We start from the raw sequence: 69,451 nt of genomic DNA, 5'->3' as shown, positions 1-69,451 counted from the left end.
CTGCCCCCAAATCACCCAAGGCTGAGTTTTACAGGATCATTACCCTTTTTAAAAGGCTTTGGAAGCCACTTGGGAAAAGGAGCCACTTGGTTGTTTTTTTTTTTGTCGGGATTACAACGGTTTTGATCCAAAATGGGATCAGCTTTTCCCACCTCCTGCCCCTTCCCTGCCTGGGAGGAGGAAGGATTTAATGAATTGCAAGAGGATGGGACTGGCCCTGCCCTCTCAGGGCTCCTTCCCTGCATTTATTTTGTTTTTCCAAGTTCAGGAGTGGAAAATCTTCATAAACCCTGGGCTCTTGCAGCTCCTGGTGCCCCTGCAAGTGGAAACACCTGGTTTTCAAAGGGCTCTCCTCACTCTTATTTGCTCTTAATGGCACATTTTGATTTTATGGGTGGGATAATGTGGCTGGGGAGAGCTGGCTTGCTTGGCAAAGGAAAAATTTGGATTTTCTGGGGCTTTGCTTGGAAGTTTTTGGGTGGGAGGGGAGAGTCAGGGCCCTCCTCTGCCCTCTCTGACCCCTGCCCAGGCTTTTTGGGGACACAACAGCCACAACCCCACTGGCAGTGAGGCACAGTCACCCCAGACCCCACATCCCCCATTTTTCATGCTCCAAAATCCAGAGGAGCCCCTGCCCATCCCGGAGGGCCGAGGGATGGGAATTCCTGCAGGCTGAGGCTGCAGCCCTGCCTATCCCCGATTATTTTCCATCTTTATCCATCCCCAGGTGCAGCAGGAATGGCTCCCTCCAGGCCGTTCAGATGCTTTTAAAGCCTTTAAGAGGCGCGGGCTGAGCTTTGTAAGGTGCTGGTTTATGGGGAAAAGCTTCACTGGTGCTTTGCAGGGCCGGGGCTGAGTGATTGATGGCCGGGATTGCAATCCCTGAGCCCTCCCTGCCATTGGGCAGCCCGAGAGGAGAGGCAGAAATTCACTTTTAATCCGAGGATGGGACCCACAGCAGCTCTGGGGGAGATGGGGAGGGCAATCCCAGCTGAGATATTGGATTTTAGCCTTATTTTTTTATTTATAATTTTAATTTTTTAAAAAAGTTCTGGCTTTGTATTTAGGGTTAAAGATGGCAGTATCACCGAATGATGGGATCCCAGAATGGTTGGGGTGGGAAGGGACTTTCAAATCCACCCCAAGCCGTGGGCAGGGACATCTCCCAGCACCCCAGGGTGCTCCAGCCTGGCCTCGGGCACTGCCAGGGCCTCACCCCTCTCTGAGTGATGAATTTCTTCCCAACATCCCACCCCAATTCCTCCTCTGAGCGTTCAAAACCATCTCCCCTTTGTCCTGCCTGTGGAAATTCCCTCTCCCCTGATTTTTATTAACCCTTCAGAGGCTGCAGGGTGAATCCAGAGCCTTCCCCAGCACCGAGGGTGTCTCGAACCTTTCCAGGTGTGAATCCCCCCCCGATTTCTGCTGCCTTTATTTCCATCCCAGAGCCTTTCTGCTGCTTCTGAGCATCTCCCAGGCCGGGCTCAGCCCCTGACAGGGAATTCAGCAGCTCTTTTGTTTCACCTTTCCCAACACAAAAGCGATTGCAGCCACCCCGACCCGCTCCGCCCTGTCACGTCCCATTAACTTCGAGTTCAGCACTAATCCCTGCCCTGAAATGGATAATGAAAGACGTTCAAAATATATCAAAATGGCATGGGTATTGATTTATTAATGCCGGGGAATGCTGCCCTAATTGAATTTAGGTCCAGGAAGTCAGTTAATGCAGCTGACAGTGATACAGGAATTCAATCTCCCCAGCGCACTGAGTTAGGGCTGTTTTCTTCCCTCTTTGTTGTCAGTTGGATAAATAACAAATCAATTTGAATTTCAACGAGGTTGCTAAAAACAAGGCAGGCTGTGCTCGGGGCCAATGGCTCACCCGGGGCTGGGGCTGCTGGCCAAGGTCAGGAGGTTCCTCCTGGGTGCTCCGGGTGCTCCCGGGCTCTCCTGGGGCTGCACACGAGGGGCTGTGTCCCCAAATCCTGCTTTGGTCCCTTTCCCACCCACCCTGACCCTCAGGACTCGAAATCTTCTCCCAATCATGCTTGGGCTGAGACAGCAGGTCCCTTCCCCGGGCTCTGGGGTTGTCTAAGATGCCCAGAAATCTCAATATTCCCGGATTTTTGGGAGGGGATGCAATCAGAAATCTCAGCAGAGCATCCCTAAATCCTGCTTTGGTCCTTTTCCCACCGACCCTGACCCTTAGGACTCGGAATTTTCTCCCAATCTCACCTGGGCTGGGACCTGGGGACAGCAGGTTCCTTCCCTGGGCTCTGGGGTTGTCTAAGCTGCCCAGAAATCCCAAATATTCCCTGATTTTTTGGGAGGGGATGCAATCAGAAATCTCAGCAGAGCATCAGGAGCTGCCCTTGGGTTCTGCCTCTCTCGGCATCCCCGAGGCTGAACCTTCCCTTTCGGGTGCTGAACTCCTCCAGTGACTCTTGCTTCAACCTTAGGCAAGAAAATTTAGTTCCTAATCGAGTTTAGGATTAAAAAACCAACCCTGCTCCCCTGCAGTGGCAGAGCCCAGCCCTTCAGAGTCGTCATTTTTAATTTTTCAGAGCTTTTATTTTAAAGCTTAAGCTCAACCTTCCCCACCCCCCCCATCCCCAACCTTAATCCTGTGTTTGCTCTCCAGCCCTGCTGGGGTTGGTATGGTCAAGAAGAGGAGCCTGAGTTAATTAAATCAACAGCTAACAGTGGAGGTTACCCACAAAAGTGAACCTTGGTGCCCCTAAAACCACTGACCAGAGAATGGCTGGAAAAAAACAAAACCACAGTTGGAGTGAAATGGAAAAAGAAATCTTCAGCTCTATATCACTTCAGCCAGCCACAGGTATCAGAATATTAATTGCTCTTTGACTTGATTTTGTTGTGGGATTAAGGGCACATTGTGGCTTATGAAGAGATTCTAGGAGCCACAAGGATGGATGCAAAATCCATCTGTGCAGCATTTCTGTGCCTGCTGGGATCCAGGATGCTGCTGCAGGAGCTCCAGGCTCCTGCTGGGCCCCAGCAGCTGCTCCTGCTCCCCTCCCACAGCTCCAGACCCCTCATCCCTGCCAGGGAATGTCGGGGCCTGAGTGGGATTCTCCCGAGGGTTTGGGGTGTGCTGATTTCCCAGACTCTGGCTGCTGGTGCAGGGCCCTGCTCCCAAATCCGTGATGGATGCTCCAGCAGGGAAATTCTTCTGGGGAAACCCTCGTGTGGGAGGAGATGATGAAACACTGGGAAGGGTTTGGGGCAGGGGTGAGCTGGGTTGGGATTTCCTCTCTCCTGCAAGTGTTCATCCCTTGTCCCTGGGTGCTCCCATCCCTTTTTCTGGCTGATCCCATCCCTTTTTCTGGCTGATCCCATCCCTTTTTTTCTGGGCATTTCCAGCCCTTTTCCCTCATTATCTCCACCCCTTCTCCCTGGGCATCCCCATCCCCTTTCCTGGTGTCTCCATCCCTTTTTCTGGGTGATCCCATCCCTTCTCCCCGGGTGTCCCCATCCCTCCTTTTCACTTCTGGCCGAATTTTCATTTGGGGTTTGTTTTGGTTTTGGTGTAAATGCAGTAATTTCCATTTTCTGCCTGGCCAGAGGTTTCCTGCCTGTGGCTGTTGGCTGGGGCTGCCTCCATGCCCTGCAGAGGCCGAGGAGGAGGATAAAGGGATATTTGGAGGCTCAAACATCACCTTTTGGAGGAGATGGAAACCCTCCAGCTGCTCTCAGGGCCTCATTCCCATCCCTTTCCTGCTTTCCCTTCTCCTGCTGGGTGTGCCCAGCCCCGGGGGATGCCCGGACTGACCTGGGCTCCTGCAGGGGGAGGATGGGCTGTGGGGACAGGGCTGTGACCCCAGGGATGGGGACGGGGCTGTGACCCCAGGGATGGGGACAGGGCTGTGACCCCAGGGATGGGGACGGGGCTGAAGCAGAAGCAGGGTGGGGGTGAGCCAGGAACCACCTCCGGCTCTGTCCCCTCGGCCGCCGGTGACCAAGGACGGGTTTTGGGGCTCCTGGTGGCCCCGTGGTGGCCTTGCCCAGCTGGGGCTGGTGCCAGGGTGAGGGAGGAGCCCTTGGCAGAGGGGCTGTGCCCAAACCCTGCCTGGGAAGCCCCCGGGCGGTGACACCTGCGGGGCCAGGGCGGGGGGAAGCGGGGACAGAACCGCCCTGGGGTGGTGACAGCGAGGGGCCAGCAGGGCTGGGAGGCTGCCGGGGGCCGGTCCCTGCTGCGGTGCCTTCCCTGTCCCCAAGCCGGGCTCAGGGTTTGGGCTCAGCCTGGCACGGGGGGTGGCAGTGCCAGGCGGGCACTCGCTGTCCTGGGGTTCCCAGGCGATGTCACCCTTTGGCCCAGCCCTGGTGGCTTCTCCTGGCCCTTCCTGGGGCTGGCACTCGATTTTAAGGCACTCCCATGTCCCGGGGAGCCGAGAGTGGAGAACCTCGCGTTCCCCATCCCACCCCTCATTAATGAGCTCATTAAGGAGTTTAATCAGACTCAGAATCGCTGCAGGACCTGCGCAGGGCAGCAGAGCCCGGCCCTGTAATGGCTCATTAATGTTATTTTAAAGCAGGGAGACCAGTTCGTGTTGGCAGGGAAGAGCCTCAGAAATGCTTTTACAGCAGGATGACCAGGAGTGCCGGGGTGATTGCCTCCAGATTCCCAGCGAATAAATGAATAATAGACAAATAGATGAATAATGGATATTCCCGCGGATTGCCGGGCAGGGATAACCAGGCCCCGTGCCGGGATTTCGGGGGGACAGGACACAGCAGGGACAGGGTGGGAGGGGCTGTGTCAGCGCAGGGGACACCCTGGGGGTGCCCTCAGGAGGTGGCAGAGAGCTCGGAGACACCATTCCCTGTGCCCGGGCACCATTCCCTGTGTCCCTGTCCGTGTGTCCCTGTCCGTGTGTCCTGTCCCTGTCCGTGTGTCCTGTCCGTGTGTCCTGTCCGTGTGTCCCTGTCCATGTCCGTGTGTCCTGTCCGAGCCCTCAGAGCGCACTAGAGGGAGACAAAGCCCCGCGCTGGGCCGGGGTGCCCCGGGGTGGGAACGGGATCCCAGGGGATGGGAACGGGAATCTCATGGGAATGGAAACCCCAGGGAATGGGATCCCCGTGGGATGGGAGCGGGAATTTCCATGGGATGGGAACGGGAATCTCATGGGACGGAAACCCCATGGGTTGGGAACGGGATTCCCAGGGGAGGAGAATGGGAATCTCATGGGATGGGACTTTTGGGGTGTTTGGGGCGCGGGTTCAGTCCAGGTGTCAGCCCTGGCTGTGCTGCCAGCCCAGAATATCCTCTGCGGTCGGGCTGAGGGCTGAGGGATGCAAACGAGCTCCTGCTTTGTTTTGTTTATTTGTTTAGGGCCACCGTTTGTCTTTTTTTGGCTGCTCCTCCCGGCAGCCTCATTTGTTTAGGGGGCTCCTCTGTCCCAGGGATTTTCTAGGACTTTTTGTGGGCTCTGAGATCGCCCAGAGCTCCTGGGTGCTGCTCGGGGAGGGCCCCGCCTGCGGGGGCTCCTCGGGGACCTGGTGGCACCTGAGTTTTTGGGACACTCAGAGAAGCCACCTGAAAGCCCCGGCAGCTCTGTGGGGTGGAATTGGAGCATCTTTAGGACACCTCATCGAGTCCCCAAATCAGCCCCTGTGCCCTCCCAGCCCCGTTCTCCACCACCTCAGGTGACACCCTGGGGCCTTTCCCATCGCTGCCGTGCTGGTGGCAACCTCAGGGAAGGGTTTGTGGCCACTCTGGGTAAATCTCGGTCCTCTGCATTTCTCCTGCAGGGTTTGGGGCAGACCCCCAGCCCCTGGTGGGAAACCAGAGCATGGAATTGTGCCCTTTCCCCGTTCCTTGGCACAAAGCAGGAGGGTGCAGCCGTGCCGTGGCGGTTTGCTGCAGTGAATCACCCGGCAGGAGCTGCTGCCGGGGCTAATGCTGCTTGTGCTAATGTAGGAAATCATTAAAGATCAATAAAGGAATCATTAGCAGCGCGACGCCCTCGCCCAACCGCGCGGGCTGCAGATCCCCCCACTTAATCCGGCCATAAAAACGGCACCATGAGCTCATTTTAATGGGTGTCAGCAAGATGGATTGGCCGGGGGCAGAGGTTACAGCAGCAATTTGGGAGCAGGACCGCTAATGCACTTGTAACTCTGCTACACTTTAATGCAAGTTAAACAGAAAATGCCCTGAAACCGCAGCCAGGCCTCCCCTGCAGACGCTTTAAAACGCTCTCGATGTAATGCGGGATTTTAGGAGGAGAAACAGCTCCGTGCAGAAAGGGATGGGGTTTGGTTAAAGGAAAAACAGCGAGGCAGCTCCGTGGGGACGGATCCCTGCAGCCTCTGCCGGGGCTGGCGGCTTGGGGTTCCGAAATTTGGGATTCCAGAATTATTCCATCACCTCTTTGCCAGCTCTGAAGGGGCTTTCCCTGGCTCACCTGTGCTTTTGGGCTGTTAAAATGTTTGTTTTTCTTCAAGAGCAGCTCCACTTTCCCCGTTTTTGCTGTGTTTTCCCCGGTTTTTTTTTGTGTTTTCCCGGATGCAGCTCACCTTGGGGTGACCTTGGGCCATTCCCTGCCCGTGCCTCAGTTTCCCTTGGCTGCAGAACGGGGACACTGGGGGTGGCTTGTGCTGTCACCAGGGATTCCCAGAGCAGGGCCGTGTCCTCCTCCAGGCTGCACAAATCCCAGAGATCAGGGAAGGGGAAAATCCGGATTTCCATCTCGCCGCAAGCCCGAGGAAGAACCTTGGGGGCAGAGCAGCCAAATGCCAGCTCCGAGGAGGGGAAATTGTGGTGGCAGCCCGAGCACACCAGAGCCATTAGCGGGCAGCGCTGCTCCTGAAATCCTGTGGTCACTCCTGAAATCCTGTGGTCACTCCCGGATCGTGAAATCCCATCCAGGGAAAGGCGCAGCAGCAGCCGCGACCTCTCCATCCTCCACTCGGCCACGGCGGCACCGCTTTGGGCACAATCACTCAGGGCACGGCACGGCCCGGCAGAAATGAAATCATCCCACGGAGGTTTCTCCTTGCTGCGCTTTGGGTTGCTTGGCACGGGGAGAAAGGCTCCTGTAAATTGGGTTTTTCGTTTGAGGTTTGTCCTTTAGGGTGAGAGGAGGAATTGGGAAGTTTAAGCCCGGTCTGGGATAAATTTGGGCTTGGTTTGGGTTTGTTTCCACACCGTGGTGCAGGTCCATTTATTCCAGGCAAGAATTCATTCCCCTCCTCGCTTTTAATGTGTCACAAACGCCCTCGATCCTCACAGATCCCTTTTCCTGAGCAATGTAACAAACTGAGCATCAATTTGCTCTGAATTCACTCTGCTGGAATTGATGGCGTGGTTGGAATCACATCATGGGATGGTTGGAGTGGGAAAGGACCTTAAAGCTCATCCCAATCCACCCCCTCCAAATTTGAGACCCCTGTCCCAAATTGCTCCAAACCCCAATGTCCAGCCCGGCCTTGGGCACTGCCAGGGATCCAGGGGCAGCCACAGCTGGGCCACCGAGGAAGAAAAAGCTGGAAAACCGGGATACAAACCCTTCCCAGGAGCATCCCCTGATTCCCTGCTCGGTGACACCCGGTGCTCTTTGCCGGGCCGGATTTTCAAGCGCTGAACTTTGAATTTTAAGTGGCACAAGAAGCTCAGAGCCCGCGGATGCAGCTCGCTGCCGACGCCTTCATAAAGCCCTCGCTACCTCGGGAGGTTTTAATGGCTCTTTAATAAGTAATTCCTAATGAAAAGTGCGGGGCTGGCGATCGAGGAAACGCTCCGGCCGCGGTTGGAGGAGTTTATGAGATTCCTGCGGAGCGGCTCCTCCTGTGCTGCTGAGGGGGGAAAAAAACCTCCGTGAGCAGCAGCCCCCGGCTGGGATCCACCCCAGGCAGGAGCTGGGGATTGGATCTGCCGTGATTTGGGCTCGGGAAGCTTCAGCTTCAGCCTCGCTCTGGTGGGATCCTGATCCCTGCAGCTCCCCGGGGATGGGGATCAGCCCTGGGATGCTCTGGGTGCCGCGGGAGGGGCAGGGACACCCGGCTTGTGGTGTCTCTTGCTTTGGGGAACCACCAAAACCTCTCATTTTGTAGAGTTCTGTCTGGTTTTTTTCCCCTATTTCGCCGTGTTTTCTCCTTTTGCTTTTCCCTGTAAAACCGCTGCTGATTTGGGGTTTGTTCCTCCCTCTCTCTCTTTCTCTCTCTCTCCCTCTAGGCCGGTCCAAACACCTCCACCTGCATTTTGGGGGTCTGGGACCGCATCCAGGGGGTCTGAGACCGCATCCAGGGGGTCTGGGACCACATCCAAGGGATTCCAGCACCGGGAAATGAGGGAAAACCGAACCATCCCCCCCCCAAGCCAGCGGCGACTTCCCCAGGACGGCTCCAACTTCCCCTGGGTGCTGCGGGAGCAGGGCCGGGAAAAGCGGAGATTTTGGGATCTCCCCATCCCAGCGTGTGATGGTTTCGTGCAGCGGCTCCGTCCGCTCGATTTTTTTGAGGGGGGAAAAAAAAAAATCTCCTTTCTGAGCTTCCTGCGGGACAGAAGTGCTGGGGTGGGAGGGGATCCGAGCCGAGCCCTGCTCTGCTCCCCACAGCGAACCCCCGGCGGTTTTGGGGTACAGACACCTCCAGGTGGGTCTGGTGACCCACGAGGGACACCCCAAATGTGGGCAGGGGCTCCCCGCAGCTCCGGGCCCTGCTCCGGGCTGGTTTCACATCTCTTATCTGGGTCACTGATAAAGGGACTGGAGCCCTGCCGGTGTCACCGCAGGGTTCCTGCCGAGTTCAGCAGCCGCCAACTTCCGAGTCCTTCCAAGAGCCAGAGCCGCCACCGCTGTCCCCGAGGGTCCCCGAGGGTCCCCCAGGGTCCCCAGAGTGGCCCAAGCCAAGCGGGATGTGCAGCTCCAGCCCCTCAGGGTGCTGGGGAGAGTTTACATTTCCCTTCAGGCTGTCGCGACAGCTGTGGGGAAGTAACTTCACCCCTGCGAGTCGCGACTTTCCTCACTGAAACCTTAGAAAAGTCGGTGCCCGAAACGAAGCGTTTCCTCCCAGCCCAAACCTTGCTGTAATTTTTTTATTTTTTTTTCTCCCTTTCTGATCTGCTTTTGAGGTTTGGATCCTTGATGTGCTCTCTCGCACTTCTCGAAATCTCTCAGGAACTGGGACGAATTGGATATGGGGTGGATTTGTCCTGCTCGCTGCCCCCGGCCCTGGCTCTGTGCTGTTGTCACCCATTGTCACCGCTGTCACCATCACCGCACGTGGCCCCAGCCTGCCCTGTACCCCCCCAAAAAAGAAACCCGAGTCAAACGCGGCTCTGTGATTTATTTTTAAGGTGTTTTTCCCTTCCCGGCTTGAGTCACCTGCGAGCGGGGCCCCTCCGACCTGATTCAGAGCCAATTACAAGAATTCAACATTTCTATTCCGGAGCTTTTGGGGGGTGATGGGAGCCCCCCCAGCACCTCCTGCACCCCTGGGTGCGTCAGCAGCACCCACCTGAGTGCCCGTGGGTGGCTTTGAGTGACGCTGTCCCCAGGAAGAGCCACCCCCGGCTCCCCTGGGAGCCTGGAGGGGGGACCAGGGGGGTGACAGCAGCTCTGAGGGTCACAGCTCACACCTGAGGGCATCGGCACAGCCAGGGATGGGCATTTTTCACCCCAAATGGGCATTTTTCACCCCAAATGGGCATTTCCACCCCCAAAAACGCCACCCCGACCTGAGGCTGAGTGGCTCCGGCTCAGCCTTAAATAATCCGCGCCTTGTGCCTCAGTTTCCCTCGCTGCTGGATCCCTCTGCAGGGAAATTCAGTCTCCAAGGAAAAGGTTTTTGCAAACCCTGGGTGTGCGATTCCCCCTCCTCTGCTCCAACCCCGGGGTCAGGGACCGAGTTTTGCTCCTGGGGGAGCCCCAGGCCGGGGCTGGGAGCTCCAGGGTCCCACCCTGGGGTGGGGATGGGGGTCCCGACCCCTCCCGGTGTCACCCAAGGGTCCCCTCGGGGACCCTCCAGTCCCTCCAGGGGGTCCCGCTGCAGAGAAAAACTTTGAGTTGTTTTTTTTTTTTTTTTTTCAGGCAGGGAACATTTTATTCTGTTTGAAGAGGAGAATAAAAAATATATAAATCCCTTTATGGAGCTTAAAAAGATCAGCCTCTGATGCACCAATTACCGCTGCGGGGAGTATTATTTTTTATTAATTTTTTTTTTTTTTTTTTCGGTCTGGTTTCTTCCTTTTCCTCCCTTGTCTTGCCGTGCCTGTGACTCACCCGGCGGCAGCGAAGACACGAGAGAGTCCCCGAGCTCGGGGACACAAACCGCACGTCTGCAGGAGGTTCCCACGGTCTGCGCTTTAAATCGAGCCGCGTTTCCCCCCATCCTCTTCCTCTCCGCTCGCCTTCCCCTTTCCCCCCCCCCAAAAAAAAAAAAAAAAATTAAAAACCACCCCAAGGGGGATTTTTAATTTTTTTTTTTTTTTTTCGTTTTTCCCGGAGAGACCCTGAGGTTTCCTGGCCAAACGCAGGTTCTTGGTAGCCAAGCTGTGGTTGGTGGCACCTGCCACCGCCTTGGTGACAAGCGCTGCTTCCGCCGCAGCTCGGCTGAGCTCTTGCTAGGAAAGTGTCACCAAAATGACAAAAGAGGGGGGGAAAATAAAAATTAAAAAAAATTAAAAGAAATCAAGACCCAAAAAAAAGCGTGGTGAGAAAAGAAGGAGCGTGCCCAGGGGCTGGGGACAGGCAGAGACAGGAATAAATCAATATATTTTTATATTTATATGTATTTATCTATCTATTTATCTATCTATTTATCTATTTATAATTTATATATTTATATATTTATATATTGCTCGTGCATGTGTGGTTTTATATATTTAAGCACAATAAGAAGACTCTGGGTCACTCGAGGTGTCCCTTCCACAATTCCATGAAAACAATAATAATAACAACAATAATAAAATATCAGTTGTAATAAAATAATAATAATAAATATACTACTACTACTACTACTACTAATAATAATAATAATAATAATATAAATATAAATATGAGAATACATTTTAAAACTTTCTACTTTTTTGTGACCACACATCAGAAATGTTCCCAGCCTTCTGCTGAGGATTTTAAAATTGAAAAGGACAAGGAGCCCATGGATCAGGCCCTCAAAGCAGGAGTGTGAGATGAGAAATTCCTGTCTTTCCTCTGCCATCCAGGCTCGTTATTTTCGTGTTTTACACAAACCCTCCTGGGGTGTGAGGGAGGGGTTTTGTCACCCCTGGTGTCTCTGAGCGCGTCCTGCCAAGGATCCCGCCCCACTTTTTGGGGTTAAAAATGGGGATTTTGAGAGTTTTGAGGTGCCCGAGTTCACCCCTGCCCTGTCTGCTGTGCCCGCTGCCCCTCGGCAGCCGCAGCTGGAGCCGCCCTCGCCCTGTGCACCCTCAGCCCAGACACAGAAATGACAGAAATTCCCCTTTTCTGCCAGAAATGTGTTTGTTTTTGCTCGAGAGCGGCGGCCGGGCTGGGGGTGGGGCAGGGCTGGGCGCTCCCCGCGCTCTTTCAGACGCGTTTAACCCCAAAAAGGGAAGCGAATTTCCCCGCGCTCCGGGCGTGAATTGAGGTTTGGGGCATTTTCAACTTTTCCCCTCCCTGGGGTTTGGAAGTGGCTTCAGCCCCGTGGGCACCTCCTGGCCCCGCTGGGCTGGGAAATGCCCCAAATGTGCCAAACTCCGGGGGGGGGGAAATGGGGCAGGGCTGTGCCCCCCTGGGTCAGGCAGAGAAAAGAGCTGGGACTGCCCCGAGCTGCCCTGCCCTGACCCGGGATGGATCCGGGGATGGATCCGGGGATGGATCCGGGGATGGATCCATGGATGGGTGGATGGATGATGGATGGATGGAAGAATTGAGAGATGGATGGATGTATCCATGGATGGATGGGTGGATGTGGGATGGATTGAGGGATTTATGAGTGGATGGGTGAATCCATGGATGGATTAAGGGATGGATGGATGGATGGATGTGGGATGGATGATGGAGGGATGGATGATGGATGGAGGAATTGAGAGATGGATGGATCCATGAATCCATGGATGGATGGATGGATGGATGATGGATGGATTAAGGGATGGATTGAGGGATGGATGGGTGAATCCATGGATGGATTGAGGGGGGTGGATGGATCCATGGATGGATGGGTGGATGGATGGATTAATGGATGGTTTAAGGGATGGATTGAGGGATGGATGGGTGGATGTGGGATGGATTGGGGGATGGATGGGTGGATGTGGGATGGATTGGGGGATGGATGGGTGGATGTGGGATGGATGGAGCCATCCCATGGCCAATCCCTGCTCCAGGCTCTGTGGGGACACAAGGCTGGCTTTGTGCCCGGCCCCGGCGTTCCCAGAGCTGCTGGCGCCGGCCGGGAGCGCCTCGGACACAGCCAGGGGTTATTGCTGGGCCGTGACCCGGGGCTGCAGGGATCACAGGGAGCACTGGGAGCACTGGGAGCACTGGGAGCACTGGGAGCACTGGGAGCTCGGGGATCACATGCCTGCTTTCCCATGGCTCCGGGCACACCGGGGCAGGGATGTGACTTTGTGGCCTCGTGGCTCGGGCAGAGGGTCCTGCCCTGGCCAGCCCTGGGCTCTTAAAGCAGCTTTGGAGCCTCAAATCCCTCCGGAGCTTCCTCCTCCTTCAGGAAGGAATTTTGGGTACTGAATCCTCAGGGATGTCCATGCCTCTGCCCTCATTAACCACCCTGGTGTGCTGGCACTGCCCCACAGGAGCCATCCCTGGAATTCCCATGGAAAACCCGGCAGGCTGGAGCCCTGAACTGCCCTCAGCCCTGGCTGCAGCCGGGACCAGCAGCACTTTGATTTAAATCCCCACATGAGGGGAAAAAAGCCCAGTTTGGAAGGGGCAGGATGAGAAATTTCAGGGTGAAGGTTGATTTTGTAGCTCACGTGAGGATGAGGAGAAGCCCTCGGGCTGTGCCTGTTCTCTGGCATGATTACTTTATTTCTTTGTTACAGATTGGTTTTATTACTTCAATAGATATATATTTAACAATGGATTCCTGTCATTTGTGCTGAGCAGGAGCTCAGCTGTACCCACTGCCTTCCTCCTCCTCCTCCTCCTCCTCCTCTCCACCATCCCTGGTGCCCTTCCTGCAGCCAGAGCTGTTTATTTTGCTGCACGTGCTGCCTGGTTTCTGCTCAATCCTAATTCCCAGCAGCTCCTGGGGAAGAGGAAGCCTCCAATCCCCACATTCCGGGCACGCAGACCCCGAGCCTGGCTGGGAGGCTCCAGACAAGTGGAGGAAAAAAACGCGGGGGAAAAAGCAAAGCCCAGCAGGACAGCCCGGAATTTTGGGCCCGGCTTTGAGGATGCAGAAGGTTCTGTGTCCTGCTGAGATGGATTTTTTGGGGTCCTGATGCCACCTTTGAGTTCCCTTCTGAGCAGGAGGAGCCGGGGGTGGAATTGGGGAATCCTGGAATGGTTTGGGTGGGAAGGGATTTAAAGCCCAGCGGGTGCCACCCCTGCCATGGCAGCACCCATCCCACTCCCCCAGGTTGCCCCAAGCCCCTGAGGGTCCAACCTGGCCTGGGACATTCCAGAAATGGGGGAATGGAGTTGTGGATGAGATGGGGATGAGGGGAAAAGGAAAAATCCAGCCTGGATTTCCCAAAGCCACCCTGGAGCACCACGTCCCTGTCCCTGCCCTCTGCTCGGAGCTGGTGGCACCACACCGTGTCCTTTGTACTCCCTGCGCTTAATGAAAGGCAGTCCCATGGCAAGGAAAGAAGAGGAGTTTATAAAAACCATTTGCAGGGCTCTTTTGAATCTCTCCTTCTCCCTGCCTGAGCCAGATGAAGAAACGTCGGGGTTTAAGTCGCTTGTTTAAAAATAAAAAGCCGGCGAGCAGCAGAAATCTCACGTCTCGTCTGCAATTTCCACACAAATAGGAACTCATAAAAGCAATAAACATCTTTGTCTCAGACATCGTTTTTTATTAAATGGGGGAGAATTAAATGATTGCACCAAGGCTGGAACGTGGCCAAATGGTGGAACATTTGTTTAGGATTAGGACAAGAAATCTTTGTTTTCTTTAAGGAGCTCAGTGTCTTCTCCTGCCCGGCTGGATTCGGGTGAGTGCAGCAAAACATCCCGGGATGTTCATCCCAGTCCCTCGTGGCTTTTTGGGGGACACAGCCCCAGCCCCAGCCCGGCTTTGCCTTTCTGGGCACATCCAGTGGGGGGTGCAGAGATTTTTTTGGGGGCAGCATCCCAGGGGTGCAGCTCCATCCTGCACGGAAAGGGGGCATGGAGAGAATCCCCCTGATATCCCTGCAGGACATCAGCATCCACCATGGGAGGCTTCAAAAAAATCAGGGTGCTGGTCTCCAGGCACTGCCTTTATCCTCCTCTTCCTCATCTCTAAAATGAATTAAATTATTACTATTACTATTACTATTATTTTTATTGTCTTCAAGACAATGGTGCAGCTGACACTTCTGTGATCCAGGGTTATTTTCCACAACGTAAATGTATCAAAAGGAAAAAAAGAAAAAAAAAGAAAAGGGAAAATAAAGCAGAAACAATGATTTTCCATTCCCACTGGAAGCAGCGAGGGCCTTTGGAACATGAGGAATGTATTACTCAGGCTATTGTAAAGTAAAATATAAAAACAACCAAAATAGGAGGAGAAGGGAGAGATTAAAATAAAAAAAAAATAGGCCTCAATTGGGAAGGGAGACACAGAAAATTGGGCTTTTATTCAGCAAACTCTGTGGTGTGGGTTTGGATTCCAGAGGCTCCAGAGGCTTTGAATTTCCACGTGGGGAGGTGCAGGGATCCCTGTGACACTGGAAGGGACCTCCTGCCCCCCTGCATGGTGCCATCATCCCAGGCAGGAGCATCCCAAAAGGATTCCCATCCCTAAAGGATTCATATCCCAAAAGGATTCATATCCCAAAAGGATCCCCATCCCAAAAGGATTCCCATCCCAAAAGGATTCCCATCCCACGAGGGATCTGTGTCCCAGCCAGGAGGAAATCCCTTCCAAGGCTCTTTTCTCCTGGGATTTCGGGCTCCAGGGCTGCTTTTCCCCACTGTACGTGTCCCCAATCCCGGGCTGTGATTTGCGTGGTTTTTGTTAAAATAACTCCTAAAAAAACCCCAAAATCAGACGGGCGGGAAGGACGCGAGCGGCACAGCCCGGCTGTCCCAGGGGACAGACAGACGGACAGCGCTGTGACAAACACCACGGCCCGGGCTGGGCTGCTCATTAAAGGATAATTAATTAGTTAATGAGCCTCGCTCCGGGCGCAGCATCCTCCAGGTGTTGTCCCTCAGCTGGAGGAGTTTTCCCTCAGGAAAACCTCGGGAGCGGCTCTGGAATCTCCGCGGGTTATTCCCGGGAGCATTCCCGACCGGCACACGGGAATATCCCGGCGGGATTTAAAAACAAAAAAAAAAAAAAAGAAATTTAAAAAGAAACCGAAAAGAGCAGCGGAGGAAGCTCGGCTCAGCTCCGAATTCCCTGCTTCCATTCCTTTGCGTGTCGCTTTAGGAAATGTTTTAGGGAATGTCTCTCCCTGCGTGCCAGGGTGGTGCAGGAGGATGCTGGAGCTGGGATTGGGGCTCTGGATCCCTGGAAAAGCCAGGGAAGTTTTTTCTTCGCAGCCTGGCAGGGATTAAATCCCAGCCAAGGGCTCTGCTGCTTCCCTTTAAACTGGGAGTGTGTGCTGGGGATAATTCAGGGGCAGGGCACGGTGATTTCGGTGACTTGGATCAGGAATTAACTCCTGAGCGGGATTTGGGAAAGGCTGAGCTCTTTTCCCTCCTTAGGGCAGGGGAAACGCCAGCCAGGGAACCTAAAGGTTAAATCAGATGTGCTGCTCCAAACCCCAGCCCGGGTTCTGCAGCTCCCTCTCACCACTCCGTGTTTTACGGGGATTTTGTGCCCAATTACCCTGAGCCCTGTGATTGAGCAGCTTTCTTTTTTTTATTAGCCCAGAGTCATTTTGGAAAAGTAGAGAGACTTAATTTTTTTTTTTTTCTCCATAGAATTTGGAAAACACGGAGGGCTGGGTCCTGGTTCCTGGGGGAGGTGAGGGGACACCCTGGGACAGTGGGAGGCGTCTCCAGGGGTGGCCCTGGGTGGGTTTGAGGTCACCCCAACCCAAACCATTCCGTGATCATCCCTGCCCTGCCAGGGCCTTCCCCATAGCCGGCTCGGGGGGAAAACCACAACCTCCCTTTCCAACCAGCCAGTCTGGAGGGTGGGCAGGTACGGCGTTGGGGGAGGGGGGCGATCAGGGCTCGCTGAATTTGTGGGGTTTTTTTTGAATTTGCGAATTTGAATTTTCCCAGCCCAGATCCCCTCTGTGCCCGTGGGAGACCCAGAGCTGCTCCCGCTCTGTCTGGGTGAGTTCTCCATTTCCCATGGCCAGCCCCAAACTGCTCCAGAGCCTCTGTGACTTCCCAGGCCGTGTCTGGGCTGGCTGAGGAGCCTCCCGTGGTGGCAGCCAGCTGACCCAGGCACCTCCTGCTTGCGTAGGAACTTTTATAAGAAACTTCTGCAAAAGCCCAGATGAGCTCACGCCGATGAGCGCCGGGGATGAGCTCCCTTTCCAAGCTGGAGGATGAGGAGCAAAGAGTGAATTAAGAGCTGCCCTAAATAACAACGAGTTGGAACTGTCTCAGTTCATAGCCAGAAACCAGAAAGGCACCTCCTGCCTCGTTTATAGCCTGTGACTAATTCCCCCAAATTGGGGATTTGTCTGGGCCTAAGGGGATGTGTAAATGTCGGCTGAGCCCTCCCAGAGGATTTCTGGGAGCTGCTCTACGAGCTCCAGGCTTATTGATGGGCAATGCTGGGCAAAGTCACATCCAGGAGAGCCTTCTTGGAAAGGTGGATCTGAAAAAAAAATGTTTATACAGGAAAAAACCATCTGAGGAAGGAGCAAAAGCAGCAAAACCCAGAGCCCACCCAGTCAGAGCAGAAACCACATCCCCGGGGTTATTCTGAGAGTCAAAGTGGTGAATAATGGCAAAAAAAAGCAGATTAACCTTGCAAAAATGGTGTGACTGGTACAGGCTGAGGTTTGGGGTGGGGGGAACTCTCCAGCTGCAGCCAGGGGATGGTTCAGGAGGGGCTTTGGAGGTTCAGCCCAGAGGTTTCTCCCTTGCCCTGGGGTCAGTCCTGGTGGGACAGCACAGCCCCAGTGCACAGGGGCCCCGCACAGTTTGGGGGGGTGTCTGGGAGCAGGGGGTGCCCTCAGGGCCACCAGTCTGGGTTCCTGTGACCCTTCTGGTGTCCCACAGAGGAGTTCAGCAGAAATGGGCAGCGTTTGCCCGGCCTGTGAAGCTGCTTCTGCAGAGACGTGACCTCCGTGAGACCCGAGGCAAAAGGGAAACTGGAGTTCCCTGTCTGACACCAGCAGCGTCTGAGGCAGCTGCCAGAGCCTCCTGGGGAGGGGAGCAGAGAGGGACAGAGGGGACAGACCCCACAGGGAGGCCTCGGGCCGAGATTTGCCCGTGGCAGGGATGGAGCTGAGCCTGTGGGATCGTGTTCCCCCGGGGTCACTTTCTCTCCTCACGTTCGGCTTCCCCAAAGGGAAATTTCCACAGCTGCCTCACCCCGCGGGGCTCAGGCACGTCCCTGGCCAGTGTTTGTGTCCTGCAGGATGCTCAAACAGCAGCGCTGCTCCTGCTTTACACCCAGAATCATCGCAGCATTTCGGGCCAGGCTGTGGGAACAGAACCGCAAAATTCTCCTGGGCAGCTCCCGGCTCCCTCCAGGGACGGGAGCTTGGATTTCCCAGCCCACCAGGACAGCAGCGGCTGCTGGGTCCAGCTTTACCCGGGCACCACGAGTCTCCAAAGGCCAGGAAGGAGTTTGTGCAGCATTTTCCTGTGGCTCAGCACGTGCAGGAGGATTTCCCTGCGCCTTGGAGCTCTGCCCGGGAGCCTTTCCGTGACAGAGCTGCTCCCAGCTCCTCTCCCTGCAGTCACAACTCAAACCCTGTTTTTCTGTGCCCCTTGTGCTTTTCTGGCCGTCATGTGCCTCTCGGTTCCCCTTTTCACCATCCAGACGTTTCCCCTTTTTCTTTCCTTTGGAATTTTTTTTAATTTCTCCCCCTGTCGCGTTTTGGGTTTGGAGGGTCTGGTGGCTCTGCCGTGGGACAGGAGCCTGGCACTCTGTCCCCTCCCCGCTCAGGGTGGGTTTGGCTGTGCTGGGCTCCAGGAAAGGTCACTCCAGGGGTGCCAGGAGCCCCTGAAATGCGGGAATGGAGAGGCTGGAGGTGTCTCATTCCCTGCAGGACCTGGCAGGGGCGGCGTCACCCCTCCCTAAAACTCCTCCAAAGCGCCCTGAGAGGGAGAAACTCCCATGAACCCGAGCAGCTCCCAACAAAGCCCAGTGTTTCCAGTTGTGCTCCGCACCTTTGGGCATTTTTGGAGGGGATGGGGTGTCCTTAGGTGCTCCACAACTTTTGCATGAATGGCTCCTTTTCTCTGCATAAGCACATTCTTGAAGGAGTTTTGGGCTTTCCTTCTGCTCTCGCCCCAACCCTCGGACTCCTCTGTTCACTTGTTTAAATCAAGCATAAAGCTCTAACTGTTCTTTGAATATTTATGACCAGTTTTTATCTCATGCCATGCATACAAAACATACTTGATTCCTTTCCTAAAAGTTTTTTCAAGTGCAAAGTTTTAAAAACATGTGGCTTTTATTGCAGGCAGGAATGAATAACAGCATTCCACCCATAACCACATTAAATGGAACAGTAATATTCATATGCGTAAGGGCAAAAGCTGCCTTGTTTCCTATTTGCAGCCGAACTCTGAAATTAATTAAGAACTAAGAGGATCTGACAGTCATTAGGATCTTTTAAGAAGGAGTGGAAGTGGCAGATGGGACCCACGCTCCAAAAGCGCGGCCGTGCTATCAATAGCACAGAGGATGTGAGCCCCGAGCGTGCTGCTCCTGGCGGGGAGAGCACAATCGCGGCCCGGACAATGAAAAATGGCACTTTCGTGACTTCACAACCGCAGCACTCACGTCAATCGCACTCGTGCTCGCTCCCGAGTCACTTCGCAGCTTTTGAAAAGCGCGTCTGATCCCTGCGCGATGCGCACGCCCGGGTTTGTGCCACACCCGCGGCCCCCGGGCTCCTGGGGAGGTGACAAATCCCCCAAGGGACTGAGGGTCCTGGGGTTCCTCGGGAGGTGACAAATCCCCCAAGGGACTGAGGGTCCCGGGGCTCCTGGGGAGGTGACAAATCCCCCAAGGGACTGAGGGTCCTGGGGCTCCTGGGGAGGTGACAAATCCCCCAAGGATTGCTCCTGGATCCCCCCCCGAGCCACCCCGGTGTGGTGCAGCTGTGGGTCGGGGATGCTGATGGAGATGAGGGCTGCTAATAAAACCCACAGGTCTCAGAGGGGGACAGGTGGGAGCACAGGTGAGCCCCAAAGCTGTCAGGGGTGTCACTGGTGACGATTTCTCCAGCGCAGCCTTTTGGAGTCATTCAGATGCTGCTGAATGAAGCCCGGCCCCCGGCAGCCAGGTGGGAATGTCAAAATTTTCTGATTTTCTCTGCTGCCAGCACTCCGTGCCAGCGTCTGCAACTCCGGCTGCTCCTCCTGCTGCCCCCAGCGAGGATTTGGGGTGCCAGGGCTGGGCACAGAGAGGTGGCACCGGGCAGCTGCGGCTCCCCAGAGGTCACGATGGATGTCCTGGCTCAGGATGAGACCTCAGACTGCAACATTGGGACTGGGGCTGATCCCAGTGCGGGATCCCCGACCCCAGGGCACAGCAGAGCCCGGGGCAGCCCCCAGAGCTCCTGGGGCCGCTCCGGCAGCTGCTCCCTGCCCAAGATGAGATTTCCCTGATTTATGTCAGGGACAGCCGCTGCCTTTTCCTCCCCCAGTTTCCCCTCATTCCTCCCCCTGAGCCTCGCAGTTTCCTCCCTCAGGAGCCTCTGTCCCCAGCCCGGACCTGCCCCGTGCCAGCCCGTTCGAGCGATGACACTCAGGGGTTAAAAATTGTCACCAAGTGCACCCCATCGGCCCCGGCATCTGCTGTTTGATTTATGAATGAATTGCACGCTCCCTCCCTGCGTGCTGCTCTCAGATCCCCTTCCCTGAGCTACAAAACAGATCCAGACACCCGCCTGGCCCTACTGAGCGCCGAGCTCCTGAGAGTTTGCGATGAATTTTTAATAGAAAGCTTCCTATGAGCCTGTGCTCTCGAAAACGAGTGGCTCTGCTGCTAAAAGAGCAGCACAAATGAATTAAAAACTACAGAGGAGCCTGTAAGGGAAGTAATCCCAGCGAGGAATGATTTAAAGAGCTGCTGACCTCCCCGCGATGCGAACAGTAGCTTTTGAGTGTTTGTCAAGAGGCCCATGCAAATCCTGGGTCTGATACTCTATTAACCTCCTCGGGAGCGCGGGGAGGGCGCTGGAGGGATAATCCCCACGTGTCGACATCTCCTGGTTTGCGGAGGACCAGAGCAGCGGGAGCTCCGCTGCCGGTTTCTGCTTTTCTGTGTTGGAAAAGCAGAATTCGAACGGAGAGGAAAATTCCTTCCCCCTTGGGCACAGCTCTGTGGGTCCCCGGAGCTCTGGGGTGGCTTTGCTTGGCCGGACCCCTCTGGCAGAAGCAGCCACGGGGTTGATTCGCTGGGCTCTGCAGCTCGGGAGGTCTGCAGACGGTTTTGGGGGTTTTGGGGAGCCTGGTTTGTCACAGCTCCGCGGTTTGGGTCTCATCTTGGTACTGCTGGGGGTTGCGGGGTGAGGCTGCACCCCGTCACCCTGAGGGGAGGACAGGGGGGGCAGAGAGAGATTTTGGGAAGGGAGCAGGACGTGGTACCCAGCACAGCTGGGGCTGCAGCTGGGGCTGCGCTTGGGTGGTGCCTGGAGGAATCCAGGTGATGCTTTCAGCTCTAACTGGCTGCTCCCAGTATGAAAAGGGGTCAGAGGAACGGCGGGGCTGTGACACAGCCGCTGGGTAAATCGGTGAAGGCAGAGAACGGCCGGTCCTGCTGCAGGGAGACACCTCGGTCCTGCATGGACCCAAAATCACGCCAAGGGGCGAGCGGGGCTCCCAGGGGGACCTCTGGGGTGGGGGGGAGGTGACAGGTGACACCGCCAGGGTCGTGCAGGGCGGGGACAGAGGCGGGGGAACCCCGGGGGTCGGTTCAGCTACGGGAAGGGGCAAGAGAAGCAGCGGGGAGGGAGGTGTCGGGATGGTGAGGGGGTGTCGGCATCCCGGGGGGTGTCAGCATCCCTTCCCTTCCCATCCCATCCATCCCATCCCATCCCGTCCCGTCCCGCCCCGGCGGAGTCCCGGTGCCAACCAGCGGCCGCAGGGCGGAACTGCAGCCTCGCCCCGTTCACCCCTCCGTGCCCACCCCGGGGCTACCGGGGGGCACCGAGAAGAGCCGTCCCCGACACCCCGGCAAACCCCGGCCCCGCCCGCGCCTCTGCCCCCGCCCCGGGGTTTGTGCGGGTTCCTCCCGCTGGAGAACGGGGGGCGAAAAGTAGAACTGAACCGGCGGCTGCTTTCACCTAAAAAGGGCAGAATTTGAGCTCCGGTAGCGGCGGGGGCCGGCCCGACCCGCGGGGCTGCCGGGGCTCGGTGGTCCCGGTGCGGATCCCGGTGGTTGCCGCGGTTTAACGGGAGCTGCGGGGCGGGAGCCTCCGTTCCTCGTTTTTTTTTGTTTTTTTAAAAATATATATTTATTATTGTTGTGGTTGTTGCTTATTTCTGGAGGAACATCGGGGGTTCCTGGGGCTTGCAGAGCCCGGCCCGGGCTCGCCCCTCGAGGCACCGCGGCTGGCGGAGGGAAATGGTTCACGACTGAGAGAGGGGAGTCCGGGAAAGGTGTCGAGCTTGATTTCAGTTTGTTTTAAGGAAATTTGGGTTTCACACCAGGCAGCTCGGAACAGGGAATGCCGCAGCCTCTCGGATGGACAGTGCCGGTCTGAGAACAGCGTCGGACCGAACCGGGCACCGGGAAACAGCCGGGGAGAAACGCGGGCACAGAAACTTCACCCTCTCCCCCGATTCTGCTCCAGTTCTGCCCCGGTTTTGCCCCGGTCCTGCCCCCGCCCGCCCCGAGGTTCGGGGCGCCGGGAGCCGCCGCCTTCGTTGTGTTTGTTCCCGTAGAACCGGTGGCCTCGCCGCGAATTTTCTCGCCATCGGATTCCGGCCGGAGCCGCCGGCCCTGCCCGCAGCCGCAGCCCCGGGGGAGCCACCGGGGGCTGCGGGCGCCCCGAGCCCGCAGGCGATGAGGCGGGTCTGGATTTTGGGGAGGGCAGGAGGTTTGGGAGCCGCGGTTTTGGGCTCAGGCCGAGAGGCGAATCCCCCGCCGGGGATGCGAGTGCCGGGGGTCCCCGCGGCCACCGCCCCGCCACCCTCCCGTTACCGCGGGGAGCGGCGGCTGCGGCAGCGCCGGGTGCCGGGGGCTGGGCTGGATCCTCAGCCGCGGCTGCGGCCCCAAACCGGCCCCACCGCACCCCAAAACCTCCCCGGCGGCGGCGGCGGCGGCGGCGGCCAGAAACCACCGGAGCCCCGACGTGCGCCCGCCGGGGGCGTGTCCTGAGGAGGCCACGCCTCTTTCACAAAACCACGCCCTCTCCGTTATTAACCACGCCCCTTCCCATTTAGCCACGCCCCCCGCCCCTCGGGGCTGCGCTGCTGGGCGGGGCCAGGCCCCGCTGCGGGGCTCCCATTGGTGGAGCGGCCTGTCCGTCACGGCCGCTCCGCCCCCCCGGGGCCGGCTGTAAATACGGTACCGGGCGGCGCGGCGGGGCCGGCAGCGGGGCTCGGGCTCGGCAACGGGAGCCGGCACAGGGACCGGCACCAGCACCGGGAACGGCACCGGGACTCGGCACGGAGCGCAGCGCACCCACCGGCACCGAGCCCCGGAGCCGCACGGGCCCCGCTCCGCCGTTCCCCCCCCCTCGCCGCCCCGCCGAGCACGGAGCGAGGCAGCGCGGGGCTCGGCCTCCCCCGCCGCCCGCCCAGCCCCGCCGGGTGCCCGCCCGCCCGTCCCGCCCGGCTCCCCGACGCCCGCCGTTGTGATGCGTATTCCCGTAGACCCGAGCACCAGCAGGCGCTTCACTCCCCCGTCCACGGCGTTCCCCTGCGGTAAGATGGGCGAGAACAGCGGGGCGCTGGGGGCCCCCGCGCCGGGCGCCCGAGCTCGGCCCGAGGTTCGCTCCGTCGTGGATGTCCTGGCCGACCACGCCGGCGAGCTGGTGCGCACCGACAGCCCCAACTTCTTGTGCTCGGTGCTGCCGTCACACTGGAGGTGCAACAAGACGCTGCCCGTCGCCTTCAAGGTAAGCCCCGGGCCCCGACGGCTGCCGGGGATCGAGCTTGAGAGCCGCTCGCCTTTTCCCCCCTCTGCCCCGTTTCGCTTTAAATCGCTCCTGACATCACCGCCGAGGGAGCGCGGGTTATTATTTTTAATCAAATAGCCCAGTTTATTATTTTTAATCAAGTCTCCGCATTGCCCCGCGGTCACGGCATCTTAGATATTCCGTACAGTTAGGAGCTCTCAGGCAACTTTGAAGTTTAATGAGATGGAGGTTAATTACCTTCCTGGGAGAGGGAGAGCGAGGCAGGGAAGGGAGATCTAATCTGCCAAAAATCCAGCGAGCAGCCGAAGCCCCGGTACCGGCCTGAGCTGCCCGGGCTCCCCGGGGCCCCCCCGGGCCGGGCATCCCCGCGGGGACCGGGACCGGGCCGGGCCGGGGAGAGGCGAGGGGAGCCCGGAGGGATGAGCGGGGATCTCAGCCGAGTTTTCCCGGCTCCGGGTGCTGCTCCCCCGGCAGGGCTGGGGGTTCTCCCCGGGGTCTCTCTGGCGGCCGCCGCGCGTTCTTTTCATCCCGAATCCAACCAAATAAACGCTCGGACTGCTCCGACGGGGCCTGACCCCCCCCCCTTCACCCCCTCCCCGCGCACCCCCTGTCTGCTTTTAACCCTTTCGGAGCTCCTTTTCCCCTTCCCCCTCCGATTTTCTCAGCCTTCCTCGCGGTTGCTTTTGGTTTTGCTTTGGGTTTTTTGGTTGTTTTTTTTTTTTTTGTTGCGCGGGTTTAGGGGGGGAACCGTAGCGCAGGTTGGAATGGGTGAAGGTGAATTTTCGCCTGAAATGCTCTGGCCCTGCCCTAGGTCGTGGCGCTCGGAGATGTCCCCGATGGGACCGTGGTCACGGTGATGGCGGGGAACGACGAGAATTACTCGGCGGAGCTGCGCAACGCCTCTGCCGTGATGAAAAACCAAGTAGCGAGATTTAACGACCTCAGATTTGTTGGGAGAAGCGGCAGGGGTAGGTACCGGCCAGGAAATGGTTGGCCTTTTTATTTTGGTTTTTTTTTTTTAGAGGGGGGGAAAAAACCCCCCAAAAACAACCAAAAAAGAGAGAAACATTTTTCTTTCCTTTTTATTTAAATATTTTCTTTTATAATTTTTTTTGAAATTTTATTTTGTTGGTTTCTATTTTTTGAATTATTATTTTTATTTTATTCTATGCTATATTTTGTTTCGACCGTGGTTTCGTTGCCGGGAGAAGCCCCCCCAGCCCCCGAGGGATGAGAGGGATGCGGGAAGGATGCGGGAGCAGCCCCGGCCCCGCCGGCAGCTCTGCCTCGCTCCTCCCGGGGCTCCTTCTCTGCCCAGGTGTCGGGAATGGGCCGTGCAGATGGAAAAAAAAAAATGAAAACACAGATTTAAATATATCTAAATATCTAAAAATCTATTTAAACACAAATAAGGCGGCCCCAGCCCGAATATTCCCCAATTTCTCCCATCACGCAGGAGGAGGCGGCGGCCGGTGCTGCCTGAGCAAACCCCACCTGGCAGCTCGACTTTAAACAGCGAAAATCGAGTTTAAAGTGAAATAATCCCAGTGCAGAGCTCGGCCTGGAGGGCTGGCACGGGCAGGGAGCTGCGGGCTCTGCTCGGGGGGGGATTTTTGCTCATTTTCCCCACGCTGGTGGCAGGGAAAAGCAGGACGGCAATTCCCGGGTTTTGCCAAACAAATCCGTTTTGTTTGAGGGAAATAAATCCCCTGGAAACGTTAAACACGGAGCTCTGCCTGCCCTCCCCGTACCTGAGTTTCCGAGGGTATAAATAGAATTTCAGCATTTCATCACCAGTGAACGCTGCAGATCGAAGCACTCAGTTCTGCACTGGAGCCCAAATAAGAACTCGATATTTTTATGGCCATATGGCAGCATTTTCTCAAAGGTTTCATATGTACACACGCAGTGTCAGATATATTTTGACTTCTCCGCATTAATTAAAAGCAGTGATGTTAGGAATTATTTGCATGTAATAACTGTTTACTTGTTCCTCTTTATGAAACTTGAATAGTTTACATTCTTTCATACATTTCCTTTTTCCTGTTGGCTCCTTCTCCATGTTGCAGTTTCTTTAAAACTCTCCACTTAACTGGTTGCAGGTTGATGGATGGAAAATGTTTTTCTTTTATGAATTAAGCTTTCATTTCTGTAATCAATTATTCTCTTAGGCTCTTTTCTTTCTGGTTGGGCGCTTTTTTTTTTTTCTATTTTTTTTTCTTCATCCTCGCACAAATTTCCAAACTGAGCGCAACGCAGTCTCAGCGTGACTCTTGAATTCATTATTAATTCGCTTCCTCTGCACTCTCAAGCTCGGAATTAGCAGGAGTTGGGTCTCGTAAAGCCCTTGGTGAATAAACTCGGTCCTCGGGCAGAGTCCTCCCTCATTACAGCGGCACCTCCGCTGCCTCTAACGGGCGGGACTCGCGCGCTAATTATTTTAATTTTTTTTTTTCCTAATACATATTCGTGTGGGGTGAGGTTTTGTCATATTCAGAGAGGAACCACCGGGGCTCCCCCGTGCCTGGCGTTGCTTTCCCGGCACTTTCAGAGCAATTTGCTGTGAAAAATCGCTCCTGTTGAATTTTTATACCGGGTGTCACACTCGCTCTGCCTCGTTTGGCTCCATCCCTTGACAGTCCCCGGTGCTGCTTTCATTTATTTTGGCAGAAATTTTGGAATATTTCCCTGCGTGTGTACAAATGTTTGTGTAAATGCGAAGTGAGGACGTGTGGATCTGTAAACGGGGATCCTGCTCCTGCCTGGAAAACCCCGCAGCCAGGCTCTGCTTGGGAAAACACCGCTTGAAACCGGCCAGATTTGGGGGTTTTTTTTAGTAATAAGGTCTCAGGGATTATTCCTGAGCCGGGAAGAGCAGCTCCTGACTCCCCCTACAAAAAATAAATTCCCATCTCCATGTGCAAGACAGAGAGGTAAAAACAAAAATCAGACTTTTTTGGACTCAGGTTGAGTATAGGTTTTCATTCGTATAAAATGAAAGTAATCCCTGCTGCACCCCGCCTGTTCTCCCAGCTGGAATTATCCCCCCGGAGCATCCCTGGGGCGGGCAGGGCTCCCAAACCCACCCGGGAGCCGCGATCCGGCCCCGGTGGGGATGAGAAACCCCAGCCCGGCTTCCTGAGAAGGCGGGAAATGACTAAAAATGATGCAGAAATGACTAAAAATGATGCCGGGGCAGAATCGGCATTTTCGGTTCAGGGCAGCGAACCTGAGAGAGGCAGAACCGGCCCGGCCTGGGTTTGTGTCTGCAGCGAGGGACTCCGGGGCAGGGAGGTTGTTTCACGTGGAGAATAAAACATTAAATATTATAATAATAATAAATAAAATCGGTATTAATGCAGTGTAAAGAGAGGGACGGACGTGCCGGGCTCAGCTCTGGGGTTCTGTTCGCAGCCGCCTTTTGCTGCCTGAGAACCCTTCCCTCTCCTCCTGCAACTTCCCTAAATAATTTCGGGAATGAGGAATCCTCCTCCTCACCCCTGGCTCTGCGAAGTTTTCCCCTCAATCTCTTCGGTGCTTTTTTGGTTTTTTTTTTCCGTGGCCGGGATCCTCCGCGCTCTGCGGGCTCGTCCCGTCCCTGCAGGTTGGCAGCGGGGGCTGCATCCTTGGGGGCTTCAAAAGGAAATAATTCCATTTCTTTTGCCTTCCCAAATGCTCCTCTCTGTGCAGAAAATGAGCGGGAGGTTTGTGCATCGCTCACAAAGGTTTGAAAGCCGAGGTGAGGCGGGGTTGGGGTTTGCTGCCGGCTTTAGAAGCGGCGTTCCCTCCTCTCCGTGCTCCCTGGAGGAATTCTCCCACCTGGGATAATTCCAGGATGTTCTCCGGGAGAGATAATTTCTTTTTTTTCCGGTTTATTCCTTTTTTCCTCCTACCTGGAGAAATTGTTTTGCTGTGGACATTCTCAGATCCGACCCCTGGGATCTGGAAACTCCTGATTTCTTCAGGAGGAAAAAGGGAAAGGAGGTGGTTTCTTATTGCTTTTATTTGTGGGATAAAGGCTGGGGGAGCAGAAATGCATCACGCACAGGTTTGTACCTGATCTCCTGCTGCCGTTCAGGCCTCTGGAGCACCTGACACCTCTGAAATCCCGCAGGGATCGCTGCTGGGGCTTGGTCAGAGCGGTTTGTGCAGCCTCCTCCCTCCAGCCGAGGGTTTCCTGAACTGGGGGAGCCTCGGGGGGTTTCTGTTCTCCCACTGCCTCCCCTGGGCCGGATACCTTCACCTGCGGGAGGTGAAGGATTTGGGGTCAGGGTGGGCCCAGGGGTGGTGAGACCCTCTGTGATGATAAAGGAATTTTCAGGCTGGTTCTGCTGGGGCAAGGAGGGCTCTTCTTACAAAATTTGGCTCCCAAGAGCTTTTATTTATTTTTTTTCTTTTCATAAAAGGTGCTCGGTGCTTCAAAAGCATCTCTGAAACCCTTCCCGAGGTTATCTCAACCTTTTCCCAGCAGCAGATTCCTGTTCTCTGGGCAGGGCTGCGAGAGGGGACAGTCCCTGCAGAGCCGCCTGTGTCTGGTGGCCGGAGCTGGCCGGGTTCAGTTCCCGTTTTGCAGTTCCCAGTTTTTGGCCCTCCCGTGGGTGCCCCCAGGGCCGAGGCCGAGCTCGGCTCCCTCCAAACGAGAACATCCACAGGGATCCCCCGCAGGCTGAGCCCGGCTCCTTCCCAAGGGAACGTCCCATGGGGATCCCAGACCCCCCCCAGAGAGGGGATCCCGCTCCCAGCGCTGCTCCAGGGCTGCATTTGCTCGGGAAAAGGGGAAATATCGGAGCAGGAGAAGCCCGGGGAGCTGCTCAGGGCAGGGGAAGGGGACGAGTGACTTTTCCATGCGGGCAGTCCCGGCTCCAGGGCTGCGGGTTTTGTGTCGGGGCAATCCCGGCTCATTAAACGCAGTGATGAGTGCGGGGCTTTGTGTCCGAGCCCCCTCCGGCTGCAGCTTCTCTATCCCACAGGAGCTGAATCCATGCGGGATCCTCACTTCTGTCGTGTTTATTTATTTTATTTTTTTTTTTCCTCCCTAGGGAAAAGCTTCACCCTGACCATCACCGTGTTCACCAACCCCACCCAAGTGGCCACCTACCACCGAGCCATCAAAGTGACCGTGGACGGGCCCCGGGAGCCCCGGAGTAAGTGCAGGCTTGGCTTTGGGGTTTGAGATTTGCGGGCCGGGGGTGCAGGGTCCGTGGTTGGGGGATGAAGGATGAGGAGCTCAGGGCTGGCATTGGGGTGGCACCGTGTGCTGCTCGCCTTTCCCTCCCTGCCTGCCTCCTGCTCCTCATCCCATGGCGGAGGGGATGGTTTGTCGCTCCTTGCCCCGCTCCCTAACCCACCTTGGAGGGATAATTGCAGAGCTCCGGGTTGGGATGTTGGGAAAACTCTTTGGGCTTCCATGGGAAAAGCGCGAAGGACCCAACCTGGGGGGGTTCTGAAATCAGAGATCTGTGCTCGGCTTCGGGGGCTGATTGCTGGTGATGAGAGCAGGAATAAATGAGAAATGGTGCAGGTTCCCGGGGTGCCGAGGCGGTGTCTGCCCTGACACCGAGCTCCTTCCCCTCGGCTCCGCCGCGGTTTCGCTTTCGGGCTCTCAAAGGCCGGGGCTGGCAGAGCCCGGGGGCTGAGCCTGGAGAAACCAGAGACACTCGGAGACCGCAGAATCGTCTGTGTTGTGCTGGGGAGGCTCTCCCGGGGGCACGATGGTGCCTCGTGGTTCGGGGAGGTTCCGGGAGCTGCCCTGCCTGAGCTGCCTTTCGGCGTCGGGCTGCTCCGAGCTCCCCTCGCTGTTCCCAGCCGCAGGAATTCCCTCTCACCGCGGGGATTCTTCACCCCCAGGGACCCCCCCCGTGTGCTGGGATCGTGTCCCTGGGGGCTCCATCTCCGGCTTTTCGCTCCGGCCTCTCCTTCCTGCCCGCTCAGCACCAGCCCCGGACAGAGAAAGCCGAGTTTGTTCCCTCTGCGTGTGAGGCTGCAGTGCCCACAGCGAGGGGAAGCGATTTGATCCTTCAAAAAACTCCTCAGGAAACATTTTGTGTTGATGTCGTGGCTGGGCCATGGGTGCCCCTTGATGTCAGGCCAGGTGGAGGCTGTTCCCTCGCCCAGGGGGTTCCATTTCCATCCAGCTTTGATGGATTTTCCCCCCCGCTCCTTGATTTTATTTTGGAGCCTGTCGAGGATGGATTTAGAAGCTGGAATGCAGGAAATCCAACGCTGCTGTTGTGGGGTTTTATTTTTTTTTTAATTTTTTTTTTTTTTTTAAAGCCAGAAACATCAGCAGGTCGCTGGTGTGGGGCACTTGTGGGTCGTGGTGGGTGCTGGGGCTGGGCAGGGAATTTCACAAGCAGGAGTGTCAGGAATAGAAACCAACCCTCCTGACTGCTGGCTCAGCCCCTTATCAGCTGCATCAGATCGCCTTTCTAATAATAATAATCATCATCATCATCATCATCAGGAATACATAAATAATAATACAAGCTGAGATAGTTGCTACTCTTGGAGCTCGGTTTGGCCTCCCCGACAGCCAAACCCGGGTGAATCACACCCGTTCCTCCTGAATTTCAGCATTTCACCCCAGAGCTCCCCAGCCTGCATTTCCATTTTCTGATAGCGAGGCCAAGGCCAGGATGGAGCAGCTCAGGTGTGGGGACACAGCCCAGGTGCAAGGACAGCGTTTTTCTGGGATTTTCCCTTTTTTTTTGGACCTCAAATTGATGATTTGATGATTTCTGGGCCTCAGCTTGTGCTGGAAGTGTTGGCTGATCTCCTCGAGGAGATTTGTGTGGTGTTTGCTGTTCGTGCCCTTGTGTGGCCCCCAAAGGTTGATCTCTGCCCCATCCCTGCACCCCACAACCCAAAAATTGCTGATAGAAAAGGTCTAGACCCAAATTGTGGCTATTTTGGAATTGGTTTTTTTTCAGGGAATCATAGATTTGTTGGTCATGTTTTGCCTCCCAGTTTGGCCCTGGGGCTTGAACCCATGGTTGACGAATTTCCAGCGGAACAAAAACATTTCTAAAAAAATTCCCTTTTTTGCCACACTTTCGAATGGAGACGACAATTCCAAAAAAATAATGAAATCCCACTTTTCTCCCCTTCCCACCCTGCAGAAACCCCGGGTGTGGAAGCAGCAGCAGCTGTAAAATGATCCTGGAAAGCCGAGGTGCTTTTCCTGGTTCAGTTGCCACTGGGTGGCTCCCGGGCACAGCACCCTGGCAGTGCCAGCACTGGGGTGGCATTTGGGGCTGGCACAGCCCTGGTGATCCCCACCTTGGGCCAGACACCGAGGCTGGGGCTGCTCTGCCTTGTTTGGCTGTGGGAGGTGAGAGCTGCCAGCAGGAATTGCAGTTTTGATGTGTTTATATGTATTATATAGGCTTCTAAACGTGTAAATGTGTATGCATGTGTGGGCATAAAAATATATGGAATTTTTTCCCCTTTTTGGCTTCAAAAGCTGGGCCATGGTGTGTGTTGTGAGGATGAGCACTGGGCAGGGCTGGAGGCTGGTGTGGGGCTGGTGGAGAGGACAAAACCCATCCTTAATGTGGAAAGAATTGGCCATTTGTCTTGGCACCCTGGGAAAAGCCTGGGCAGCGTCTTCTCAGCCCAGAATCCCTGCAGCCAACGTCCTTGTGGGGTTTGGGGGCCAGGGATGTGGCCGGGCTCCACCTCTGAGCATCCCATTCATCTTCCACCCCTGGCCCTTCATCTCAGCCCTTGAGCGAGGCTTTTAACTCGGGCTGTGCCCAGATCAAACTCCTGAGCAGCCGAGGGTGGGAAATCCAGGGAAGGGGGTGATGGGCAGGGGAAAGGAGCAGGGGGGATCCTCGGGGGTCCCCCAGGAGCCTGGAGCAGCCCCAGGGGTGCCTTTCCTTGAGCATCTCCTCCGAGCCATTCCCAGTGCCCTTCTGGCTCCGAGCTCGTTTTTCCTTGTGCTCCAGCTCTCTCTGGAGGGGGAAAAAAAAAAAATTAAAAAAAGGACATTCTGTCAAGTTGGCACCTTAGCTCTAAACAAATAGCACAGCGGGTGCCAAGTGTTGACATACTTTGTACAAACAGGAAGTAATAAAATATTTGAACTTCCTGTGGAATTTCCTTCTTTTCCCCCCCTTTCTGCAGCCCTGTGTTCAGCAGGAGCCCTGCTGCAGATCCCTCTCACATCCACTGCTGCCAAACAATCCAGAGCAGGCAGAAGGTGGGGAATGGAAGGGCTGGGAGCTGCTCAGGGGGTTCAGTCTGTTCCTGGGGAAAAGGGAGCGTCCCCAGGGCCTCCCCTCACACCCCCTTCCCTTCCCTTCCCTTCCCTTCCCTTCCCTTCCCTTCCCTTCCCTTCCCTTCCCTTCCCTTCCCTTCCCTTCCCTTCCCTTCCCTTCCCTTCCCTTCCCTTCCCTTCCCTTCCCTTCCCTTCCCTTCCCTTCCCTTCCCTTCCCTTTTTTCCTTTTCCTTCTTTTTCTCCTTCTCTGCTCTCAATTTTCCTTTCTCCCTCTCGCAGCTCCAGCTCCTTTCTGCCCAGAACTCTTGTGCAAAGTCTTTTTCCCCCTTTCAAATTCCTTTTCTCCCCTCTTGGACTTTTTTTTTTTTTTTTTTTTTTGGCTGCCATTCAGTCTTTAACCTTTCTCCCCACTTCCTAAATCCCTTTTGGATTTAATCCTTTCCTCCTGCCTCCCACCCCATTGCTGCTGTCCTTGTTGAGGAGGAAAAGGTGAAAGGATTTGTCCCCATGGGATCCCTGGTGGTGCCTCCTGCCCTGTCCATTTTTGGGTTGTGCATCACAGATTTGCTGCTTTGGTGTGACCACAGCGAGTGACAAAAACGCGTCCCCAGCGTGGCTGGGACCGGGAGGAGGGGGTTTGTGCCCAGAGCATTTCACATCCCCTCTCCCACCTTGTCCCTGCGGGTTTTTTTCTGGCTGAGCCCATCCTGCACAGCCCCAGGTTCCCTCGGGGGTTGTTTTTCCCTCCCCAAAAAGGCTCCTTGGCTGTCCCCGGGCTGTGGCTGTCCCCGGGCTGTGGCTGTCCCCTGTCACGTAGCCAGCGGGTGGGAAGGTTTCTCACCTCCCCGTGCCGAGGCGTTTCCAGGAACCGCTGCTGCTCTTTGGCTTTCAGAGTCCTGAGAGCCTCAGCTGAGCCGGGGCTTCCCTCCCACGAGGGCTCAGAGCCCGGCCCTGGCTCCCAGCTGGGAAATCGGGGCTTTGGGATGTGCAGGAATGGAATCAGGGCTTTGGGATGTGCAGGAGTGAATTTGGGATGTGCAGGAGTGAAATCAGGGCTTTGGGATGTGCAGGAATGGAATCAGGGCTTTGGGATGTGCAGGAGTGAGTTTGGGATGTGCAGGAATGGAATCAATGGAATCAGGGCTTTGGGATGTGCAGGAATGAAATCAGGAGTTTGGGATGTGCGGGAATTAAATCAGGAGTTGGGGATGTGCAGAAATGAGGATTTGGGATGTGCAGAAATGAGGATTTGGGGTTGGCAGAAGTGAGGATTTGGGGATGTGCAGAATTGAGGATTGGGGATGTGCAGGGGGTGGCACCCCCTGGTCCCCTTGTGCAGGTGTTTGTGGCATCGCTGTCCCCACGGTGCTGCTTGTCCTCACCCCGTGCATTGTGAACTCTTTCCCCCCCCCCCCCCCCTTTTATTCCTAATAAAAGCTAGAGAGGAAAAGGAAGCACAGGATTGTGCTGGGAAAATGAGTGACCCTCCACTGCCGTGCCCATCGCTGGTGGCTGAGATTTTTTTCCCAGAAATAACAAAACTGAAACTCTGTTTTACTGAGGGAGGAGAAAAGTGCAATATTGTACCTGGGTACAGCATTCTGTTTTCCTGCCTTCGTGGCTTAAATGCCACCAAAAGTACAAAGTGCTCTGTTTATTAGATTGCAGATTGGTTTATTAGAATTGGTTATTTCCATGCTGAGTTTTGGATTCTTTAAAAGCAGTGATGGTTTCTGGTGAGATTTCTGACCTCTGCTTTCTGCTTGTAACAAAAAACATCTCTTAGGGATTCCCTCTTTTTGTTGTGGGGGGAAAAAGAGGAAAATATGAAACAGAAACATTGCTGTTACCTTTGAGAAAAGTGAATTATCTGTGCAGGGCTGGGAACCCTCTACTGCTCCCCAGTCTTGGGGGGATTTTGTGGATCTCAGGATGTTTTGTGGCCTGGACCTGTGCTCCGAGGGGATTTGTGTAAATCCTTGTTGTGTTTTCTACTCTAAGGAGATAAAACCAGGTTTTCCCTGAGTTTTGATATGGTTTGAGGCAGCTCTGAGAGGAGCTGGGGGAGCTCAGCAGGGTTTGGGAATGCTGTGGGAAGGTTGGGATGATGCTCTGTGGGATGGATCCTGGAGGTGGTGAAATAAAATCCCCCCAATCCGGGGGAAATTGGGATTGACTGAGTGGGGAGGAAGATGGAGTGGGGTTATGGGGTGGGAGCCAAAGAGGAGCAGGGGCAGAATGCTGCCCTGTTCCCACATTCCTGTGGGCAGGTTTTGGAGCTCGAGGCACAGATCCTGTGCTTCCTGCACATTTATCCTCGGAGAGCTGGGGAGGGCTTGGAGAATAAATTATTGGAGAGTCTTGTGCCTCTCAGAAGCTCGAGTGGAGACCCAGGACAGGGCTGAGTTGTGCCAGTATTGTCCAATTCCAGATCTTTATCTTGGCCAAAAGGCTCCCTTGTGGGGCTGCATAAAACTTGAGCTGGAGATGTTTTCTGTAATTAAAAGCAGACTCGGTGCTGAAGTGCTCCCGTGGGGTGATAGTTTTGGGTATTATTGAGGTCTTTTGTTTTATTCCCTTGCTTGTCCTTAGCTAGAAATAAACTCACAGACAGTTCCCAGATTGTCTGGGAATAAGGAAAAAAAAATAAAAAAAGGGAAATGGCAAAAAGAAGGAAAAAATAGGAGAAAAAAAAATGCAACAAAATCAATCCAAGATAATTTCAATAAATAAATGACATCAGCGCTTCCTGAACAGTGATTTGTCCATGTCAAATTGCTGTAATATCTGTTCTAATTTAATGCTCCAGCTGATTTCCTACTTTGAGAGCCCTGTCCCCTCCCCTGGGGAGGAAGAGGAGGAAATCCTGAGTGGCCTCGATGGTTTCCCCATTGCCCGAGCCCCGGCAGAGCTGGGGCTGTTCCAGGAGGGGATTGGAGGGAGCTCCACGTGCCCATCCCAGAGCTGCTCAGGGACCTGCTGAGACCTTCCCAGGGTCTCCCTGGCTGTCCTGGGATGTTCTTGGCTGCTCAGAGACATTGGGCTCATCCCAGCCGTGCTCCAGCCTCTGGTTTTTGGGATGGTTTTTTGTGGGTTTTGTGGGATGGAGCCCGTGCAGCTCCTGGGTGTCTGCTGCTCCCTGATCCAGCCCTGCCTGGCCTTTGCTTCATTCAGGAGCTTTTGGGGGAGGCTCAGGGCTCCCCAATTCCTGCAGGAGCCTTTGGGGGATCTTTGGGGCTCCCCAGTTCTTGCAGGAGCTTTTGCACCAGGCTGTGGAGAATTCCCTGGGGACAGCAGGGATGAAAAGCTGCTCCAAGGGCCTTTGGTGCTGCAGCTCGAGGCTGCAATCCGGCCTGAGAAGGAATGAAATGATCTGGGCTCCAGTAAATGCACTCCTCTAATTATTTTTATTATTTTCTTCACCACATGCAGTAAATTCCACCTCCCCTTTCCCATCGCCTGCTGCGTAACAACTTCAGAATCATTTCACTTGAACGCAGCCAATATTTTCTAAGGGCAGCAATATTGGGAGTCAGAACAGGGAAATTATTTTTGCTTGCATCCTACAAAGGAATCTTTGTTGGGATTGGTTGCAACACCTCCTGCTTTTGAAAGCTTTGGGAAAACCCCAGGGCAAGGTTTTTGCTGGGATGGAGGAGACAAACCTGGCCCTGGGGTGGTTTTAGAAATAACTCAGGGCAGAGAAATGGGCATTGATCCTGTATTTGGGAGAAATTAAACCGATCAAAAGGGTTTTCTGGGGGGATCTGGTGGTTATTTAGGGAAGTTTGGGGGATTAAGTTGTGTTGAAGGTTTTTTTTCCAGAAAGGATGTTGGTGGTGCTTGTGTTGTGTCAGGGGTTGTTCAAAGAAATTCAAATACGATTCAAACACACAACAAAAGAAATTCCTGCTGGATCCAGCAGTGATCCAAAGAGAGCTGTGCAGGAGGGTGAGGGGGCTGGGATGGGATGCAGGTGGAGCCAAAAAGGGATTTTTGTGAGGCCATGGGTGAGCTTTGCTCCTTCCCAAAGGAGCAACGTTTTGTCCCGTGCCTCAATTTCCCTGTCTGTAACTGCTGGGGATGGGGAGGATTTGCAGGGTTATTAATGCAGCACGGCATTAATTAATGCAGCATTAATGCATTAATGCCCAGCTCCCTCGGGCAGGATTCAGGAGCTCGGGAGGACAAAGTGAAGGGTCACAGATTGAAAAGGAAAGAGGGGGAAAAAAATAAAATAACCAGGGCTAAAAGACAAGTTTCGTTTCAGGGAAGACAACAGCTCAAGGACCAGAACTACCAACCAAAACCACAAGATCACATCAGATGTCAGGCAGGACACATCTTGTTTCTGCCTCCCGAAAGGGTTTATCACTGCAACCAATCACTTTAATGATGTGGCGGAGGGAGGAAGAGGATTTGACTCAGAGTGAAATGAAATTCAGTTCCTAAGACCCTTGTGTTCCGCTGCCGGAGTCACCTGCCCTGCAGCCAGGCTCGGATCAATCACCTCCTGCAGCGGAAGGGGCTCAGACATGAGTTTGCATTATTTTCTCCTGCTCTTCCCGGTGTCTCTGCGTGCTGCAGTGGGAGCGGGGCAGGGAAGGGAGGAAGAGGAGGAGCACAGCGAGCAGGGAGTGCCCCCGGTGCCCCCTCCAGGGATGGTGGCAGTGGGATGGGAGCCTCTGTGCTGGGAGGTTCCCCATCCCAAACCAGGTGTGGGAGCAGGGAACCCCTTTCCTTGTGGTCAGCTCTGCTCCCTTGGCTCTGGGTGCAGGGAGGATGAGGATGAGGATGAGGATGAGGATGAGGATGAGGATGAGGATGAGGATGAGGATGAGGGTGCAGTGCAGGTGCCATCCCTCTGGGGCTCCTCTTTTCAGTGCAAAGCTCGGCAGGAGCTGTGATTGCCCAGCAGGATAACCCCAGCCAGCAGCTCAGTCCTGGCATGGAGGGGATCAATATTCAAATATTAGGGCTCAGCTACAGGGGGGAAAAGCAACGCTCAGCACCTTCAAACCTCGGGAAATGTTGGGTTTCTTCCCGAGGGCACAGGCCAGGCTGGCAAATCGCTGCTCCCTCCCCACAGCAGCGGGGACATCTCAGCTCCATCAGCTGAACCACGGGGCTGAGCCCAGCTGTTGGTGCTCCCCATCCTGGGCACGGTGTCCTCAACCAGTGTCACCCCGAGGAATTTGATGTGCTTGCCCTAATGGAACAGGTTGTGAACTGGGAGAAACCAGCTCTACTGGTAGGTCCCAGTGCAGGTTGTTAGATAGCAGCAGGAGCTGGCTGGGACTGGCAGCTCTCCATGGATCTGTGGGATCTGAGGATCTGATCCCAGCCACGGCTGAGGCAACACCAGCTGGGTGTCCTTGAGCTCTGTTTGCTTCCTGCCAGGACCCAGCCCAGGAATCTCGGAATCAGGGAGTTTGCCTGATTCCCTGAGAGCCAGATCACAGTCCACAAGTGAATTTTGCCTTTCTGGAGTGGGGGGTGACTGCAGAGAGGCCGTCGGGGTCGGTGGTTTTTGCACCCTTTTCTGAAAGCTGCCCGATTTCCCGCAGATGTGCACCCACCTGCTGCGCCCTGACACCCGGGCTGCAGCTTTCACATCTGTAAATCACAACTTTTAACCCCCACCCTGCTCGCTCTGCAGTCTCAGGGGCAGATTTTCAGAGTTCTTACGGATGGAAACAGGCAGGGAAGCACTGGTGGGGATTTTCAGCAAGGCACGAGTGGGCTGGATGCTTGAACCGGATGGATTTTACCCTCTGCTGAGAATACCCTCAGCTTTCCCTGTGGTCTGAAGGGCTTCAAATATTTTTGCAAATCCAGGAAGACTCTTGAAATCCTGGGAATAGGGATTTTGTGTCCTTCAGGCATCTGAGCCACAGTTGCGTGGAAATTCGGGCGTGATGTTCCCTTTGATTTGGGAATGGGCCACAGCTCCTGCACCCCTGGAGCTTTTGGAAGCACTACTCTGGATTTCTGTTCAAATTAATGCCCTGCTTTGTTTTCCTTCCAGAGGGCTCAGTTTTGGGGTCTCCCAGCACAATCAAAGGCCCTGACAGGGTTTGTCAAGGTGGGCACAGGGTGGGCAGGGAGAGGGGCGAGGTCTCAGCACTAACCCAGGGGTGAGAGGAGATCAGAGGCTCCCAAAGCCTCCTAATCAATCCCAGCCTGCCTAGAACGAACATCTCTGCTGCTGCTGGAGCTTCAGACACTAAAAAACCTACTGTAAATGCAACATATCTCTGTGCTTCCTGCCAGCTGGCCTGGAGCCAGCCTATTTCCTTCAAAAAGAGGGATATTTATTTTCATCCTTTTAGAGGCAGCCAATTCATCTCAGACCACCACCAGCTAAAAAAGCTTTATAAATTAGCAGCCTTTTTTTCTTTTCTTTTCATTTCCCCCCCCCCCCTCTTTTTCTCCTTCCTAATTCTCTCCCCCACCCCTTTAAATATTATTTTCCTTCGGTTGTTGGTGTGAACGCTGTGCCAGGACATGCGAGCATTGCGCCACACTCCCCTTTCTCCCCGAGCTGCAGAAAGACAGTAGCAGCAGTGTCTCACGAAAGCCAGAGGAAACCAAAGCAAAGCCCGGCCGTGACTGATTCTCCTTCCAAATGGCGTAAGCAGGCCAACTTCAAACATGTGAATAATGAGTTATCTGTGCCTGACTTTGTTCGGGAGCAGCGTTTCCCTCCTGCTCCCTCCTGTGAACTCCTGGGCTCTGATTTTCGCGGCGGGGTTGGGGCTCGGAGGGCACCTCCGTCATCCTGCGTCACTTTGAGTCCCTTCCAGCTCCTTCCCCGGCAGAGGGGCTCCAATGAATTCTCCTTGGCTGGCCAGGTCTAGAGCTGGAGGTGGCATTGCAGGGAACGTTCTGAGGGATGTTCCTGCCTGGTGTTAGAGGTGTGCAAAGATGAAACCAGCCCAGATCTGCTGCAAGGGACAGCCCTGCTGTTCCCATAACACAGGAGTTTCACATGTGGCTTCTTTCTGGAGCACATGCTGGGACTTGATAGTCTAGCCCAGACTCAGACTGGGAAAAAAAATTGCAGCCTCTGCAGAGGACTGGCGTGTCTCTCTGAAGTACCTATTTCGAGGACTACAGGAGGGATTTGAAAGGTGTTTTGCACATTGAGCTTTATCCACTGCTGATTCCTTTCTTGTGGTCCCTTCTCTCTGACGTGTAGAGACTGAGCCATGGCTTTGTGTGCAGGGACTGCTGCTGGTGAGCTTGGCTCAGCCCTGGACTTAGGCTGGGAATATTTGGAGGATGGTGGAATGCCAGGGGGGCTGAGTGTGGCTCAAGCTGCTGTGCCAGCCCGTGCCACCCTCTGCTGGCTCTCATCTCCTCGTGTCTGGAGCTGAGGCAATGATCTGCAGCGTGTGTTTGTGTTTGTGTGTGTGTGTGTGTGTTTGTGTGTGTGTGTGTGCTCAGGAACGTCCCTCGGCGTTTCCTCCGCTCCAGCTTGCCGCCAGCATTCCGCAGCCAGGCTCCCAGGGAGGGCCCGGCCACTTCCCAACATCTGCTGTGCCGGCAGCACGGGGCTGGGGCTGAGCTGACACCCAGCTCTGAGCCCAGCAGGCCTGGGGGGAGGCTGTGCAGCTCCTCAGCTCTCATCCAACTCCATCTGCAGAGAAATCAGGGAACTGGGGCTCCCGCTCACCCCCGAGTGTTGCTTTGAATCAAATCTCTCAGCTCGGGGATTTCGGTGTCGCTCCAGCCATGAAGTTCCTGGAGCTCCTTTCTGCCTTTGATTGACTTTATACTCTGCATCTCAGTAATCTGAGGAAATCAGCTGCTTTTTGGAACTCCCCCTCCACGGCCTGGAAACCCCATCCCAGTCCCAGCTTGGGAAGCCACATCAGGTTGCACACTCTTAGAAGGAAGAGCAGGCTCTGTTTGGTCTCTGAAATATTTTAATGCAGAAAGCATGTCTTTAAATCATAGCTCTGAGGGCCTGGGCTCGTGTGGCACACACTGTTTCGCTGTCTGCATTCCAAGGAAACACCCAAAACTTCCAGTATGCTTCTTATTACTGGCCTAAAGTGTCAAATTCACGTCGGCTCTTCCAGCTGGGAAGTGTTCAATGGGATCGTTTGTTTGATATGCTGATACAGATCTTGTTATTACATCAGGATTGTAGGTGATCTGTCAATGTTTACATCATGTCATGTTCAATACTGGAGTTCACCGATCCTGAAACCCAACCCAGCGTTAAAACCCTGACAAGGAGTGCCCAAGGTCAGGAGCTGCCACCATTTGATCGTGCTGGGCTCTGCTGTTTCCATAAATATTGACCTGCAAGCCAGTGCTGGCCCAGCTGGAAATGCAGTGCAGAATCCCCAACCCCAACAGTGCCTTTTGTGCCCCGAAATTCTCTGATTGGGGTGATTAAGGCTTCTCAGACAGATTTCTTGGGATGAGGGCTGGGGCCGTTTGAAGTCGAGTGAAAATTCCGCCCACTGGCTTCGGGAGGCTTTGAGTCAGGGCTTGGGTGAAGGTAGAAACCACCTTCCTGTTCTCTAAGGTATGAGCTATTGTTCACTGGTTTCCTCTCTGTGACAGCTGTGGGCAGATGGGGAAGGGCTTTTAATGAAGCCAACCGCTGCAGAAATTAAAAAGCTCAGGTTGTTCTGATGAAAGAAACCCATTAACAGCGATTCTCTCTTGCGTGACAAAGTCTGACGTCCCCAGCCCGAAGTGACAAGCGGCAGGAAGTCCTGGGGAGACAGCCTGAGCTAAAGAGGGCTGCCGGGCCAAGCTGGTGGTTTTTAACTCGTTCTCTGCCTTGTTCCACAGCGTTTGGGGCTGCCAGGTCCCACACATGGGGACAAGGTGGGATCCAGACTGGAGAGGGTCTGGGAGAGCTGGGAAGAGCCCTGACCCCCCCCACCCCTGCGTTTGCCTTGGTTTATATTCCCATCAAGTTTTCCACTTTCTTTTCAGGGGTTTGGAGGGGGTTTTTGCTGGGAATTGCTGGGTCTCCCCACAAACCAGCCCCTTCAGGAAGGTGTTTGCTCCAGGCTGGCAAAGCCCACGGGGCTGTGCCCACATTCAGACAGTGCAGGCACCAGAGCAACCACAGTGCAGCATGACACGGCCACATGAAGCCCTTGGTGGGGCTGCACGGCTGAATAATCTTTAAAAACATTATCAGCATAGAGATCACTTGATATATTTCTTCAGGATTTTCCCCGTCACATGCCAGATACCACCACAGGATAGGGTTTGTGCTGAGATAGAGGAAGGGAATTTAATTTTCATTAGATTTCTGGGGAGCTTGGTCTTTGAAGTGCTTTTGGCTTTCCTGCGAAGCTCTGCCCAAAAAAAGCTGGGCAAAGGTGAAATATAACCCTATTTTTCTTCTTCTGGGCTTAAATGTATAGTGAAATAATAAAATGTGGGCTAAAGCAAGGCACATCAGTGCACACACTTTTCCCCTGGAGAAAGCACCATGTGACAGATTCTGCTCACAGCTCTGGATAATGCAGAGGTGCCTAAGGTCTGGGGACACACAGAGATAAGAGATCCTTTATGGTCTTGCTTTGAGGTTTCCTTGGTTTGCTTCACACAGCAGGGAAAATACATTTTCAAAATACCACCGGGTTTTTGCTTTCTGCTGGGTTCGTCCTCCCCAAGTTTTCCTCTCTGGTGCCAGCATGTTTTCCCTCGCTTTGGACTCTCACATCTCTGGAAGTCTGGGGCTTACAGAGCTTGGAGGGGATGGTGGGGCTCGCCTGGATGTGGAGAGAGCAGAGGGGGCTCAAAGCCCCTCAGAACCTGTGGCTGGGAGGGGTTTGCTGGTGGGACACCCCTGGGGCTCAGCTGGGAGTGTGAATTCCCCTCTGGAGCCGATGTGCTTCCCTCCCATCCCAGCCATGCAGCGACTTCACAGCCCGAGCCAAGCAAGGGGGAGATCAGCAGACAGCAGAGGTTGGATTTAAAGAGGGGGAAGTGTGGGGACTTTCTGTGACTGCTCTGAACTGACACGGCGCTCACAGAGCTGTGCAGATGTGAGGGGGGAGAGCAGGGGGGAGCGCTGCCGAGAGCTGCTTGCGTTTATCACCTTTTAAACTATTTTGCTTTCCTTTTCTTCTTTAAAAGCCACCAAGAGCTGAGCTTGGCTCGGTGGATGTCGGGCTGCAGGATCTGATAAGGCCCAGCTCTCTGAAGTGCTGCAGAAAGGTTTCTTCCCAGCCTCTGTGCCGGCGTGCCCGCACATCTCCCGTGCCCCCGAGCGCTGGGATTTGTGCCCGGGATCAGGCGGTGCCACCTGGGCACGGTCCCTCTCCGTGGCAGGTGCAGAGAGCTGAGGGGCAGCCCGGCTGGGGCAGGGCCAGAACAAGGAGAAGGCAAGGGCAGAACCCCGCACTGATGGAAAACCGAGGCTCCTCTGGAGCCCCTCCAGCTTTGTGCGGGTGTAACTGAGATGGAATCCGGTCCAGAGAGAGCGAAGCTGTTCGGCGATGATTAATACAGTAAAATGTGAAAGTTAGGTATCGAGTGCGTTTCATGCTCCTCTCGCCTCGGGACAATTAGCATAAATTTAATAATTATTGCCCTGTGCCAGCAGCTGCTACCTAAGGAGCTGGGAGTGCTTTATGAAGGCTCATTAGCTGCTGCCCTGCCTGGGGGAGGTGGGTGATTAGTCTGCCCGTTTTAAGGCGAGGAAAGAGGAACAGAGAGAAGCAAAGTGAGGTGGCCGAGGTGTGGCACCAGCGAGGGCTGATCCCATCCCTCCTGTGCCTCCTCCAGCCCCACTCGGCTCTGACCGAGCTGGGTGGGCACAGCTGGGAGGGGGCTGGAGTAAGACGAGAGTTTGTTCTTCCTGCAATGAGCAAAAGCTGTAGAAAACACTTAAAATTCAATGTTTGCTGGTTCCCCAGTCCCCACTTTGCCAGGACATGGTTTCTCCTGCCTTGTACGAGTGTCCCCTCTGTGTTTAGAGTCAGTGAGGCCTGGTGGGGGCTGGTCACTCTGGTCACTCAGGGGCATCCTGATCCAGCTCCTGGAGACTTTCTGGATGATCTGGAGCCTCCCCCGGGGGTCACTCTGTGTCCGTCTGCCCCAGGAGCTGCTCTCTGCGGGGCTGGCACCCATTCTCCATTATGTGCAAGTGACAGCAAACCACAGAGACAGAGGTGTGCTGGCTCCCTGTGTAACCAAAGGGAGCTGCTGCAGCCAAAGGGGAGCTGATCAGATACCAGACTCTTTTATCATGTTCCAGGGCACAGACAAAAGCTGGAAGACCAAGCCAAGCCCTTCCCCGACCGCTATGGAGAGCTGGAACGGCTGCGCCAGTCCATGAGAGTCACCCCGACAACTCCCAACCCCCGTGGATCCCTCAGCACCCCGAGCCACTTCGGCTCCCAGGCTCAAACTCCAATCCAAGGTAAACCTCCTGGGGGTCCCAGTGTCACCCTGAACCCTCCTGTTCCTGGCATGGCTGGGAGCATGAGTGGGAGCAACCCTCTGGATGGGATTTCAGGGTTGGAGCCCAGCTCCCCACTGGTTGAGGTGCCAGGGAGGGGTTTGTGTGGATTTTTGCACCCATTAAGTCACTCTTTGCACCATCAGATCTGGGGTTTGAGGCTGAGCTGAGCAGCAGGAGTGTGATGGAGGTGAGAGCAGCACCTTTGAAAGCAGCAGCTCCCCTGCCATGAAGGCAGGCTGTGGCTGTGCAGCAGCCAGGGAGGGTTCCGTGCTTTCCATGCTAATCCCAACAGTTCCTTATCATTGTGTGGCTGCCAAGTGTGGTGATCCCTCACCCAGCTCCAGCATAATTCCTCACACAGATGCACACCTGCACGGGCACACACACACACACACACACACACAGAACTTTGCTCTCCCCACATCTGCCAGCGGCAAAGAGCGCCCGAGTCCCTGGGCGTTCCCCAGGAATCCGCAGCTTGCTGCCAGGACAGGGGCAGGAATTGCCACTGCAGTTACCTGAGAGAGATCAGGCTGCTAATCCCGGGATTTCAGTCCCAAACGAAGCAAAAGATATAAAAATATCTCAGCTGCTGTGCTGCTTCCATCCTTCTGCACAGGCAGGTGCTGCCAGGATGAATTTAGAGATCGTTCTGTCCTTTTCTGTGCTGCTTTTCCGTGCACTTTTAGTCTCACTGGTTCCTTTCCTTCAGAAATCAGCAGAGATACTAACAGGGCTTCAAGGAATAGCATTTAATCTGTCTGTATTTTTGGTAAGAAGTAGCCCTTCTGGGGAAGTTTCATAGAAAAAGCTCCCAAAACCCTCGTGCTGTGTTTTCAGGAGGGATATGGTTGTTTGAAAGCCTCGGTGTCCTTGGCAAAGAGGGGGTTTTGGGTGTAAAGACATGTTTGAAAATGTTACCTGAACTGTAAGAGCTGCGCCGCTCCTCCCAACCCAAAATTACAGAGAAAATTTAATTTATTTCTCATTGAAATGCAAATCTCCACGCTTGGAATTTTCATTGATATTAGCAGGGCTTATGAGAAGAACACGGGCGTTTTGTGTAGGATTATCATTTGGGTTTTTTTTGAAAAAGCAAGAGAGAGAGAAAGAGTTTTCCAGGCTTGTCCCATTGGCCGCATCATAAAGAAAGAGATTCTTGGGGGAAGAAAAAAGATTTGTATTTTAAATTAGCACAGCCCCCTGCAGTGCCAGAAACCCAAAGAGCGTCGTTTGGAGCGAAGAATCAGGTGATGACACAAATTCAACGAGAAAAAAAATGGAGCTGGCCACAAGCTACCGCCCCTGCCAAATTCCCAAATGTCAAGTGACAGCAGGAGTGGAGACACACAAAATTAGCCTCTGAAATCATTCCTGTGGAGTGAATCCGAAGTCCCAGGAATGCTGCAAAAGGCGGTTTGTGCACGCTCTGCTCTTGGCTCCCTCGTTCCCGAGCTGGAGGAACCGTCTTAAAATCACTGTGGGTTCCTAGCAGAGGAACTCAGAGCAGGACCAGCTCAGTAATTTTCATCTCAGCCCTGTCCTTTTGACACAGCTCTGGCTATGACCAATCATAACCATCATTTTAAAAACCCCTCTTTCTCTCGCACACACACGGCTTATTCACAAAGATCATAATTTTTACCCGAGCAAGTGGAGCCCGGCCCGTGCCAAGAATAACACAGGAGTTAACAGGCCTGTAATTCTCACAACTTGGCACGTTCTTGGGTAGCAAGCAGGAGAGGCCGATTAGTGGGAAGCAGAATGAGATACCAGCAGGGAGGGGCCATGGGGCAGGCTGAGGTTCATCCACCCCCGTTATCTTTCATGGGGTGCCCCTAAGGTTGATGTTTTTGGCATCCCTGTGCAGGGATTTAAGAGTGGGACAGGGAGGTTTTTCCCTCCACCAGTGCCCAGCTCTCTCTCGTGTGCTGGGTGTGCTTGGCCTCTCTGTTCTGCTGACAAAGCAGTTTGCACAAACTTCCTAATCTGCTCCTGGCAAAAGCAGGCTGGGAGCTGGGATGCTCAGGAACAGCCTCAGCCACTGTGGGGGGATCCCAGCACCTCAAATCCCTGAACACGGCACGTGGAGTTTGGGTTTTTAGGCAGTCAGAGACCGTGTTTGTCTTTGGGAGAATTGGTGTTATTTTGTTTTTGATCTGGCCCAGTCCAATCTCTCCTCCCTAGGAAGGAAAGCTGTGGCCGTGGTGGAGATCACAGCAAGGACAGTGCTGGGAGTGGGAGAAGGGTCTGGCCCTCAGCCACTCGCAGAGGCTTTCAGTAAAGCAGCCCCTGGAGGTTATAAATAGCCCCCATGTAAAATGATCATCCTGAGGTTAGATGGTCTCAAACCAAAAGCCTCCCGGTAAGAGAAAGCCGATGGATTCTGAAGGGCATGCCAGGAAACACGGGAGGAGAGAGGCTGGGCAGGTCGGATCCTTCTCTCTCCAGTTCAGGGTATTTCAGTGCCTCTGGCCTTGCCTTGCCCCACTCAGATGGGCAGAGACTTGATCCCTTCCCATGCCTGTCCCCAGATGGGATGCACACTGGCAACCCTGCACACAGCAGATCTCATTCCACTTGTGCTGCTCTGGGGGTGAATTGGGTAACTCTGGGTTCACCCCCTGTGGCTGTGATGGGAATCTGGCCCAGTGCTGGGCAGGACACACAGACAAACCCCCATCACCATCCAGCTCTGCTTCCCTGGCTTCAACTGAGCAGAGCCTCTGTGGAGGATTTGGCCCAATGCTTCTCCAGAGAGGTCTGGAAAATGTGAGTGTTTGCAATCCCAGCTCTGCCATCCCCGCAGTGAGACACCAAGCTGTCATTAGGATGGCTTGAAATGGTTCCTTATTACGGGGCACGCGAAGCCAGAGCCTTGCGTGCCTGCTTCGGTCGAGTTTTGCCTTTCAGCTTAAAAAAAAAATCAAGTAGCTCTCAGAAGCGAAGCAAAATGTTGAAGGGACTTGTGCTGCCTGCCTTCAGCTGCTTCTCAGGGCCCTCTGGTTTAGGGAGAGACACAGCAGCCCCAAATCTCTGGGTCCTCCCTTGCCCGCGTTTCAGCAGCAGCTCAGGCTGAGCAGTTTTGTTCCCAGCACAGCAGAGCAGGACCGCCCACGCTTGAGGTCTGTGGTGGAAACATCTTCAACCACTCAAAAGCAATTGTGTGCTTTGTCCAGCAGCATGGAGGAGCCTTGTGCTCACCAGGACAATTGCAGAGGGATTTTAGATTGGATCTCCTCGGTACCAGAGCGAGCTGTTTGGATTGATGCACTTCATGCCCCCCTGCACGCCCTTGGTTTTGCTCCAGAGAAGCCAAACTCCCTTTCACAGCGAGAACAGGGATTTCACAGGGAGGACATTAATGTCAAGTCCTTTTGCAAGCCTCTCCTAGCCCTAGTGCCTGCTGAATGGTTTTTGGGAGCCTCTGTGTTCATTGGTGAAGAGCCCCAGATCTCCTGATCTGGAATTTGCTCAGCTTCATTCTCAATCCATTACTTCAGGTCAGCGCAACATTTTTATCATCAGCAGAATGCTTCATCGTACGCCTTTAAAGTAAAGTCTTTCTCCTTTTCTTTTTAAATATACATTTTTAAAGTATTACATTACTTTTAAGAAGACTCTTGGCATAGGCAGCAAGTGCCCCTATTGTTTCCGAAATGCAACGTGGCTGCTCTGAGGTTAAGTCCTGAATTATGGGCCCAGCAAATACACTGAATTGCTGCTTCCTAATCCCTGTCCAGATTGACTTATGGTTTCTTTAAAATATCCGTTTCTTAATGGATAAAAACATTCTACCACGGGCAGAGACTAAATTGTTTCCAAAGGAAGCTAGGCAAGCATTAGTGGGAAGAAAACATATTGTGGGATTCAGCTTCAGCCTCAAAGGAAGGAACACGCTCGAGATGGGTTTCCTGCCTGCTCTCAGGCTTCTGTGTCTATCTTTAAACTGCTCTTCTGCCCCTCTCCTTTACGTTTGTGATGCCCCTCCAGTGAATTTGGCACGGAACAGTCACAGGTGAACCACAGAGCAGTGCTGGGTAGGAGTTTACCCCAGGACAGAGTCCAGGCTGCGTTTGTGCCATGGACGTGTGGCCAACCCCCAGCCACAGCTCCGGGTGCTGCATCCCTACAGAACGGCAAGGATTCCCCCGGAATTTGCCCCAGGGGTGCCATCCTGCCTTTAACACGGGATTTTGCAGCGTGCTGGGATCTGCAGTGCGGCGTGGGCAGCCCCCAGCCCGGGTGGCACTGGAGCCCCCCGTGCCATCCGCAGTGGGATTCCCATGGCACACGTGGCCTGGCCCAAACCTGCTCGGCAGGCAAGGTGGTCTAGCTGCAGGCTGGGTTGTAAATCCAGCAGCTTCCTTTTATGTAGTCGGGGCTTGTTAATTTGTTTTAATACCCTTTGAATAACAGGTAAAGAGCGAGGCGCAGGCAGGGCGGAGGGGAGCGCCTGCCATCCCCGCTCAGCCCACCCAATTAGCACCGTTATTCATTAGCGGGGACTGCGGGATGTGCCGGGCAGGGGGATGCGGGCAGAGGGCTCTGGGATGAGCCAGGCTGTGCCGGAAGCTGCGCTTGTTTAGTCTAGCAAAGGGCAGGCGGCGAGCGGAGCTGATTGCTCTGTGTAAATACATCGAGGGGGTGAGCACGGCGAGGCAGAGGAGCTCATGTAAGCTCTGGAGGACACTGGACATGGGGCTGGACTGGTTCTGCATAAATCCACACTGGAATTAGGAGCAGAAGGATCTAGAGAGTTGGAGCATCCCAGTGGACCTGGAAGGGTTTGCAGAGGAGGTTGAAATGCGGTGCATGATTCACCGAGCTGGGAACACCGGGGAATTTCCCTGCCCTGCTGTTGCCTGGTGTATTTGGGGTGGGAGAGGACCCAGGAGCTGGGTTTGTGCTGCTCGGCAGGGTGGGTTTGGGGCCGCGTGTGTGTGTGTGTGCACGGCAGCACACGCTCTTCGGGGAGAATCACAAAACTGAGCAGCAAACGTGCTTGGCAGTGTTGAGGTGGTGCCTGGCGATGCTGTGATAAGGACCTGTGTGGTGTTGTGTTTTGGTTTGGGGTTTGCATTTTTTTGTCAGACTGTGCAGAGGAAGTCCGTGCACCCAGTTTGTGAGCTGGTTCTATCAGATACAGAGCAGTGCTCCATGGGCGTGTAACAACGGATGCTGTTCACACCCTCCTCCTTTTTTTCTTTTTTTTTTTCAACACCTCCCCTCCTCCCCCAAAATATATTTTGCTCTATTTTACGTGGGCTGGGAGGAAGGGGCCGTTTTCTTTTTTAGTTGGCTCTGACTTGGAAACAAATGAACTTGTTAACATACGTGACAGAGGCGTGAGAGCGTGCCTGCACGCGTGGGTGGGGAGGAGAGCGGCGCCTTCTCTAGAGATGAGCTGGGCCTTTCACAGATCAGATGCATCTCGTGCACCTTCCCATGGAGATTCTCTCCTTCTCCTGGCCATCTCTGTGCTCCCACATGGAGTTATTGCCATCAGGGGAAGGAAGCGGAGAGGGACAAAGATCAGAAAAATGCTCAAAGATGGCTTGGAGGTCTAAGAGTGGCGGAAATGAGCAGAGAAAAAACATCCAGAGGTGTATCCAGAGTGTGAATATCTGTCCCCACTCGTCACACACGTGCTGGTGTGTTATATACAGAAGCACAAAGTATCGTTAGTGTTTACATTGTCGTCAATCATTGTGCAGTAAGACAGGAAAGGAGGGCTTTTTCCCCTGGGGTAGATTTTTCATGACAGTTTTGCAAGGCACACATATGCATAGAATTAGAACAGTGATCTATGGCCAGGCTGAAGATATTTTCTATTTTATACACTTGGAGAGTGCCACACTATCAAGTTCCCTTAAAATTCCCTTTACTCTCTGCGTGTCTCACACACTGTGAGTATTTATTGTGTAACATCCACACAAGCTCAGGTTTATTGCTGATGGTTCATCAGCCACTGCGTGCTCCCCACATGTCTGAGGTGGGGACCAGGTGGTATCTGGGTGCTGAGGAGCTGCTCAGGTTCCACACGTCTCTGCCTGGCCCCAGACAATCTGATAATGATGATCCTGCTGCACAGCAGGCCCTGGTGCTGTGCTCTGCCACGTGTCCGGGGTGAGCTGGTTGTCTGGGTACCACTGCAGCACTGAAGAGCTCCTGACGTTGCTTTTGCTGCCCTTCCTTCCCTCCAGGCAGAGCAGATGTGTTCCTGGGTCAGGAGGTAGTGGCAGCACCCACTGCTCCTCTGGATGCACATCAATCCCTGAAACCATCCGCAGGGTCCATTGCCTCATCTCCTCAAATGCTTCCAGGGACCTCAGAGCAGATCCACCGGCCCTGACCCTGCCAGGGTGCAGGGACCAGTTCCACTCCATCCCAGGCAGCTCCCAAACCCAATGTGGTCTGAAGGGAGGTGGCTGAACACACCCAGAGAAACCTCTGTGGTTGGCAACCTCACCAACCAGCCCTCCCCACCTCACGGCCAGCCCTTGCCACCATGAGCCAGCCGAGGTTTGGCTCCCATCAGGGGCATCTCCCTGCATTTATCTCCTGGCCACCCACCCCAGGAAAGACCTGTATTGTGTCCGAGGTGGGGAGAGAGCTGCTGTGTCACTGCAGCGCTGTTGTTTTATCTGGAAAGGGGCTGAGCAGCTTTCAAAGCGTGTTTCTATGCGGCTCCACGTGTTTGGGGGGGGACTTGGGGGTCCTCAAAAGGTGCAAATTGCAGCTGCACAATTAAATCATGGGGTGTGTCCCGGCCTCTGTGGTCCCAGGGGCAGCTCAGCCCTAAGGAGGAGACAGTGGCATTACTAATCAGGGCTTTGACCTTTACATGGCTTTTATTTAATACACATTCCACACTTCCCCAAACTCCCATCCAAAACATTGACATTTCCGCTGATAGATTGGGTCAGATTTTGGAGTAGTTGGGGGACTCAATTCACTCTTACAATGGTTAAATTCTTACAGCTAAATGGGCTTATTCAGTTAGTGCAGCAGCTGGTGTGATTTCGAGAAGAAAATAAACATTTCCTTCAAATATTTTGATTGGCAACTGGACAACTGAAGTACTCAAGCTCGGATTGCCAGGGTCCAAAAAAGCAAATGGGGGCTGGACGGCGAGTAAGCGAGGGAAAACCGTAGTAAATCCTCGGAGGCAGCACTACGGAGCAGATGTGTGCGAGATGTGCCGGGGAAGGGGGCAGCAAGACGGGGTTTTTAAAGCCCGTTTTCAGCTGTGATTCCCAAGGGAATGCGAGGTCTGAGGGTGAAGCTTCACCCACTCCTTGTTTCCCTGGCTTTGCTCAGCAGCTGCTCGCTCCAGGTTGCTGTTTGATCCTGGCTGTGACAGGGGGTCCTTGCTGCTGAGTTAGGTGGTTATGGAGGGCGTTAATGGCCATGTTTTATTTGGATCTCGCTGGGGTTGTTTCAGTGGAGATTTCCTCGGATGCAGGGCAGGGGCTGTGTGGTTCTGATTTCAGGCAGCCAGGATGGAGGGGCAGCCCTGAAGTGAAGGAGATGGCATGGAGAGGAAACCTTGAGGCGAGGGCCAAGATGGAGAGGAAACCTTGAGGCGAGGACCAAGATGGAGAGGAAACCCCGAGGCGAAGGAGATGGGATGGAGGGGAAACCCTGAGGTGATGGAGCCAGGATAGAGGGGAAACCCTGAGGTGAAGGGCACAGGATAGAGAAAAGCCCTGAGGGAAGGACCAAGATGGAGGGGCTGCCCTGAGGCGAGGACCAAGATGGAGGGGCAGCGCTGAGGCGAAGGACACGGGACAGAGGGGAGCTCCGAGGTGATAAACACAGGACAGAGGAGAATTCCAAGGTGAGAGACACAGGACAGAGGAGAACTCCGAGGTGAGGGACACAGGACACACCGAGAGCCCTGAGGGCCGGCCCTGAGGCGATGGCGAGGCCCCGGCCCCCTCTGCCGGCCGCCTCCTCCCGCCTCTTTCCCGCCTCTTTCCCGCGGCGCGGAGGGCGCCCCCTGCCGGCGGCGGGCCCGAGGCCGCCTCAGGCGGGCCCACCGCGGGTTTGGTATTTTGGTTTTTTTTTTTTTTTTTTTTTTTTAGTGGTTTTTGGGGTTTATTTGTAACCTGAGACTGGTCAGGGAAAGCTGGAGCTTTATTCTGGGCCAGACTTAGAGCCTAAAGGCGGCGGAGGTGAAAGCGAGCTGGTCGCGGGCGCTCGGACGCCTCATGGCTGTGCTGGATTCCATTTGAGGGGCTGGCACCGAGGGTTTCGCTTTTTGAAAAATCCACATTTACAAATCGCAGCCCTGCAGGGGTTCAGAGCCTGGCAGAGCTCCCTCTGTGCCCACCCGAGTGTCTCCAGACCCCACAGCCTCGCTGTCACACATACAGAGCCCGTAATTAACACTCTTACGTGCTCTAAATTAATAGCAGGGACCCACTGCCAAACGGTGCAAGTTCAGGCCAACAAAATGTAGCCTCCAAAAAAAAAAAACAACAAAAAAAAAAACAAACCTCTGTGAGCGTGTTATAGAGGAAAAGGGAAATGTGCCCTGAGCGCTCAGGTTGGATTTCTATTTGCATTTTATGGAATATTATTTATGGAGCTGTGAAAAGTAATGAAGGAGCACGGTGTGAGCACTGGGAAGGCTGTGAGCAGAAATCTGGGTTTTTTGGGGGGTTTGGAGGCTGCTTTTTCTCACTGCAGGGCTGCCGAGTTGTTCTGGTTTAGGGTAAATTTGGGAGAAAATTTTTGAATGGGGTTTCTATAGGAAACAGATTTTAGCAGATCTTAACTGGTTCGAGGAAATATTTTCTCGGAGAGAAGCAGGGGAAAAAACCCTGTTTATTTAACAGGCAAAGCACTTTTTAGCACAAAAATTCTAAGTAACAAAACCTTTTGCCGTTCTGAAGAGATGACAAATTTAGAAGAGTTTTTTTTTTGTGGGTTGCAGCCCGGTTTATTCAGTTTTTTATTATTTCTTTCAGCCCTGGGAAATGCCACGGCCCAGGCCAGGCCCCAGTGGGTCACTGGTGCGAGCTCCTGGTGCTGTTTTGGATTTTTAGTTTAGAGCAGGTTTGAACAATTGTCCCAATCCTAAACTGTGATGCTGCTGCTGGATTTCTACCAGCACTGAGACCATGGTCAGGCTGCTTCTCACAGAGCTGCTCTCCAAACCTCATCTCCCAGTGCTTTGGGATGGATCCCTGCGTGTCCTGCCAGGCTCTGAAATCAGGCTGGGATTTTTTATTTTTTTTTTCTCCCCACCTCTGTGGTTTTTTTCCAGCCAGCCCAGCACGGAGCAGGGATGCTTTGCAGCTCCGGGTGTGTGCAGAGCAGTGCGGTTCGGGACAGCTTTGAGTTGCTCCTCTCTTATCTCGGCCCCAAAGCCACAGCCACGTTCACAAACCAGGTGCTCCCCCGCCTTTCCCCTCCGTGGAGCCTGCGTGGGAAGGCAGGCGCTGCTGGGTGCCCGCAAAAAGGCTGCAGGGGAGGGAGGAAGGGAGGGAGGATCCTCCCCTTCTCCTGCTGAAAGACTCACCTGGGATCAGAAGAGGGAGGTTCACATCAAATCCCCTCCATACCTGCTCCTCCAGAGCGTGCCCGTGTCACTAGGTGGCTGGAAGGGATTGAATCAAGTGTTTTCTCCTGGGGAAATGCTTCAGGGCCTGGAATGCCAGCCCTGAGAAGTTAAAAATGCTTCATTGGAATAAATAGATCTGAAACACACGTCCCTGTGCGTGCAGAGCAGCCACACAATCCTCTGGATGTGTGTTTGCATCTCCAAGACCTACAGGCATGTTTAGCATACTCACCTCACAGTTTCTTGCTCTGGGGGATACAAAATCCAGATGATGTCACCAAAAAAAGTCACTTTTGAGGCTGGATGGCATCCCACCAGCAAAGGAGAAAGGCCCTGCTTTTAACAAGAGGAAAATTGAGGAGGTGTGAAGGACAGGGGTTTCAACTCTCTCCTTGGAGAGCAAACCTCATTTCTCTCTGCTTTGATGCACCAAGGTCAGAGGTTCCTGGGCTCTGTCTCAGCCTTGGGACAGCCGAGAGAGCCACAGGAATGCCTTCAGCTCCTCAGAGGAGCTTCTGCTGCAGATTCCCACCTCTAACCTGGGCTTCCTGCAGGAGGAGGGGATCCAAAGCCAAGGTTCCTTTCCAGTTCCAAGCTGGCTGCGACCCCCTTTGGGCTCAGACCCTCCAGGAAAAGGCCTGGGGGGCTCCATTATCCAATCCCACCACGAGCCTCCCTTCCCCCTAAGCACAGAGCCTGAATTTCTCACTCTCCTTATCCTCTTGGAAGGAGAAAAATACACAGAGAACTCAAGCAGAGGGATACTGTGGCTCCTGGCTTGGGAGTTTTCAGCTGTGTGTTTATCAGCTCCATCCCCTGATGGTATCAGCACGAACAGGCCACCCACAAGAAGGCTTAGCAGGCTGGTCTGGGCTCCAGCTTTTCCTGCCTGTCTCCGTGTGTGTGTGTGTGTGTATACAGCAGGGATGGATGATCCCAGGCCCGGCCGTCTGGGGCCTGCCTCCATTTATTTACTACACAGCTGATGTCATGGCTAAACATCTTTTTTCTGTGTTTATGGGGTGTGCTGCTTTAATCTGCCCGAGATGAATAGACCCCTAAGAGAAGTCAGCTTAGCCACGTCCCTTCTTGGATAGGAAACAACAAATTTTAGGACAGGAAATGGGAGCAACTTAAACAAAACGGATTTGGGATTTTTATTTAAGTCCCTCAGCTCTTTTCAAGAGGTGCTTTCTGTGGTTACTGAATTATAGAAAGAGAGCAATGACAGCAGTACACACACTGACATCCTTGGGAAAAGAAGGTATTTTATTAGAGCACAATCCGTCCTTATAGTGTTGTCCATAGAGCTAAGACAAGACAGTAGCTCCTTGGATAATTGAGAAAACGCCTCAGGGACAGTACTTTAGAATGAGTCCTATGGTCAGCACCAGGTGTTAATCTAATGTTATTAATTTTATTCTATTTTGACCAATTTTATCATTTTGGGAGAAAGTCTCCCTAGCGGAGCTGAGACAAACAGGAGAAACTGTAGCCTGGGAATGATTTTCTTGGCTGTAATTTTCCTAGATCTCTACCAGCGTGCCCACACTTTCCCCTCTGCTGCTCTAACCACGCCGTTTTCCTCAGGCACGTCGGAGCTGAGCCCCTTCTCGGACCCGCGGCAGTTCGAGCGCTCCTTCCCGGCGCTGCCGGCGCTGACCGAGACGCGTTTCTCCGACCCGCGGATGCATTACCCCGGTGCCATGTCCGCCGCCTTCCCCTACACCGCCACGCCCTCGGCCACGGGCATCGGGGGCATCAGCATGACCAGCATGCCCACCACCACCCGCTTCCACCACACCTACCTGCCGCCCCCCTACCCCAGCTCCACGCAGAACCAGAGCGGCCCTTTCCAGGCTAACCCCTCTCCCTACCACTTGTACTACGGGACGTCCTCGGGCTCCTACCAGTTCTCCATGGTGGCCGGGGGCGAGCGCTCGCCCACCCGCATGCTGTCGTCGTGCACGAGCGCCTCGGCGGGGAACAACCTGATGAACGCCGGGCTGGGAGCGCAGAGCGACGGCGTGGACGCGGACGGCAGCCACAGCAATTCCCCCACGGCCATGAGCACCACGGGCAGGATGGATGAGTCAGTCTGGAGACCCTACTGAGGAGGAGCTCGGCTTGGGCAGCGATGCCTTTGAGTCCTTTTGGGAGCCGCCAAAGGAAAAGGTAAAGCAAAAAGTCTTCCAAAACGCAAAGGATCCTCTGCATGCAAACATCAAGCGAAGATGGACCGAGACCTTCGTTGCATTTCAAGGTGAACGCCCACGAGGCTTGAATGTGTCGCTTGATGTGGTTCCTCCCGTGTGTTTTAGGTATGTGGATTGTACATAGGGAAAAAAAAACCCCAAGGACGTGTGGAATCAGATGTTTGGTACTTGCAGAACACTTCTCGTTCATCTCACTCGCACCTCTTCCCCACACAAAGCATTCAGAAGTGAGGAGAATCTCACCTTTCCTCTGCAAAATGGTTCAGAGAAGAGAAAACACCCAGGAGTCATCCGAGCCATGTCTCTGCCAGTGCTGGAGGACTGAACTTAAAAAAAAAAAAAAAAGGAGAAAAAAAAAAAGAAAAAAACCCCATTGCCTCCTGTCCTTCCCTCCCCGCTGGTGAAGGGTCCCTGAGCACCAAAGAGCAGTGGGGTGTGCAGCACAGCCAGGGGCACTGGGGCTCGGTCAGCCACGTGAACAAGAGCTGTGATGTGATTGTTGTTATTATTTGTTGACGGCAGAAGTTGTATTGTTCATTTTGCTGTCGCTGTCGTCGTCTGTCAATCAGTAACGTGGCTGACCCCGGGCCTGGCTGACCCCTCCCCTCCATGTTTACACACGAGATGTACTTTTTACAGAGATGTTTTGTTTTGTTTGTTTGCTCTCTTGTCCTGACCTCACCATTCAGCTCTTTGCTCCCCTTAGCAAACCTCAGTGACGGTGGCTGAAGCGAAGGCGGCGTTCAGGACAATCTGAGACGTTTGGGATGCACTTCCAAGGGGCTCAGGAGCCTTTGGCACGGCCTTGCCACCGTTCTCCAGGTGTTCCTTCCGTCCCCTCCGAGTGGCCACACTCCCAGCTGGTGGCAAAGCATCATCATTCTGTTCTGGTCCTTCCCCATCTTCTCACCCAGAGAGGATTAACACAATTTCTTGTTTTGACTCACACGTGTCAGTTCATCCTGAAAGCTCTGAGATCTGCAGGAAGGAGCAGTTTGCACTCCTGGTGGTGGGAATGTTGTGAGCTGATGCTGTGCAGCCTTTTCCATCCCCTCACCCTCCTGTCCCTCCCCTCCAGGTGACCCCTGGAGCATGGGGATTTCACTGTAAAGGAACAAGGTGAACAGGGGGCACTCCAGGTGGCATTTTCAGGAACAAGCACCACACACCCTCAGAGCTGACCCCCAAAAAGATTGCAACCACGCAGGGCCACGGTGGGAGGCGGCTGCAGGGGGCTGTGGGCTCCTCCAGGGCCAGCTCAGGGTGGCTCTGATGCACAGCACAGGGTTTGTCACCTCCTGCAGGCCAGCTGTGCCCTCTGCTGGCACGGGAATTGGGGCTGGATTGGGGATTCCTCGTGCTCGCAGGGCTGGGGGGGCACAGGCGGATTCCTGGGGATCCATCACTGCAGTACCCACCGCCCTGCACAGCCCCAGTGCCACCAGTAACCGCGCCTTGCTTTTCCCATTTCTCCCACGAACAGAAGGAAACGGAGCCCCCAGAGCCGCCCTGGTGGCCCCTGTGCCTCAGCCACACCGTCCCAGCCTTGTCACCTGTCCCCAGCTCCCAGCTGGCAGCCGCTCCCCCTCAGCACAGAGCGCTGCGATTGCACTACCACAGCTCCTGGCTGCCCTGGAGAGCTGCCATGACCACTCCGAGTTCCACAAGCAACGAAGAACAACTCTTTTCAATAATAATAATATTAATAATAATAATAATATTTTTTTTTTAATAAAACGCCTTACCCCAGCAAAACTGCAACCTCCACTTGCCTTAGCGCCGGCGCTGGCCGGTTCTGGAGCTGGACAGGGCAGCCTGTCCTGAGTTCTGATGCCTTTCTGCATTTGTCATCCCATCCCACTGGTTGAAAGCACAAAGGAAACAAGGCATTCGTAGTTGTTAGGTTAATTTAAGACTGTTTGTAGCGAGTTTTGAAAGAGAAAATAATAAAAAGAATGGCAGCGATGTTGTTTTTGTGACATATTGTCATGTGAAGGTGTAAATAGATGCACCTCTGTTGTATGCAAATGGTCATGAGACAGGCCAATGTTTTTGCTTTGCACTATAATTTGCTTTTTTTAAAAAAAAAATGCACAATCGCTTGTACAGTAAAGCCCCTTTGTCTGGCTCACAGAATATTTAACTATAAAATCTAATTTTTGGTCTTATTTGTTATAATAATATAATTCTTAAATGTGTTGAAGGATACGATTCTTAATAATGCTTCTAATACTTGTTACGTGCAGGGTAAAATAACACCAGACTAAGGAGATGAGATCAGAGATCTTTGTAGATAAAGAAGGCTGAAGTTGTTGGGTTTTTTAATGGTGTCTTATGATGGACATTAAAAAAAAAATATATGCTAGTGATACCAAAAAAATGTGGTTATTTGTGTAATACCCCGGCCCTACTTGAAGGCAACGCCCTATATTTAATATGTAGCCCAATTTTTAACCTGTAGCACTTGTCACTGGGGAGGGGGGAGGTGGGGAGGGGGAGAGGAAGAGGAAGAGGAGGCTCTGCTCCTGGAGAAGCCATCGGGGAAGCTGTGGCTGCAGGAGTGTCCCGGCTCTGGCTGCCCTGGGGACAGAGCCACGGCTCGGGGGACAGCTCTGCTTTTCTGGGATGGGCTCATTTCTGCTCCGCTGCCCGTGGCCGTGTCATTATCGTGTCAATGCCATGAGGAACAATAAACGAATGGTTACAGTGGCCCCGCTGCCTCCCGCCTGTCACTTCTCACCGGGGACCGTGCCCGGGCCAGGGGGGCTCCTCCTGCTGCTCCTTCCCCGTCCCGGTACCGGGGAGGGTCCCTGGGCTCCTCCTGCTCTTGCACAGGAAGGTTCCTCCCGCTCTTCTTTCTCCAGGCTCTGATTTTCGGCTCATTCAGAGCACCCCGGTACCGGATCCGATGTTTGGGGGCTGCTCTTGGCCCCAGTTTGGCACCACAAGGGGGTCCAGGGCAGGGCAGGCAGGGATGGGATGGGGTGGGAGGACCTGAGCTCCCTAAAAAACCCATTTAACTCCCTCAGAAGGGTCTAGAGCGCTCCCTAAAAACCCATTTAAACCCCCCAGAAGGGTCTAGAGCGCTCCCTAAAAACCCATTTAAACCCCTCGGAGGGGTCTAGAGCGCTCCCTAAAAACCCATTTAAACCCCCTAGAAGGGTCTAGAGCGCTCCCTAAAAACCCATTTAAACCCCCCGGAGGGGTCTGGAGCGCTCCCCGTGCCCAGGGCCAGCCCTGGAGCTGCATCCCAGCCCCGCATCCCCTCCCTGCCCTCCTCCTGTCAGCGCCGTCCCGAGCCCCAAAAGCTCCGCACAAATCCAGCAGGACCCGAACGGTGCGAGCCCAGACCCCTCAGCACTCAGCGCTCGCCTCCAGAACCCAAATGACAGCTGAAAGGCAAAAATAAAAATATCCCAGCCCACAATAGGATCCGGTGCCAAGGCGCAGCGGGCCGGGGCTCCCGAGGAGCCGGGGGAATTCAGAGCCAGAATTATTCATGAGCCCGGGGCCATTCCCAAATCTCTGCCTCCCCCCTGCAGCATCTCCTGAGCACAGCTCACAGCGGCGTTTGCGTGGAAAGAGGTGGGGGGGGGGAAATTAAAAAAAAAAAAAAAAAATTAGGAAAAGCCCAAACCAAACCACAATAAATGCTCGCACCCGGCTCCACAGCCCTGGCCAGCGGGAATGTGTTCCAAGGAAAACCCGAGACTTTGCTGCCTTTTCTTCACAGCTACTGGGAGAGGAAACACCCCGAGGTGTAGCTGTTATTTACAGGAACTCTCTGTTCCAAACGGATCCTTGCTTTTCTCGCTCAGAGCTGCAGTGGGAAGAGAGAAGGAGAAGGAAAGGGTGGAAAAAGAGGACAAATAAAAAGGGGTTTTTTGTACTGACATGCACTGGATCCGTGAAATCCATGGGATTTGGTGCAGGTGCCCGTGGAGGGGATGAGGATGTGTCCCCCCAGTGCCAGGGGGGACCACAGCACCTAAAATCCTGATGAGAATTTAAGTGTTAATGTGCCCAGCACCTGAGGGCCAGAGGGGTGCGATTTTTATATATTCATTCTTTTTATACGGCTAATATTATTATTTGCATTATTCTATGGGTGGTATTTTTATAAGGCTGATGTTTTTATAATGAGGATATTTTTACATGGGCCACCTGCACGGAATCCAACGTTCTGCCCTAATTTAATGAATTTAAAAGGGAAAGCTGGACCCCAGTGTGGCGTTGTGGGGTGCATCAACCTCCCCCAAAGCCTCCCCCCAAATACCCGAGGGCTCCCTCAGTTCCAGGGGGAAGCTGAAAAACAGGGCTGGAAGCAACAGCGTGGGGCAGTCAGAGCAGGAATGTTTGGGTTTTCTTTTGCAACAGAAAACTGAAAAGGGGGAAAAAATAGCTGGAGCTTGGAAAGCTATTTTTTGACCATTCAGATATTAAATTGCGTGGAGTTTGGACGAAAAAATCCGCTAGGAAAAATGAAGACTATTTCCTTTGAGATCAGAGCTAACAAGAGTCTCAGCAAAAATCTTGTTTTATTCTCATTCCAGCCCAAACTCCAAAGCCCAGCCTCTGTTTTAATGACTCTGTTGTGACCAAACCGCCTTGGTAAATAATCTTTCAACTCGCACAAATTCTGAGACTACACAGGATGTAGGGGAAGGATCCTGACTCTTGCCTTGCCCACATCAAGCCCTTAACGAGCCGTGCCCAAACGAGCAATCAGCATCGTTAGGGCCCAGTTCTGTTCCTCTGACACAGGAATGAAATCCTGTTCCTCTGAAATAGAACCTGGAGGCCCTGAGAGGTGCAGAGCACCCACCCAGCACCCCCAGGGACCCCCTGGACCTGCAAAAAAATCACCCCAGTGGGCACCCCCAGCTGGAGCAGAGCCAGGTTCCCACTCTGGCATCATCTCCGTGGGCACCCACGGGGGGTTAATCCTCCTGCAGAGCCTTCCTGCTGGAAAGGACGGGGCTTTGTGGGGCTGGGGTGGGTGTTTTTGTGAATGCTGCCTATTTAGAAGCTAAATGATGGAAAACATGGAAAATTCATTAGGGTGTCTGGGCAAGTGTTGGGTTACACGTCATTCACATCCACTTACTCAGCGGGACCTCACGCCTTGGGGGAGAGATATATTTATATACATTCATATACATGGATTTTATACGGAGGAGTGGTTGGGGGTTTTTTGTTTTTTTGTTTTTTTTTTCCTCCTCCATTTAATTTCCAGACTGGCACAAAAATGAGACTTTTTGCTTCTCTTCAAAACTCGCTGCCCCCCCTCGGCCTGGGCTCTGTTCCCTTCCCACCCCTGGGAGGGAACCAGTGCCATTCCCACTGCTTGGAAAAGGCAGGAGCTGTTAGCCCAGGATCCATAAAGGTCAAATCCATGGCCAGGGCAGCACCTGCGGCCTGGGATCCCCACCTGGATGTTCCTTCAGTGAGGGATGAGAGCTGCGAGAGGAGCAGGGGGTGGAGGGCTGGTCCAGTGCCCGAAGTACAAAACCCGTGAAAAAAACCCCCAATCCCTCATTCCTGATAACTCAGAATTCCTCCAGTTTGCTGCAATACAAAACCAACCCAATGAAAACATTGTTCCAAGGTCATAGGAGCTGTTTTGTTCAGGATGTTCTGTTTTTCAGGGAGCTCTTTCTCCCCAGCTTCATCCTGTCCTGACATCACCTTCCAGCCCTGAACCACATCAGAGATGCCACCAAGCAGGGCCGTGTCACCTCCTGATGGCACCTGAGCCTGCATCCCGCTGCTGGCAGCCCCAAAAACCACATCTTGAAAGCCTCAGCAAGCACCTCGTGTGCTGTTCCGTGATTTAATCACACACTTTATTTTTATTTAGTCCATGCAAAGCAAGGCCCCCGTGTAACTGTTAATTCCTGCCAGCAGCAGCCTGGGATGCAGAGAAGCTGTTTTCTTGTGCAGAGGCTGGGCCGGGCCGGGAGATCAGAAGAGTTTAAATTAAAATAGGCTCATGTGAGTCTTTATTCTTGGCTTAGCCCACAGAGGCTGAAAACGCTGTTAAGCGACGCAGCGCCGGGATCCCGCCGCTGTCAGACACCCGGCCCTGAGCGCAGCTCCACTTCAAAGCGCCGGGGCAGGGCACGCTGGAGAGCGAGGCCTCATTAACCCGGGGATTGCTTAGATGGGCCGATAGCGGCTCTAATTAGGGCAGGAGGGGCGGGCAGGGGAGCCGGGGCCGCGTCCCGTGTGTGTCCCGGAGCATCCCCCAGGTGAGCGCCCCGGGCGGGCACCTGCTGCGTGGGCCGGGCTCACGCGTGACCGGGCAGGTCTGCGTGGCGGGGGACGCGCTCCCTGCGGCTCCCGGAGCCTCCCGGAGGCCCCGCCCGGGCACTCCCGGCCGGCGGCTCCCCCCGGGAAGCGTCCCCTCCTGCAGCAGCCCCGAGGGTCAGGCAGGGCTGCCGGGGGTGATGGTGATGTTGGTGAGGTTCCCTGCGCTCCTGGCAGGCTGCACCGTGGGGTGCGGTTTCCCGAGGTTGGTAAAGCCACGGGTGTCTCGGTTGGGCGACCAAAACCATCCCTGAGACGGCACCGGGGCATCAGGAGAGCGCCGGGAGCACCGGGTGCTGCCCCGAGCTCCCGCCCAAAGCACCAGCGTGCAGCAGAGTGGGAGAGAAGGGCACATTTTGGGGCTGAATGATCCGAATCCAGGCTCTGTGACACCCAAACCCCAGCCCTGTGAGCACCCGAATCCAGGCTCTGTGACACCCAAACCCCAGCCCTGTGAGCACCCGAATCCAGGCTCTGTGATCATCCAATCCCTGGCTCTGTGAACACACAAATTCAGGCTCTGAGCACACAAATGCCGGCCCTGTGAGCATCCACACCGCGATGCCGATGGGGTGGGCGACCAAGATTCAGCTCGGGGTCTCCATCACTCAGCGATCGCCCCTGTCCCCGTCAGGAGGTGCCGGGAGCCCCTTCCCCAGCCCCGACCGGGCACTGGCGTCGCTCCAGGAGGGATATTTCACAGCAGCGCTACCATGAGCAGAATTTCCTTTCCATCGGAGCCATTTGAAAAGCCCCCGGGTCCCTGCAAACATAGGGTGGGTTTTAATTCGGGCAGGAAAAAAACCCAGTAGAGACGGGCTAACCCTAACCCTAACCCTAACCCTAACCCTAACCCTAACCCTAACCCTAACCCTAAACCTAACCCTAACCCTGACCCTAACCCTGACCCTAACCCTAACCCTAACCCTAACCCTAACCCTGACCCTAACCCTAACCCTAACCCTAACCCTAACCCTAACCCTAGCCCTAGCCCTGACCCTAACCCCAAATTCTAACCCTAACCCAAACCCTATCCCTAACCCGCTCCCGGTGCTATTCCCTGTGCTATTCCTGGTGTTAGTCCCGTTGTGTCTCGGGGGTGGCTGCAGCCCAGACCCCCCCTTGGCACTTTTTGCTGTTTGCCTTTGCAGCCGTTGTGTTTATTACGGCCTGGAACACCCAGTTTTGTTGCTTTTTTGGTTTTATTTTTTTGCTGTCTGCCATGAAATCGATACAGCAATTTCATTTCTCAGTCATAAATGAAATGAGCTGTAAAGCAAAGTTGGGTGTTTAAGCCGGAGTGAAAGAATGAATTGTTCTGACGGCGGACGTTAATGAGGGGATTAAATATTCCTGCAAATCCTGGGGGTCCCCGAGCTGCCCTGATTGTCACCGGGAGTTTTGGGGGCTCCCTGCACCCCTCCTTTGTGCTGCCTCGGACCTGTGTGCTCCAGAACCCCGGGTGGGCAACAGAACTTCACCCGAGCCCCACCGGGACCCCTCCCGGCATGGAAACACTCCAGGGGGATTTGGAGCCCAGGGAAAGAACAGAGGGATGTCCTTGATGTGGGATGGGGCTGGTGGAGAGTTCTGACAGCTCCTCATCTCCTCATCTCTTCATCCTCATCTTCATCTCCTCATCCCCATCCCCATCTCCTCATCCTCCTCCTCCTCATCCCCATCTCCTCATCTTTTCCCCATGGTGACACTTCCACATGGGGATAGACCAAAAGGAATGGGACAAAACAGCCCCAAACCAAAGCGATGTTTATTACCAGCAGCCTTTCAGCTGACCCAAAACTGGGGTTTTTATGCCGGGTTTTTTTCACGGGGACACAACCCCTGCTGCTTTCCGAGGAGGGCGGGCGGAGTTTCCGCTCCCGGGGCCGGGGGATTTTTTTTTTCCCTGGCACGGAAGGCAGGAGTTTTGCCCAGCTCCACACCATTAAAGATTAAGCCCAGAATTTGGTCTTTGCTTTCCTGCCCACAGCCTGGCAGCCCGACCTCGGGAACCCTCCTCTCATGGCAAGCGCCCAAGACCCCCAACTCCCCTCCTGCCCCTGCTCCATCATTTATTTTCCAGTGGAAAATAACCCAGAGCTGATCCGGAGCGCTTTGACAAGTCCAAAAATACGAGGCCATATTATCTTTAAACCAGTTTTTAAAAGCCCCACAGTGAAGGCCCTATTGGGGCAGGAGAAACTCCAGCCAAGTTCCCCACGTCCGCCCCCTGCTCCAGTTGTATTCCCCTGGAAATCCTCGCAAAGAAAAACACAGGGCCTGAAAAAAAAAAAATTTGGTTTTCATTAAAACCCTCGAATGTGAGGGGTTCTGTAGCTTTCAATGGGGCTTTGATTCCTATAGATGATGGAATGTTTTCAGAACATTTAAAAAATGTTCTCCACCTTTCTATCTTATATCGGCGGGGAACTGCGCCGGCGTTTTTCTCCCTGATAGAAGTGGCGAGGGCTGGATGCAGATCCAAACCCTTTCCTTTATTTACCTTGAGGTTTCGGTTTAAAAATGTGATGATATTTTCTTGTGGCTTTGGAACCAGAGGAGACAATCCACGTGGGGGGAAAAAGAAATGGGTGGAAAACGCTGCAGGAATTTTTTCAAGGGGGATTTTATTTTTTTTTTTTCCCACGGAGAGGAAGCGGGGTCACTCAGCACATGCAGGCACCCACGTACCTCTCTGAACCCTTTTTGGGGGAAGCTAAGAGGTATTTCCAACCCTCTAAATCATCTCCAGTTTTGTGGAGATTGCCTGAAGAAATTATTTTATTGCTGTGTTCCCTCCCTGCTCCTGTGTGCGCCAGCTGGTGGCTTTTCTAAACCCCCTTTTATAGGAGATCAGCCTCTTAATGTAATTTAATTCCATTTTTTTTTGATGAGTGTAAAGCAGGCTCCTGGCCTTGGCATTTTTGAGGATGGGGTCTGAAGGGCTGAGGTGCCCCTTCCCATCACCCCCAACCTCACCCGGTGCCAGCGATGCCCGAGGAGCCCCGGGCTGGCACAGCCCCGTGTCCCCTCCAGAGCCCGGGGAATGTCCCCAGGGCCCGGCCATCCCCGGGGATCTCTGCACGGCTTTATTTCTTTCTTTTTAAAAGCTTTATTCCCGCTTTTTTCTGTCTCTGTGTCCAAGTCACCACCCAGTGCCACCCCCAGACCCCGCCAGGATCCCGCGCTCCCCTCCTCACACAAACCCCACCCGAGCTGGCGTTTTGGGGTGGCTTTGTGCTTTTTTCTGCAGGACACCCCAAACCAAAATTTTACCTGCAGGACACCCCAAACCAAAGCCTTTTCTGCACCTCGCTGGGGCTCCGGGCACTCGGCAGAGGAGGAGGAGGAGGAGGAGGAGCGAGCCCAGCCCTGGTGCCGAAATTGGGCACCGTGCCGGGCTGGTCGGACCGGTCGGGCCGGCTGGGCCGTGCCCGTGGCACCCAGACACGCCGTGCTCGCCCCTATCGCTGTCCCTGCCCCTCCCCAGGTGGCAGCGCAGCCCCGGCTCAATTACCGCTCATTAATCACCGCCCCAGAAGGGCCACCCAGGCTGTGGTGGCCCGGTGCCACCGAGGGTGCCCGGCCCCGCTGCCCCGCGCCCGGGGAGCACCTGCAGCGCTCCCAGCCTGGCTTGAGCCCAAATCCTTCCAGGGGGATTAAAGGGATTTGAATAAACCCGAGAGAGCTGAGCACGGAGTGCTAAACCCGGCTCCAGCCCTGCCTTGCTGACCCAGCAGGAGCTGGGCTTGGAGCTGGGTTTGGAGCTGGGTTTGGAGCTGGGTTTGGAGCTGTTCCCTGAGTTGGGGTCCCTGAGGATGTTGGGTCCGAGCAGCAGCGATCTGGAGGGGCTGGGATGTTCCATGGGATCTGATCGATTCCATGGGGGGTGATCGATTCCATGGGGGGTGATCGATTCCATGGCTCTGTCCATCCCGGCTCCGGGAGCTCAGGAGAGCAGGAGTGTGCCAGAGCTCACGTAGGCAGGAAGAGGGGCGGGATAAGGACGGGATGAGAATGGGATGAGGACGGGATGAGAATGGGATGAGGATGGGATGGGGACGGGACACGCTCCCCTCGCACCCGGGGCAGGCACCAGCAGCAGCAGCCGGGGCTGGTTCCGAGCCGGGAATGCCCAGAGCCAAACCCGGCTCCCCCCCTGCCACAAGAAATACAAACATCGTTAGTTTTTTAATATCTAATTAAGAAGTTTTAACGTGCTCCCCCTGCACGGGGGACACGGCGGCTGCTGCTGGAGTAGAGAGGTTATGAAACACCCCCACGGAGCGTCCGTGAATTTGAGGATCTTTGTTAATTGCTAATTAGCACGTAATTAGCACGTGGCTGGGTTAATGGCCAAAACCTCGTGGTCCATGGACCAGCACAGCACCCCAAAACAGCATCCCAAAATAGCATCCCAAAATACATCCCAAAATACATCCCATCAGAGCATCCCAAACCAGCATCCCACAGATTCGGGGCTGCTGAGCCCCTCTGGAGCTGGGCCATGGCTGAGCCCCCCCAGGCCCCTCCCAGGGCTCCAAACAAGCTGAAATTCTCCCAATCAAAGCCCCCTCTGTAACCCAGCCCAGGCTCATCTGTGCCTTGAAGAGCTCCAGCATTTTCCTACGGGGAGGGAGGAAAAAAAAAAAAACCTTATTAGATTAAAACCAAACCCCTCTGCATGAATCCTCTCCCTCTTCCCAAGCCTGGTCACTTTAAAAGGCAGAGATGGAAAAATAAAAAACCTGGGATAGGTTTAAAGAGCTCAGCCCTTCACAGGAGATGCCTCAGCCTGCTGTAACTTCACAAATAAACTTTGCTTTACACGTTTGACTCGTGGCACAGTTTTGGCAAATTCAGAGCCCTTCAGTGCAGCGTTTCCTGCATTCCCGATTGCTATCGAAGGCTTGGGAAAATATACAGGTGGAGGGAGCAGATTTAACTCTTTGCTCCCCAGCCTCACCCCCCGAGCCAGGAGGAACTCAGAGCTGCTCCAGAAGGGTCCAATGTTCCTGGATGGGGAATAAATCCCTGCCTCAGCAGCACAGGGAGATGCTCAGGATGGGCTCAGGGAAAAACGGGATTTGGGACTAAAGGAAAAGGCTGGAAGCCAGGCTCCAACCCAGCTTCCCACTGCCTGTGCTGGGGAAAACCTGGGGACAAGAGGATTTCCATTTCCATATCCATGGAATGGCCCCTGGCTGGCATCAGCTGCAAAGGGATTTTTATTCTGGGTTTTTAAGATAAAAAGCAGGGTAATAATGGTAATTTTTGTGTGAGGAACCACAGCCCCAAGCCTCAGGTGAGGCTCAGGGAGGTCTGGACTGGCCGAGGTTCATTGAGGAAAACCCGAGCACAGCAAGTCCAGTTTAATTCCCTACAAACGCCAGCGGCCCTGCTGGCCACAGCTTGGCTGGAAAGCCAAATAAATGCAAATGAAGCAATAATAATTAAATAAAATAACAAATTTAAAATGTCAGCCCTGCTCTGCACCAGCCCTGCTCTGCCCATTCCCATCTCCCGGGCCGAGTGAGAGCGGCCGGGACGGAGCCGGGGCTGTCCCTGACCCCCGCTGGGGTTTGCCAGGACAGAGAGAGAGGAAAGCACAGCCCGGGGAGGTGACCCCGGCCATTGGCACAGGCACTGCAGGGGAGAGAGCAGGAAAAAGGGAACCTGAGCCCAAACCCACACTCTGCTGGTTTCTGGGAAGGGTTTGCAGTGACCACAGGAAAAACTCACAGGTCTGGGCAGCAGCCGTGGGGTCTGGGCTGGCCTGGGCTGGGCACAGCGGGCACTGCCAAGGAAATGCGCGGGGGAAGGCAAGAGGGATGTGCTGACCCCAGCGCCGTCATTCCCCACCTACACCCGGCCCCTCCATCCTCTCTGCATCCTCCGAGCTCCACCGGGACTTTCCCCGCTTGGACGAGCCCTTCCCAATCCCAGCAAACCCGGCCTGGGCTGTTCGGGGGCTCTGCTTGGCACAGCAGCCGGACCCGACCCTGTCCGAGCAGGGACCCCTCCCCAGCGGCTGCAGCGTCCCCAGCTCGCAGGGAAAGTGGGAGGGGAGGCCGGGCCGAAGTCCCGGTTGTGAAATAACCCCCGGTACCTGCCCGGCTTTGAAATGCAAAGCGCTCGGCTCCGCTCCGGCAGCGCCGTTGCGGTCTGAGGCCAACAAAGCTCTCAACACAAACGGGCTGCAGTCGCTGATCAACCAGCAGCTTCAGACCGAGAGGCATCTCGCATGCAAATGGCATTTACCGCTAATTAAATGCACAAAGGAGATTTTTCCAGGCATCCAAGGTTGCTGCTGCGGAGTCTGAACTCCCACACGCGCACACACCCAGCGCCTCTGCGGAGCGAGGCTTTTTCTGCGCACAAAGCACAAAGCACAAAGCGCTTCATCTCCATGCGCGTGGATTGGGCAACGCTGCCATCCCCGGCTGCCTTCCCTGCTCCCCCCAGGACATCCCGATCCAGCTCCTGGGGCTCCCAGTGCCACCCCCGTGTCCAGCACTGGGACGATTTCAGCCCCTTTCCAGGGTGGAGTTGGGCGAGGTGTCGCTTTGGGGGAAAGGTTTTGGTTTGAGGGACAAGCCCCCCGAGGTGCCATCCCCCAGAGGGATCCATGAGGCCGCTCGCTCTCCTGTCCCGTGAGGACAAAGCCCCTTGTGCCACTGGTGATGCCCCATGAGCCGCACCATGATTACTCTGCTCCCAAATCTCCTCATCTCACCCACAGCCCCCTCCTGCCATGGGGGCAGCCCAGGGGACATCACAGCCTGTGTCACCCAGCCCCTCTCCCTCCTCCCAGCACAGCCAGATCCCCAAAACCAATCCCAGCCCCAAACCTCCCTTCTGCAGCCGCTCCCGGCCCTCCCCGATGGCTCAACCATGGCCAGGCAGCGCACTGAGGACACGGACAGGGACACGGACAGGGACAGGGGTTCCCCAGGACAGGCTCCAGAGGGCCGGGGGGCTGCTGGAGTCACCCCAGCCGCGCTGCTGAGGGGCAGCAGGGACATCCCAGCGCTTCCCAGCGCCGGGGGGACGCAGGGGACACTCAGGAGTCAGACACGGCCACGTTTCACAACTGGCGATGGCTCGGGCTCCCCCCGCCACCACCACCCACACTCGGGGTGTGTTTGCAATGCCGAGATGTGGAGTTTGTATCTCCTGCTCATCTCCAGCTGAAGCATTCCTGCTTGTTTACTGGTCCTCTCCCCCAGTCACAGGATCCCAGTCCAGCAGAGGAGCTTTCATTTCCTGGGGACATCTTGCATTCATTAGGACATGTTGTTATTGACTTACAAGGCTGCTAATTCCCAAGGTCCAATTTAGCCCTCAAAACCACCAACATGTGTGCTGGGGAGTTGCTACATCCCCGCCAGCAGCCAAGTGTGCTCAGCAGGCACAGACGGAGCCCAAATTTAAAGGCAGGGAGGTTTGGGATTCTCTGCTCCGTGCTCAGCATCTCCAGCCATGAGCGGTACCTGCAGGAGACGCCACACCAGCCCGAATATTCGCCCTCTGCAAATGGGAAAGATCAGGTGAAAAGCAAAATCAATGGTGAAAAGCAGCCGGGGAGATGCTGCGGGGTGATGAGGACGCGCCGAGGGGTGCAGGGGACAGCCGGACCTGCAGACACAGGGACAGGAGGCAGCCCTGGCTCAGGGCAGGGTGTGCCCGGGACTGGCAGGAGTGGGGCCAGCTCCAGCAGAGCCCCTGAGGAGAAAAGCCCAGGTTTGGGGAGCAGAGCCCAAGTTTGGGGAGCAGAGCCCAGGTTTGAGGAGCAGAGCCCAGGTTTGAGGAGCAAACCCCAGGTTTGGGGAGCAGAGCCCAGGTTTGGGGAGCAAAGCCCAGGTTTGAGGAGCTGCCTCAGCTGCACGAGCGACCGCAGATGGGCTCCTTGTCTGGGCCCGGCTTTAGGTCAGACAGGTTCGCTTAACTCCTCATCTCGGGGTATCTCTGCCTGCCTGTGGTGCCTGGGGAGGGCAGCCCCACTGCCCATAAATAAATAAATATAAATATATATATAATGCGTAGTGTGGCGAGAGCGAGCTTAACTCGGGCCCCCGGGGGCACTGAGTCACCTCAGCCCGGGATTAAAGCTCGGTGGTGGCTGAAGCAATTCCAGCCCCACCCCGGCCGGGAAGCTGCAGCCCCCGGTGGCGGAACCACATGGAAGCAGCGCCGGGCCCGCCGCGGTTCGGGGCTGGGCAGGAGGAGCCGGGGCTGGGCAGGAGGAGCCCGGGCCGGCCCCGGGGCCCCGCGGCCCCGCCGCGATGGCTGCAGATTGGGAGGAGGCGGCGGAGCCACCCCCGGGATGTGTGGG

At 54.6% G+C, this 69,451-nt stretch overlaps 1 protein-coding gene across 1 annotated transcript; it reads left to right on the top strand.

Moving 5' to 3' along the window:
* The first annotated feature begins 22,840 nt into the window (after nt 1-22,840).
* Nucleotides 22,841-57,015, top strand: RUNX3 (RUNX family transcription factor 3). Its single transcript, XM_014885573.2, has 5 exons — nt 22,841-23,326; nt 24,159-24,315; nt 28,387-28,491; nt 42,811-42,975; nt 54,182-57,015. The coding sequence occupies exons 1-5, from the start codon at nt 23,066-23,068 to the stop codon at nt 54,703-54,705; spliced, it is 1,212 nt and encodes a 403-aa protein (XP_014741059.1). The 5' UTR covers nt 22,841-23,065; the 3' UTR covers nt 54,706-57,015.
* The last annotated feature ends 12,436 nt before the right edge of the window (nt 57,016-69,451 follow it).

The sequence above is a fragment of the Sturnus vulgaris genome, chromosome 24 (genome assembly GCF_052056855.1).
Source record: "Sturnus vulgaris isolate bStuVul1 chromosome 24, bStuVul1.hap1, whole genome shotgun sequence".
NCBI classification, from domain to species: Eukaryota; Metazoa; Chordata; class Aves; order Passeriformes; family Sturnidae; genus Sturnus; species Sturnus vulgaris.
Note: the sequence above shows the minus strand (reverse complement) of the source record. Positions and strands in the feature narration are given on the sequence as shown.

What these genes read in the sequence shown, in the direction of transcription:
- RUNX3 (XM_014885573.2), top strand. Translation starts at nt 23,066, where the DNA reads ATGCGTATTCCCGTAGACCCGAGCACCAGCAGGCGCTTCACTCCCCCG. An exon ending in CGCTGCCCGTCGCCTTCAAG is followed by an intron (nt 23,327 to 24,158) that starts GTAAGCCCCGGG and finishes GCCCTGCCCTAG; the next exon opens with GTCGTGGCGCTCGGAGATGT. An exon ending in TGTTGGGAGAAGCGGCAGGG is followed by an intron (nt 24,316 to 28,386) that starts GTAGGTACCGGC and finishes TTTCCTCCCTAG; the next exon opens with GGAAAAGCTTCACCCTGACC.